Source organism: Phodopus roborovskii, unplaced genomic scaffold (assembly GCF_943737965.1).
Source record: "Phodopus roborovskii unplaced genomic scaffold, PHOROB, whole genome shotgun sequence".
NCBI classification, from domain to species: Eukaryota; Metazoa; Chordata; class Mammalia; order Rodentia; family Cricetidae; genus Phodopus; species Phodopus roborovskii.
The window spans coordinates 4,176,805-4,247,217 of record NW_026126516.1 but is presented as its reverse complement, the minus strand read 5'-3'; the positions used below and the strand labels follow the sequence as shown (position 1 = coordinate 4,247,217).

The following is a 70,413-nucleotide window of genomic DNA, read 5'->3' as shown; positions in this document are numbered from 1 at the left end:
ACATTAGGCCCTCAGGAATTAGACTTACAGGTGATTGTGAGCTGTTAAAAGGGATTTGATCTTGGGTCCCCTGCAAAAGCAGTTAAGTGCTCTTACTCACTGATCTATCTCTCCTGCCCAACCTCTCTCCCATTTTTAGACATGTTCCTTAAAGACATAATTGATGCCCATCAGGGAGACTGGTTCCCCATGAAGGTTACTCTGGGTTTGGAGTGTGGTATTCGAACCAGTGTGCAGGTATATCAGTTGGCTACTGCTGGGGCACAAGCAACCACATGCACACTCACTGGCTTACGCAGTTATTGATCATGTGTGGACATGGAAGTTGACTGAGGACCCAATGGTTTTGGTGTAGGCAAGTGCCGGGTCCTAATGAGTCTGCTCCATTCAGCTCTCACCCTCCTGGACCCAGGGGGTCTCTGTGAGGAAGTCACAATGTCAACCCAAATTCTGAGGTGGGAAAACAGTCTGCCTCCCAGGGAGCTCTGGCTAAAGAATGGATTTACATGGTCATGGAAGGATGGCAACCTGGGGCCAATAATTCAATCTATCCTGTGAGGCAGTTTTAATTTTAACCCAGCACAAGGGGCTTGCGTCTAGGTACAGGCAAAACAAAAAGCATGCCAAGAACTAACAGCATACAGAAAGATGCATTGCCTGCAGCAGGTTAATAGCACAGGGGTTATTTCTGAAGCAATGCTGGTAAGCCGGTCCATATCCATATAGAAAAGCACTTGGAGGATGGGCCACCAAGGAGCCGGAGGTAGCAGTGTGAGGAGGAATGATTGCAGACGCATTTCGGGAAACACTTAGCTCAAGGGTCCGGTGTAGAAGACAGATGTGTTTATTACAAACTGAAGCTGGCACTCTCAAGGGTGAGAGGCGGCAATGGCTAGCAACCGTTGTGCCAACCTGCATGTTTAAGCAGGTCCATAGTCATTTTCTAAACTATGGAACACACAGCTTCCAGAGATGGTGTTTCTTGTCCAGGTAATTGACAGGACCATTTGGATAAACTTTAAAGGAGAAACGGATAGCCGTCTTAGTTTTATCAGAAAGTCTATGGGTTTTTGTAATCTTACAGGTTTTTATGGGCTGTTTAGATTGTTATGTCTCCATTCAGAGTCAGAGATATGAATCAGGTTCTATTCTTTTTACTTTTTATTTAGGCCGGCGGTACGTGTGTGTACCATGGCATGCAGGTGGAGGTCAGAGGACAGCACCCAAGAGTCAGTTTTCTCCTTCCGCCATGTGGGTCCAGGAGAAAAAACTTAGGTCAGCAGGCTCGGTGGCAAGCACCTGTTCCAGTTTGCTTCTTGATGCCATGATAAACATCATGATCAAAAGCAAGCTGAGGAGGAAAGGGTTTATTTGGCTCACACTTCCATCACAGACACCACTGAGGGAAGTCAGGGCAGGAGCTGAAGCAGAGACTAACAGAGGAATGGAGGGAGGCTGCTCACCGGTTTCCCGGAACCACCTGCACAAGGATGGTATCTCTCCCGGTGGGCTGGGACCACCTGCATCAATTAAAATTCAAGAAAATGCCCAAAGACGCATCCACAGGCCAACCTGATAGACAGTTCTGCATCTGATGGCTTTTTCCCAGGGTGCCAGGTTGACAGGCCAGGATTAGCCATCACAGTGCCTTTACCTGCCCAGCCATCCTGCTGGTTCCTCAGACCCCAGTCACTGCCCCACAACATCAGTCCCTGTTTTATAAGCTGCTGTGGGGGGGGGGTTCCTGTTGTTAGTGTTATTTCTTTTTACTCCTTTGGCTTTTGGAGGGGGCCGCCACCCAGTTCCCAAATAAGTCACACAGGAGTCTTAGTCTTTATTTTTTTTTGGTTTAAATAAAGGCCCAGCCTTAGGTTGGCTTGTTTCTAGCCAGCTTTTCTTAACTGAAATTACCCCACCTACCTTTTGCCTCTAGGTTTTTTTCTTTTCTTTCTTGAGTAATCCTACTTTTACTTTTACTTCACCGCTGGCTGGCTGGCCTCTTCTTTTTCTCACTCCTAGATCTTTTTCTTTTTCTCCTATTTATTCTCTCTGCCTGCCAGCCAGCCTTGCCTGTTTTTCTCCTTCCTAGCTATTGGCTGTCCAGCGCTTTATTAGACCATCAGGTGTTTTAGACAGGCAAAGAATCACAGCTTCGCAGAGTTAAACAAATGCAGCATAAAAGAATGCAACCTATCTTTGCATCATTAAAACAAATGTTCCACAGTATAATGTATCATATCTTATGTAATATTCTACGGCAGGGTCCATATTCAATGACTTTCAATATCTGACTAGTTACCTATCACGAAGACCCAGGATCAAATTGCTTCCCTGAGAATTTATGCAAACAGAACCCCTGGGTCTGAGAGCACATCTCAGATGCATTCACCTGGTAGCTTGCTTTCTATTTTTGGTGGACAAAAATGGTATGGTTGAAACATTTTGAAAGTTTACAGACCATTCTTAATTAGTTTTGTGGTTTGTTTGCCTTTGAACCATCCGTGCCAATTTAATTTTATTTATTTTTGTGAGTTTGGGCCCCTGGACTGAATGGAAATGAAAAGAAGTGAGTGCTGGGCACCAGCGTTTGCCTCTCTACCCTTCCTGACTGCAGACCCCCGTGGTGATTTCTGCCCCATCTCTCTTCCTTTCCCTGATGGCCCGTAGCCTCTCGGTGCACCACATAGTCCCATCCTCTCATAAGTGCTTTTGTGAGTATTTTGTCAAGAAACGAGGGAAGTTACTAACACTGCTCCCCACAGGCCTGGGGCCCAAGTCTAAACCTCGCACTTAGCCTGGCACTGGGCACTTCCACAGCACTTTGCCTCCTTTTCAGGCAGCCGTGACGGCCCCGAAGTCTCTGCCCTTGTGTCTTGGCCACTCTTCTTACCCAAACTTCTTCCTTCTAAGATTCCCTCAAGAGGATGGCCCACCCCCTCCTTGCTTTGACATTCTTCCTCCTCTCTTCTTCCCCTTCCCAGGGGACACAGCAGCAACAAGTAGGGAGGATTTGCAAAGGCTATGCAATCAGCACCACCCGGCTCGAGGGATTAAACAGAGGCACCGAGAGGCCAAGTGTTGTGGGATACTTAAGATGTGTTACATTTGTGTATGCTGCAGAATGTTTGTTTAATGATGCAAAGATGTATTGCATTCTTTTAAGTTGCATTTGTTCAGATCTGTAAAGCTGTGTTACTTTGCCTGCCTAAAACACCTGATTGGTCTAATAAAGAGCTAACAGCCAATAGCTAAGTAGGAGAGAGAAATAGGCATGGGTGCCAGGCCGAGAGAATAAATAGGAGGAGGAATTTAGGCTCGAGAAAAAGAGCAAGGAGCGAGAAAAGGAGAGGAGGATGTCAGGGGCCAGCCACACAGCCACACAGCCACCCAGCCACACAGCCACACAGCCACACAGCCACCCAGCCACCCAGCCACACAGCCCCCAGCCTCCAGCAACCCATCCACCCAGCCACACAGCCACACAGCTAGCCACGGAGTAAGAAGAAAAGATATACAGAATAAAGAAAGGTAAAAAGCTCAGAGGCAAAATGTAGTTAAAGAGAAACATGATAATTTAAGTTAGAAAAGCTGGCTAGAAACAAGCCAAGCTAAGGCAGGGCATTCGTTAATAAGAATAAGCTTCTTTCCTGTATTTATTTGGGAGCTGAATGGCAGGTCCCCGAAGAGTAAAAAACAAACAAGCAAACAAACAAAAACTGCAGTCAAGTGTCTTATCAGAAGTTGCACAGCCTGCTACTGGGAGAAGTAGATAACCAGGAGTCTAGATTCTCAAACGAGTGGTCGCTTGACTGTGATTGACAGCCTCTTTCAGAGAGCCACACCCACTGTACTCAGCTTCCTTCTCTGAGGGGGCGTCCCTAGCTCTTGTCCCATCTCCAGCCATAGCTAGCACAATGCTGGGTGCATTCGGGTGACTGGGTGGATTGGTGTTGGTTGAGTGACTAGTAGAGACCTGCGGGCTTGCTAGGGCCTCATGGGAGATGCTCGAGATGCCCCGACACGATCATGCTACGTCTTCCCTTCCCCTGGGAAGATGATGAAAGGAGCCCACAGCAGCCACTTAGGCAGTGTGCCTTCCTCAGAAACAACAACTTTTGGATTATAACGTGAAGGGGTTGTGACATCCTAGGGGCTGCCGATTACGTGAACTCACCGGAAATGGCTGTTCCCCCTCCCTCCGTCCCCCCGTCCCCCCCCCCCGTCCCCCGTCCCCCATCACCCCGCTGAGCCTCACAGCAGCCGATGAGAAGGCCTTCTTCACCAGGCAAGGCTTGCTCACTGCTGCTGCTGTTACTAGGCACTCCAGTTGGGACTGTCCCCTCTAGGCAGAGGGGTTTCTCTTGAACCTGAATTAACTGACATGAGCCCGTGCTAAAGAAGGCAGTCCTTCAGAGCGCTGCCGAGTGCTGAGTGCTGATCACTCTATGCCTACAACCTAATTTTCCCTTTCTTTCTTTCTTTGTTTCTTTGTTTCTTTCTTTCTTTCTTTCTTTCTTTCTTTCTTTCTTTCTTTCTCGGTTTTTTGTTGTTTTTTGTTTTGTTTTGTTTTTCAAGACAAAGTTTATCTGTGTAACAGCCCTGGCTGTCCTGGAACTCACTCTGTAGACCAGGCTGGCCATGAACTCACAGAGATCCATACCTGCCTCTGCCTCTGCCTCCCAAGTGCTGGGATTAAAGGTGTGTGCCACCCCCACCCAGCCCCAAACCCACTCTTGACACCAGACATGTCCTGGTAGAGGATCCAAGCACTTCCCGACCTCAGATTCACTACAAAGTGACAGCAATCAAGACAGCTTGGTTTTGGTGCAAGAAGAGTCAGACTCAGTCTGGAGATTGGGAGGGGGAAGCTCTGTTAACAGGAGGTACTAACAGATCTTTCAGAGGTGACGAAATGTTCTTGAATTAAACAGTGTAATTTTGACTACACTGGCAGTGTTAAGGACATACTTCAGAGAGGTATATTTTTATGGTATGAGAATTATATCTCAGAAAGCTTAAAAAAGTAAATTCAAGCTCTGTTATGGGCTGAAGCCAATCCGATAACATTTCTCATTGCTGGAGTTGAGTATAGTAGCTCAGTGGGAGGCAGTCAGAAGAGGCAGTCAGGGGTGCTTGGCTGAGCCCCTGAGGAGGGTTCAAGCCTCCTCTAGTCACTAGAATGCCCAACTCCAGTAGTCTGTGTGTGCCTCTGTATGCAAGGAGATGCTGTGCACTCATCTGCAGGGGTGTGTGTGTGTGTGTGTGTGTGTGTGTGTTACATTATGGCTTCCAGCACATGGGTATGTATCAAATATCAAAGCTGGATTTGATATCAAGTAACCCTTCTGGAAAGGGACACTGGCCTCCAATAGCTGTCTTGCCACCTCTCAATATGACATCTTTTCTGCAACTGGCATAGTCGGATCTACAGGCTCTGTGATGAGAAAGGAGAGGTCATCTTGGCTCAGCGGGTACTCTATGGCATCCACACAGCCTGGTCCTTCCTGCCCAAAGGAGCTCCGCATCACTATTGTCTGAGTGAGTGGACACCAAGACTCCAGGAGATGCAGGGTAGGTAGGGTCAGAGCTACAGCTGAGGCCCAGGCACTCTGAATACAGGGCTATGCTAGGCACATCACCTGCCCAGCCAAGCCCAAGGGTGTGAATTAGGAAGACACATAAAGTACAAAGTGGCCTCACTTCCCTGATGTCAATTTGCAAATGAGAAAAACAGCATGCCTGAGATGCTCCCTAAAACTTGATTAACGAGTCATACTTTCATGCAAGGCTCTTAACTCACCAGTCAGGAGTGGGGGAGGAGCCATAGGAACAAAACAATCAGTCTTTAGGGAAAGACAACTATAACCATGAGCACTGTGGGAAGTGTCCAGCGTGGACACAGGATGCTCTTTAAAACAAAACAAAACAAAAACAAGTGGTGCAGTGGCAGATCACTACCATTAGGGGGCAGAGAATGTGCAAATAATCCCACTGTTGGTTGTCCTGTCTGGAACCAACCAACTTACTTACCAACCTTCCTTTTGGTTCCTGGTGGCAGTGTGACCAGGCAGGTTCTCCCACCTGTGACCTCCACACTCTGGCAATGACTCTTTACTACTATATAACCAGAAGGAAGAAACTGGGGAAGCAGTAGTTTTTAAGCCCTTCTTTTGAGGCGATTGCTATTTGGTATCTCCCAAGATCTCTTGTGTGTTGTCCCCATTTGACACACAAGGAAACTGAGGCTCAGGGAGGATACAGATGAGCCACATGACAGCCAGTGACTGGGCTGGATCTAGGGAGACAGTCCCACCCAGACTTTCCCCAGGTGCAGAGGAAAGGGGTCTCCAGTTCACTGGAGCAAGGGGCGTGGTCTAGGTTTTAGATAGCTCGTATGGGCTCAACAGTCCTGTGGCCCTCTAGAGGGATGCCTGTGCCATCCCAGAGAAGAGCTCCTGCTGCTGCTGGGCATCCAGGATGGCTGCACAGACCTTGCCACAGAATAGTGCTTACAATAGTGTTCACCAGGGCTGCCTGGGATTTCTTCCCATCTCTGCAGCCTGTGGAGATGGAGTTCAGTGAGATAGGCGGATGCCCTCACCACCAGCGGCTACGCTGACAAAGTGGGAATTCTGCACAGAGCCCCAGAACTGAGTGGAGTTAGCCAGTCAGTCCATGTCTACTGCAGGACAGTATGGCAGAATCATCCCCCGCCGAGATGCTTTTGGCTAACTGACTTAGACAATTCATCAGCTGAAGTTCTCCTTCCCAGGTGATTCCAGGTTATATCAAGTTGACAGTCACAGCTAACCGTCACAGTAACAATGCTTATTTTTCATGATGTTGGGATAATAATATAAATATGTACTTCATGTGTGTTTATTGGTATAGGGGTGTGTGTGCGTGCGTGTGTGTGTGTGTGTGTGTGTGTGTGTGTGGTTACTCTTCTCCTTTCCACACATCTATTACTTCCTTGCTGCATAAAAAAGAGAAATCAGGAGCCTGAGACCCTACCAGAGGTTATAAGATATTGTCACCAGGCAGTCAGTCTAACCCAGGCACCTGGGTCCTTTCCTTTTATACTTCTCATGGTAACATCAGCCTTTGTGTGTCCCCACCCAGAGCCAAGCAGCTGGGTGCTCAGAGAGACACATGCAGTGAGTCATGACTGGCCAGGACCATACCTGGACACCCATCACTGTATCAGGCTCAGTCTTGACTCCCCAGGGAGCACTGGAACCAGACATCCTTCCAATAGGTGGGTCAGTCCTCAAGGGCTAGGGACTGGGTAAAGGTCTGGCTTATACCCACAGTGACTGAGGAACGATCTCTGGGGGACCAATAAGTACCCCATATGAACCATTTTGGACTCTGGTTTCTTATCCACAAAAAAACATGGAGAATGGAGGGGAAAATCCCACAGTGAGGTCCCCAAGCCACCATGCATCCAGTCCCTCTGCGTATCCCAGACCCTTAGAGATGCATCTATGCTTTGGAAATCTGCTCACGGCTAGGATGTGGTGGCTTCCACATATATCCTAGCCCTTGAGTGGATGAGGCAGGTAGATGGTATGGGTTCAAGGATAGCCTGGGCTAACTACACAGTGAGATAAAATTATCTTGAGACTCTGTGTCAGGAAGAGAGAAAGGAGAAAAGCAGAGTGAGAGGGGGGAGAAGGAGGAAAGAAAAAGAAAGGAAGAAAGGGAAAGGAAAGGATGCTGTGTTCATAGGGAGGCCATCACTTGTGGCTTCAGGAGGGTGAGGCCCCAGGATTTCCACTTCACAGGGTCATTTGCAAGCCCTGCTTCGTGGTGGGACTACTCAGTCCCCAGAGCTTGCAGCTGAGCCAAGTTCTGAGGTCAAAGCCGAGCTGAGGATGAAGGATTGTGCCCTTGTCCCCACATCTAGGACTCACTCCCTTCCTTGACCTTGACTTCCTTGGGACAGTTTTGCCTTGCGACAGCACTAGGGCAGGGCTTGGGCAGGGCAGGACCAGGATCAGGGCAGGAGAGCCAGGGATGAGGTAGGGGCATGGCAGGGCAGGACAGGGTAGGGCAGGGTCAAAGCAGGAGCAGAGGCAGAGGCAGAGGCATGCGGGACCAGGGCAGGGCAGGGGCAAGGGCATTACATGGCAGGAGCACATCAGGTCAGGGCCAGGGCAGGGCCAGGGCAGGGGCAGGGGCAGGAAAGGGTCAAGGCAGCTCATACCTGGCTAGTAGTTGTCTACGCTCCTGCCACAACACCTGTGGGTTCACATCCCTATCTTCAGGATTGCTCGGGCCAGCTCCCTGAACTGCACATGTGGCTATCAGCAGTGTGCCTCACCACCCCGGCAATGCAGGAGCCAAGCAGGGGCCAGATAGACCTACTCAGAGCAATGATGGTGGCTGCTTCCTATCTGGGTCCTCCTGACGATCCTTGAGAGTCTGGGCCAGCATGTCCCCTTCACAGAAAGGGAAACAAGCTCAGAGATGGGCAGTGATCAGCCAAAGATCACACAGCAGGCCTTGGTCTGGATTCAGGGCTCACTACTTCTAAGTGCAGGATCCCATAACTGGTATGGCCCCATCAGTTCCCAACTATATGGCACCAAGATACGCAGGGGACTTCTAACAGGTGTCTGCTTCTAGAAACATCCAGATTCCTGGGGTGGGACCAAACTAGTTCCCACAGCAGCCTGGCTCCATTGTCTCTGTGCTTAGCCCTCCACACACACATTGCTCATCCATTGCTCTGAGCTCACATGGAGCCTAGGGAGCCTGGGAGAGATCAGAACAAGGCCGCCCAGAGTCAGCTCACGGTTAAACCTAGAAGACGATGCATTACAGTTTCCATACAGTCTTGCTAAAGGTGCTTTGGCCAGAGACTCTGTGCTGTGATCCATTACACGGTGACCTGTCTTGGCCATCTATCGGGCCAGCAACAGGGTCGGTCAGCAGAAAGCGAAAGTGAAGGTGGGCTGCTCAACTCCTTGAGTACCAAGCGCCTGATGGATTCAAGAGCACCACTCCATAGCTCTGGGTGGTGACATCATTATCCTAGATGCACCAGCCCTCCCATCTCCACTCTACACAGTGCCGGGCTTAGAAGCACAGATGCACACCCATTCCTGGTTTCCTACAACATCACAGAGGGTACCCTGAAGTGGAAGCTGGGTTATCGACGGTCTTTTAGCCTTCCTCACCCATCCCATGGTTCAGCTCTCTGGAGAGGGGGAGAAGGAGGCTAGGGCTCTGTGTAACATGCAGTCATGGGGAGGGAGATTCAGATGCTCACCTGAAGTGAGGTCCCAAATCCTCGGGCCTGTGTTCTCTCTTCTACTCTTCACACCAGGGTTTCAGTGGCTACAACTTGCTTGTTTCCCAGAGGCACCCTGATTCCAGACTCAGGGTGCAGTGTAGTCCAGTACAGGGAGGGGGCAGCCGGAGGGCTCAGGACATTCTGCGGAGCTGCAGAAGCTGTGCAACTGCAAGGATCCTGACCTGGTGCCACCCTAACTCATGCTACCCCAGGAAGGCCTCTGTCCACTCTGAGATATGAACATCACAGCCTCTGGGGGAAGCCGTGGCTCTGAGAAGGCAGGTAAAGAGCAGGCAAGAGCTTGGGTCTGGCCAGGAGAGAGAAGATGGAGGAGCAGGAGCAGGGACTGGGGTCTCTTTGGGGCAGCAGCCTGTGCTGGAGGAGGGAGACACCATTGACTGATGATGGAGGGTTTGGGTTCCCTGTGATTCTGAGGCCACACCCATCTCACATGCTTCACTACCTCAACGCCATTCATTAGCCCTGCCTGCCCAGGTGACCCCAAGTAGATGTAGAGAGTGGGAACTGCTTCCATGGTTTTAGAGCTCCCAGAGTGGATATGGCTGGCAGGGAAGAGTCTGTTCTGGCTTTGTGTTGAGAGAGGAAAGTGTGTCCATAAGCAGGGAAGGTCAGTGGAGACAGAGAACCCTTAAGGGGTAGGGCTGCCCCGAGGTGGGTTAGTGCTTGCCTATGGGGTGGGGGAGACCCTAGCATTGCAAGGCCCGAGGTTCTCTCTAGAGAATGGGAATAAGCCAGACATTAGAGAAGGGCATTCCAGAAACAGGAACAGCAAGACAAAGTCTCAGAGGCACGGGAGAGCCTGCATGGCTCATGAGAGTCTTGGGCAGAGCCTGAAAGGGAAGGTCAGTGGTGGGTGGGTGGCTTGAGCTGGAGAAGCTGGTGGCAGGAGCTGAGGGCATCGACAGCAACAGAAAGGGACCAGAGTACTGTAGGAACAGAGAAATGGGGTGGAAGATGCTAAGGAAGGCAGAGAGGCCATTAAGCTAACATAGCAGCTAAGAGACCACAGGGATCTAGGGCGGGCTCCAAGAAGCAGGCAGCAGGAACCAAGGGAGACAGCCCAAAATGTGCTCCTGATCTGGGCCCAGCATTTTCTTAACTGAAAGAAAGTATATAATTGGCTGATGGCCATGGGTCCACCCTGTGGCTTAACAAAGCTATCTGCATCACTACTGTTTGCTTTGGGTCTTGGGTAAGAGAAGGGTCACTGAACACAGCACTGTGCACAGCAGTACCACAGCAGTCAGTCTGATGAGAGAAGGCATCTAAGCGACTGCCAGGTGGGTAATGCACACCACACAGATACATAGAACAAAGGGAGGATTTGAATCTGGGGCTGAATAGAGGTTTCATCACGTGACCAAGAAAGATGTACATTTAAACTGTGTGAATTGTGTACTTTTAAGGATTTCCATTGAACATATTTGAGCATTGATGGATCATGAATAGCTGGATCACATGTTAGGAGTACTGGTCTACCTTCCTTATATTGCTATTAATTACGGAGATTAGGCTGGCCCATATACACAAAGCCCTGACATTAGTCACCATTATCCTGCCCAGTGACATTAAAACACATCTGAAGCTAGGAGGTTCATAATGAGGAGAAGCTGCTGCTTCAGACACGCACCCACATCCCTGTGGTGGTTCCGTGGTGACACCATGGAATGCTTAAATGACAGGCGGGGCCCTGTCTAGAATGCTTTTCAGACATGTTGGGGTGCTCTCCTAGTTTTACCCTTTCCATTTAAACAGACCCCAAGAGTCCACAAGAGGGCGTCTGCATGCTTCCCCAGAACCCGGGAAGATACGCAGCCCAGGGACACCATCCCTTCCTCTGAGCTGCAAAGAAGTTCCCTGGCCTTGGGAAATATGCTGCTTGGAGCTGGGATGAACATTCCGATCTGGGTGGCTTTTTACTAGCTCCCTGGGTGGCCCACACCTTTTTATCATCACTTTTAGAGCTCCCAGTGTCCTCTAAGATCCTAATTTTAGAGGTGGTCTCTCCCCATCCTGAGGCGCTGTGGTGAGGAAGGGGGAAAGCAGGGTACTCTTGAAGCCAAGGAGAGGGAGAGCCAAGAAAGGAGACCAGTTCCTGTCATTGTCCCCAAAGTCCTGAGGCTGTGGATTCCTCAAGTGTGACAAAGATAGCAGACCAGTCAATCTGAAGTCCCTCTGGCTTTACCTGAGCACACTGGGTCCTTCATCAACAGAGCCCCCTTTCCTGGCTGGCTTCCAAGATCCAGCCTGAGAAAGACTGAGAGGGGTCTGTGAGGATAAAGAATGGGGTTCTCAATGCTGAGACAGCAGGGGTGGTGGCAAAGACCGGGACAGCCACTGAGAAGAGCCCCTGCCTATGGTGGGCAGACAAAGGACCAGAGCTCTGTCGTCCTGCTAGAGAATTTTGGACAATGTCTTCCTAGAGCCTTTAGATAGGCCCTCCAGCTGTGACCTTGGACTTAAGAGGCCCTGAGAAGTGGTCAGCGTCAAGCCCTCCCAGACTTTGGACCTGCAGCACACTCAAGCTGGTTATGAAGAACCCAGTGAGACACACTAAGAATTCAAGGGCTGGTACTTCGGGTCTCTAGGGACTCAAGGCCAAGGTAAGTTTCAAGGCTATCATCTAACCTGTCTCAGTTCCAAATATCTCAGTGCCAGGAGAAATTCAGATCTGGCTAAAATCCTGAGGCTTTCCAGGAGAGGTGGGGGACAGGAGGGCCACCCACATGTCCAGCTGAGTATGCCAGGCCCTGGAAGCCGTATGCTTAGGATTTCCATTCCTGGAACAGAATTCATCCTAGGGAGAGACTGATCATTGGCTGGTGTACTTTGGCCCAGATGGTATTCCCAGTACTGGACCTGACCACACATCACAAATTAGCTCACACTTCCTGGCCAACCTGTGCTTCCTATTGTAGGTGTGAAGTTGCCTGTGTCCCTGACCTGGGAGCATGGTCTGGGGGTTAGCTCGACCTTTGGAGAACAGTCTATTTGACTTGTTGGAGTCTGCTGAAGCAGCTGATAGACCTCTGACTGGGTGAGGATGGAGCTGGTCTCTGCACACAGTAGGAAGTTTACAGGCACTGCTCCCAGCTTACCCCCACTTTCCATACGGTTTGGGACAAACTACAGACCTGCATCCAGATCCCATGGACACAAAGGAGACATAGGACCAAGACACAAGTGATGAACTTGGGCCATGTGTTGGGAGCTGATCCTTGCCCTGTACCTTCATGAGCCAATCCAGACAGAGGCTTGAGTGTCTCCTGTATGACTAGTTAGCATCGCAGATATTAGGTGTCCTGTCCTTGTCCCCTCATCTTGACCCTGATTAGTTTTTCTTTTTAAGTAAGCTATTGGAAAAGAATGAGCCTAACCCCCCTCTGGCTTCTCCATCTCACCAGGTAATCTTTCCCTTTGCCATGCACTCCCACCATGAAGAGGCCCAACTGAGTATTCTCACTAAAGCCTAGCCTATGGGGCTATCCAATCTAGGAGAGTCAGCTGATGACTGTGTGAGTTAAGTGAACTTCTTTACAAATGACTCAGCCCCAGATGTTTTGCTCTAGCGATGGAACGAGACTAATACAGATCTCTCCCTACACACAGGGTCCTCACCTCAGGGTCTGTTTCTGGGGAAGCTCGATAAGATACAGTCTGGCATCTCACCCTCATGGCATCATCTGGGGAACAGAGGACTATCCTTCTAGGATCTCCTGGGTATTGTTAGAGGTGGCACAGGAGTATGGGTGAGCCCTGTGACTGCCACCAAGTTGTCCTTTCTTCTTGAGAACAGAACTAGAAAGCCATTTCCATCCTATCTGAAGTGGCCCGTATAACTTGAGATGTTGTGGAATACTGTCTTAACTAGGCAAAGATGTGCTACATTTGTTTATGCTGTGGAATAATATTTTAACTGTGTAAAAAGGTGTGTTACATTTGTTTACTGTTTAATGATGTAAAGATGTGTGTTTAACTATGTAAAGATGTGTTGCATTTGTTTTACCTTGCCTGCGTAAGGCACCTGATTGGTTAGGCAGAGGGAGGCTAGGCGGGGCTGCTGGGTAGAGAGAATAAACAGGAGAAATCTAGGCTCGAGGAAAGAACAAAGAGAAGGGGAAAAGAAAGAAGAGAATGGGCAGAAAAAAGAGGGACATACCCGGGGGCCAGAAGCCAGGCAACCGCCAGACAGACAAGAGAAGCAGGTGAAAGTAGGCTGTACAGAAGGAAAGGAAAGGCAAAACCCCGAGGCGAAAGGTAGCTAAAGAGAAGCAGGCTAATTTAAGTTAAAAGAGCTATCCAGAAACTAGCCTAAGCTAGGCTGAGCATTCAGAACTAATAGGTCGCCATACACGATTTGGTTGGTGGCCCAAAAGAAAAAGCCTACTATGGTGAGGGGTGGTGAGAAAATGTCTTCCGCACGCCTGCCTTTTCCAGCTAACAGATGGCTATATCACAGCCCAGGGGTGCCCACATCTGTCAGACGGCAGAGGCACCCACAGAAGCAGCCTGGGATCTGAATGAAAAGACTTTCAAGAGTTAAGCAGTGCTTGCATCCTGATGCCTTGGGGTTGGTTCCTTTGTCCCAGCAGCCACTCTTGAGGAGTTCAGAAGGCCTGACCTTTGGCCGTTCTTCTATCGCTTACTCTCTGAGTGTCTCCTGCAGGTTGAGCATCAAACAGATAAGAAACAGGCCTAGAGTCATGTGACCGGGAGGTGACTCCAAAGTCAGCTTACTGTCCACAGAAGGGCTCCAGTCTTCCCAGTTCAGCCTTCCAGGTTCCTAGTGTGCCACACCACTGCCAATATTAGGACCTGCCTCGAGCCTGTCCCTATAATCCCAGGGCATTTTGGGAGATGAAACTGGGCTACTGGGGAGCTATTCTGCCCAGTGTCCTTACTCCTCAGTCTCCTTATTGCCCAGTCCCACCATTAGGCCATGGTTCCTGTCCCCAGGAAAGGACTTCCACTGGCCTAACCTTAGAAATAAGCCACTGTCAGGCTCACTCGGTACCTGTGGCCCCTTCTGGCACATTTCGCCCCCCCTGCACCCTAAACCCTTCTAGCCCAGGGGCTGGGCTTCCCTCCCCCAGCCGCTGATTCTTCTATCATCCAGCCATGGCAGCCATGCTCTCTCTTGGTGTCATTCGTGGTCCTGAGCTCCTCTCATGGTCTGCTTGCTCTCCCTTCCTCTTCCTCTTCTCTTCCTCTTCCTCTTCCTCTTCCTCTCTCACTCTCCCATCTCACTCCTCTCTCGGTCCCATTCAGTCTGGACCCTTCCAGATGCCTCTGGCTGTACTCTCTCTCATTCTCCAATGAAAACTTTCTCAACCATACCTAGGAGCAGCCATGTCCTCATTTTTATTCAACCACCCAAACTGTCTGTGTGTTGTAGAGGCCCGGGCTTCTGGAACACCTATCCTGTAATCAAGGTCACAGCAGTTTCCTGTGACCTAAGAGATTCTTACACATCAGTCAGGGGCCCTGAAAATAGGAATTCAAGTGGAAAATACTTGCTACCCAGGTAGGTGGGGTTTCAGATAAGTAGCAGGTAACTGTTTAGCATAAGTATATCCTATGTGACTTCAGGGATATATTCATGCTACAAATAGTGTCTATCTGGAATTAAAACTTAACTCGGCATTCCGTACCTTTTCTGATGGTCCTCCTTCAAGATTTAGTAGGCACAAGCAACAGAAGGGAAGTTACTGGAAAGACAGGTGATGAGCAGGGTCAAGGGTGCTGAGGGAGGGTGGCATCCCCTGAGGACGAGCATGGCAGAGGGAGAGCCTGCCCCAGAGGGAGAAGCTACTGTCCCAACCGGAGCTGCAGCCAGGATAGACCCACCCACTGTCACAGCCTGACCTGGCCTCATCACCCCCTAGTGCCCCCTCTTGGTTGAATCCAGAGAGCAGGAGGCCTGGAAATGTCTTGGGCAGCATGAGGAGAGGCGGAGCCTGGGTCTGGCAACTCCTGGGAATCAGCACAATCTAGAAGAGTCAACCGCTTTGCTTAATCCTCCTTGGGTTCTATCCCCAGACCAGGTGCTGACAGGTCTCAGATACTGCATACAGCCCGGAGATCCACCAGTGCACCTGCCCATAGAGGCCCAGAGTCAAGGCCCTTAGATATTGCTGGACGCCAGAGGCCTTCCAGTTCCTCCAAGGTCTTGCTTGAGTCACCGGAAGCTGATCTAGTTTTCTGGTTCTTCTGCCACTAAATTTTGTCCTGAGATTTCTAGCACCCCCTGCAAACCCACCCTCTAGCTGCTGTCTCCACACAGACGGTCTCCACCTCACAAGTCCCCAAACCTTCTCTAACAGGTCCCAGCAGGCAGGCCACTGCTTTGCCTCTGAGTCCAGGAGAACCTTCTAGGCAGTGGAAAGTAAAGAAGAGGCGTTTCCTCCTTGCCTCCCAAGCCCAGTGTGACTGCAGAGCCTGATCCAGCGTTCCCGACGCCCTCCCTGGAATGCAGCCCAAGTCTGGGCACGGCTGCAGTGCCCACATGGCCCAGACTTCCCAGTGCTACATTTACCTCCCTTCTCCCTGCCTTCTGGTTACACCCAACCCCGAGAGGAACCCAGGAACTCCCCGGTGCAGCAATGGGACCAGCCTGCGGCCCGCAAGCTGGAATAACCCACTTGTGCCAAGAGTTATCTGCCAGGATTAAGTCCATCCAGTCCCCTTCCCCAGGCCCTTCCATCCTTTCCCGGGTCCTGCCATACCTTCCTCTCCATCTTCACGTCTATCGTCCCCTTTTGCCCCCACCCCCTTCTTTCACCCTTCTTGTTGAGCCCTCTCCCCCCCTCCACTCCTTTGCCCCCATCCCTCCTTTATTTACCTCCTGCTCTCTGCAGGACTGGGTAGGAACACTGCTAGGACCGTGACATTTGACTCATGCTTTGAGGATAAAAATAATAATAGCTGCATTCATTGGGTGCTAGCCTCAAGTAGTCACTGCCCTGGATGCCCTCATTGGGCCCATGGGCAATAAGGGGCAGGCGGGTTGGGCAAGGGTAGAAGTTCAGAGGAAGTTATTGCATTAACCCAGAGGCCCCCGAGGCCTTTGCAGTCAGCTGGGATCTGCTTCTGGGAGCAGCCTTTGCTCCAGACATAGCCCGACAGATACCGAGGTCAGAAACCAGGCCACTGCCCCCTGGGGCCAAGAGATGATCTGGGGCATGTGACAACAGATAGTTGATCCTGCTGGGGCAGGAGTGACACTAAATATAGGGCCAGGAACCTGAGGGCAGGACATAAAGCAAGCAGCCAGCTGGCCAGCCAGGAAGGTCCCAGACCAGGCCCTGCACCAACTCAGAGTCAGCTCTGGTCCTTGGAGCCTGTCTGACATGCATATCAGGACAGCCACCCCCTCAAGTATGCCCAGCTGTCATTATGCCAGGACTTGTGTGCCTGGCCGCACGCTCTGCAGGGCTAGGCCAGGAACTATGACAGCGCAGTCTGGAGGGGAGCTTGGCCTGTGTGGTGTCAAGAAAAGCGCAAAGGGGAAGGGTGGGGAGGAGGAGAGAAAGAAAGACCCGGTGGCTCCCGCCTGTGCCAGTAGCTGGTTCAGCCAGAACCAGGCAGGGAGGGTTAGGGCGCCTCTGTGCTACCTGAGCCTGGGCAGGGAAGTGCACACATCACCTCTGCCCTGGGGACAGGGGGAGGCAACACCTCTTTCCAACCAGAGGTCCAACCTTAACTGGGTCATGCTGGAGACCATAGGTCCACAAATGGGAAAAGGGGCCAGGCTGCCGGGATACAGGGCACGTGCAATGCCAGCTGAGCCTCGCTCAGGGATAGTCGTGGAATGATGCTCTCATGCAACCTTCAGAGCTGGCTTACAAGCCTTTCCACAAGCCGCCCAGTTATGTAACTGTCACAGGGCTTGGAGAGTACAAGCACTCAGCACTTTATTCTAAAGGTAAACATTTACATACATATATTATACATGTATAATGTAATAATCACGTGTACAAAATATATGTATATACTATATACTTATATATATGTATATGTATACATATACAGAATACTTGAGGGCATTATATATGTAAAATGTAATGTAAATATAGGTAATATATGTAAAATCTGGCAATCTTCCTATAAGCTGTGGGTACTATCATTTCTCCCCATATTTGTAAACTAGGAAACCAAGGCTCAGAGAGTTGTTCAGGGTCACACAGCTAGAAAGGTCTGTATCTGGCAGATAGCTTCAGGGTTGTAGCTCTGAGGCACCGGGCTCTACCAGGGACATAAACAACCATCACCCTTACAAATGATTCTGTGCTGGGATGACCCCAAGATCCACCGACTGTGTGGTAAAGCAGGTACAGTAACATTGACATTCAGATTGTCAGGATTTAAAGGTAGCCCACTGTCATCCACAACATGGACATCCCCAAAGGCTTCTGGGTTGCCAGAGAGGGCAGCTTCCAAGTTCCCAGATGCAGAACTCTAAGCCTTCTCTTGGTCTCACTGTGGTCAGGGTCCTGCCCATTTGCTCAACTCTGGTCTCCGAGTCTGCAGCACAATGGGGTTACCTAGGAGTGTTAGGAACACCCACCAGAGGACTGGAGCTGAGGCTTCTACCAGGGCTGGGCACTCCTCCACCTCTAGAGTTTCCCTTCTGCACAACAAGGGTGTGGTTCCTTGTGGGATGGAGGCTACATGCCTGGGGCTCATCATGCTGGTTCTAGAAGGTCCTCACAGCATCTGGGTTCCTCTCCTGTGACTTTATGATGACAACACCTCCCTCATAGCACCAGAAGGGGTCCAAAATGGAAGCATCTTACTCCACCCTTGGGACATCAAAATGTCTGGCCCTTCCTTAGGCCCCCAAGTCCAAATTCATACATCGGCAGTCCAGCAAGCCCAGAGCCTTCCACAGAAGGTCATGTCTGTCTGATATTCCACGGTGGGCACTGCATCTCTGGCCTCTCAGGCTTCCTGGGGTACAAAGTTGAGGATGGAATCTGAAACCCACAGCAGCTGCCCTACGGCTGGCTGTCCCTGCAGAGGTGCCAAATGAGTGACAGTTGCATGTTCAGAACTTGATCCCTGCAAGCATGGCTGGCTAGATTTGTGCCTTCCTTCCCTCCCCCTTGGCGAGTACAGGAGTGCCAGAGGATGTTCCCATGTTGCTAAGCTGTGGTGGCAGGAGCTGCTGTGTCCAGCAGGCCCAGTAGGGTCCCACGCAGCGTACCTAGTCCCAGGGGAAGGAGCTTCACATTCTGCTCTTTGCTTGGGGCCTTCCCTCCAGCTGGTGAGCAACGGAGGGAGGGCTCCCAGATCTGTTTGGAACATATTTGTGTGTGTGGGAAACCTGTCCCCAGCAGCTAGCTCAGGCCTATGGGCTGCTTTGGGTTTAATTTTGTCCTTGAGTTCCCCAGGGTGGCTCAGGCATCATGAGATAAACCTCACAGGGGGCCAAGTGACTTGGCCAGTTGGAAGGAGCCCCTGGAATAACTCGGTCCCAGGCTCCCTGACTGCCTTAGCCCTCTGATCCCTGAGCAGTGGGAGATGACTTCTCTTCTGCAGGTGGCTATGGGAAAACGAAACATGCCCAGACCATGGCCTGCTCAGCCCTAGGGGCAACTTGAGCTCTGAGATCTTGCTGAATTCCTCAACATTCAATACTGTCAGACAAGAAGGCTGCAGCTGGGTCCCCAAGCTAAAAATGGCTGGGATTATCTGCTGCCAGGGCCCATGTTGGAAACTGCAGGTGTGGCGGGCTTCCCCCACCCCCCTACAGGGAGGGTGGTCATGTCTGTGTAAGGCTACACTCCTGAGCAGCAGGGGGCGCTGAACTTTGGGTACCTACTCAATATGGAAGACAGGCAGAGCAGCCCAACAGAAAGAAGCATCCTAGAGCAGGGCCTGGCTACAGCAACTCTGCTCTCCCACTCTCCCAACCCAGGTCTGCTCACTTGTACCCCCAAGGGTTCTCCTTTGGCAGCCCTTCAGTGGGGAAAGTGGGCTCGCTCTCTGGGGACCCCAGTGCTCCCTCTTTCTCTCACTGTGCTCCATCCTCCCTCCCAGGACTGAGCCAGTGTGCTTTCCTGATCTCCCTTCTAAACATAGTGCCAGGCCTGGGACCTTGTTTATTTCTCTTCATCTCGGTTATATGAGACCAAAATAAATTTCTATCGAGGTAGCGAGGGCTGAGGCCAGGACATCGGGCTACAGGGTGCTTAATTTAGCTACGATGTTCCACTCTGGGCCCACGTCATCCTTGAGCCTTGGCATTGCCACAACCCAGTTCTCTTGGCCCCTGCCTGGTTCTTCCTCTTGCCTCCTTCCATCCTTCCTGGAACAGGGGTCACCAGCAGAAAAGCCGGCGATGGGTTGTAATTTTGCCATTCCTTTGGGGCCTGCAGGAGAAATCCCGACTCTTCCACGGGGATCCTGCGGCCTTCTAGAGGCCTTCCTCCTGCCCTTCCACAGGCTGACCTGTTTATGGTTTCTGCACGTGTTTGATTACACTTCTTTGTGTCCTCTGAAAGATGGTTGTTAGAGTTGCTCCTGGATATTACTTGATGTTGGGGGATCATGGAATGCTCCAAAAATCACCAGTTGAGGCCATCAGATGCTCAGTGTGGTTACTCATCAGGGATACACAGTATAAAATGACTACATAGCACCACCAATGCCCACAGAAATGGCTAATACTCAGAAGAGATAGGAAAGCCCACAGACTGGACAGGGTATGGATTGACTGGAACCATTACCAACCCTCGGGGGTACAACCGTTGGGGGTAAAAGTGAGCAGACCTGGGTTGGGAGAGTGGGAGAGCAGAGTTGCTGTAGTCAGGCCCTGCTCTAGGATACTTCTTTCTGTTGGGCTGCTCTGCCTGTCTTCCATATTGAGTAGGTACCCAAAGTTCAGGCCCCTCCCTGTGTTGCAGGACTGTCTCTGCTGTAAGACACTAGCATCTGATCCCACGGGCCACAGTGTGTGTGTGTGTGTGTGTGTGTGTGTGTGTGTGTGTGTGTGTGTGTGTTATGCCCTTTGCTGAGTGAACTCAGAGGAGTCACAGCACCTCCCTGAGAAACAAGGGCTCTGGACACAACATCCGAGAGCCCTTCTGGTTGGAGAGGTTAAACACCCTGAGATTAGGGAGCTTCTGCTCTGTTGAGAACTGGCATGATTGAGAAAGACATCCTACCATGAACAGGCAAAGAGAATGAGGTCGAACCCTGATCTTTGCTAGCTTGTCTTCTTGAGACAGGCCTTCTGAGCCCAACACATTGCACATAAATATGAAACTGTCAAGCGCAGAGAAGAGAAACATCCCACACTGGAAGCTGACCTCTCAACTGATACTTGAAGTTGGTCCTGCATTCTAGAAGCCCCAGGCCTCAGAGACATGAAAATACCATCTCAGACCAGGCTGGCCTACCTCTACATCTGGGGTGCTGGGATTAAAGGTTTGTGCCACCACACCTGGCCACCACACCTGTGATTATGAGGGTCAGGAGTGTGTGAAAGGTCAGCTTAGGTGGTTTATCCATGGCGTTGTATGGGGCATCTGTTGGGGATGGAGTAGTACCCCTTTTTAAAACAGGTCCTCACTCACCATCTGTGGCAATCACCTTCCCTGTCCACTCTCTTATCCCTCAGTGGCCCTTCTGCCTGGGCTCCTGGTTGTGGCACACGGGGTCATCCTCACAACATGGCAACTGCAAACTGTCCTCTGTCTAGCTTTGGAGGTCTCCAGATATCACTTCCTCTGCCTCCTACTGCTGAGTACATGGCTAAGGACACCGGGCAGCCAAAGGACAAGAGGAGACAGCTCTTTTCATAGACTACCTGTTCCAGAAATGGAGATACTCTTTCCCAGATCTTGGGGTAGTAGGTCCTTTCTATGGCTCATCCTGTCCAGGACGTCCTGATGCTGGTGCTCATTGGTCCAATGGCTTGTGTCTTTCCCTGTGTCCTTTGGATCCGCCCCACAGCATCCAATTCTGGGTAGCTGGTGTTTCCAATGTTAGCCTTGGCCACCTGCTGCATGCCAAAACACTGAGCTTTGATTTTTCTCAAGGGTCTTATGTAGAACCCTTTACGTACCTTCCCTCACTTAGTCCTCCTTCCTGCCTCCCCCTTTGGGCTCTTCTTACACATCCCCGCTCTCTCCCTGGCTTTTTATTCTCTTTCCCAATTCTGTGTCTCCTTGTGATCCCTCTCTTGTCTTCTCTCTGCATCTCCCTCCTCTCTAGCTCCCGCCTGGGTAGTTCTAGAAACATACCCATATATGGCCTCCATGTCAAGGATCACAAATGATGACATCACGTGAGGGCCGAAGCCCGAGATGCTCTCTGAGGCGGGAGCCTGTCTACTGTGCCCCTCAGAGGAGTGGAAGGCGGGATCACAGCTCCCTCAGTGCAATCTTCAGAAGGGAAATCTGAGAGTCATAACATCTTATAGCTTGGCTTGACATCGCAGTCATGCGGTGGGCCCGAAATAAACTCCCTGCTTCAAAGGAGAGTGTTTCAGAACTGCCTGGCACAGCGACTGGAAGCTCAGGGCCGGCACAGGAGGAAAACTCAGGGAGCATGTTCTGAGTTCAGACAGTCAAGAAAATCTCTTTGTTGCCCAGCCCTGTGCCCCTGCTGCAGAACCTCACAGGTAATGCTTTTGACTTGGTCACAGTCGCTTTAAAAAGAATTGCTGGGCAGGCTGGGACCTGCAGCTTCAGGACTCACCGAGGCCGTAGGCAAACTATGCCCATGCCTCTCCCTCTGCTCCTTCTCTGCATCTCTGCACATATTGGAGACTTTGGGTCTGTGGGCAGGGAACCAGCACTCTGCATGCTCGATAGCTATTCTCCAGCTTAGAGTGTCACTCTTGTGCACCTCTAAACACGGACGTGTAAAAGGAGTGAGCAGCGATGCTATTTGTTATCCGGTCCATGGGATCTCTGGTAATGTCTGTGTTAGACAGGTGACTTCTGGAAAATGCTTCCAGGCTGAGAAAACGATAGCTGTTTTCCGGCAGGAGGACCCCGTGTTTGCTGCATAAAGAGGGCTGTGCACAAACAGTAATGTGAAGTTGATGACAACCCAGGTGCCATGGGCTTTGACTGCCCTTTCTGGAGGGTTAGGAGAGGGTGTGGAATGAGAAATGTTGCATAGATGAGACTTAAAAAAAATCTATGGGATGCAGAGATGCAAAAATATCATGCATACATATGTGTACATACACTCAGCATATCTGAGGAAGTGATTGATGGTCTTGGAAAGGACAGATGGAATGTCATCACAGAAGAGCAAGAGGTCTCTGGGTGGTGGAACAGTTGGGATAAAGGGAAATAAGCCATGAGAAGGATGGGGATGCTGAGGGCCAGACTCCCTGGGGTGGGAGGAAGGAGGGAAGCCCCCACGGAGGCTGGAGGGAAGACTGCTCACCCCAGGACTGGGGGAGATGGGCAGGCTTGAAAAGCATATGAGCAGAGGGGAGGCGGGTGGAGTTTTATCTCAGGCAACATCTTGTGAAGCCAGGGAGATGGGCTGATGTGAACAGACTGGTGCCATCAAGGGACTGCAGAAATTTGACAAAGCCCTGCTTGGGGCAGGAAAACTCTCCTGCAGGGTGTCCTTGTGAGGCAGGGGAATTCACAGGGGCACAGGCAGGTCACCAGTCATAGCCTGACCTTAGCCATAGTGGCCATTATCCCGCCTTTGTTCAAAACATGGATGCATGCCTGCCAGCAGGAACCATCCTGTGTTTCTGGTTCCTTCCCACACCTGGTATGTATTGGGCATCAGTGTGGGGCTCCTCAAGGAAGTAATTGGTAGTGTTGTCTTCTTCCTCTGAACTGGGGGCCTGGAATGATTTAACAGTGAAGAGTTCAGTCCACATCAGCCAGTATCCATAAAAACACTTACTATGAATGAATCATTCTCCTGACCCCTCTCAAGGCCACTGTGAGTGTGAAGTGACCATCAACTCTCCTCAGCAAGATTTGGAAACTGAGGCTACAAGGGGTTAAGGGTCTTGTCTGAGGCTGGGCAGGGACAAGGTGCTGGAATTAGAAATCAAACCTAAGCTTCAGGACCTCAGGAGCTCATGTCCACAGCCACAGCTCTGGCAGCTCTCAGGCTGGCACTGCGGTGGTCGGCATCTCTGTGAACCCAGCAGAGTTCCTCTGGCATCCTTAGGTGTTGCTCACAGACTAGATCTGAGTTTCCCTGAAGGAGACACAGGAATGTCTCCAGCCTGTCCCCCCAGCCTTCCTCTTCTGAGCTGTAGAGTCTCTGGCTGCCTGAAGAGGGAGGAGTGGCCAACCTTGCCACCCATCACCATCACTTCAGGCTGTTGGCAGATGGCAGAGCTTGGTATTTCTGGAGACAGAAACTGGGTCAGGGCCCTGGATCTGTGTTTAGCCCTGTGGACTGAGCCATTACTGATGTGTCTGGATGCAGTGGACAGTCCCTGCAGGGCCTGGAGACAGGGGAGGGGCCCTCCACCCTGTCTGAGACAGAGGTGACCTCCGGGCCCGGAGAGACAACAGCTTAGGGCCTGGGAGAATAAGAGGGAACCCAGGCTCCCTGGAGTCCTGTTAGCTGCTGCTCACAGGCAACGCCTCGGGCAGCCTTCAGCTCTGTGAATGACTGGTTCCTTAGAACACAGTATTTGCCACAAAGCCCAGGAAGTATTTTTTCTTTCTGCCATCCCCACCTTCTACACCCCTCTCTTATTCTCTTTTCTTACTGTCTATTTGACGTGGTTTTAACCAAAGGACCCCAGACCCCAAATAAAATACATTATCAAGATATCCTTTTGGGATTCCAGGTGGCTTAAGAGAGATTCACAAGCAAAAGGAAGGCAGAGTGTTCCGTACGGTTAGGGTCTCAGTTTCCCCTTTCTGTACAATAAGCCTCTGGTCTGGAAGTGGAGTGAGGGCAGGGTCAGCTTTGGACGAGATCAGCCCCCCATTGGTTGACCTCTCTGGGCCTCAGTTTCCCCTCTATACAAATGGAGAAAGAGTCCTGTGTGGTGGTGTTGACCGTAGTCTAAGCCTGGGTTGATCATAGCGCCCTCCTCCCCATACAACCGCTGACCAAGCCTCAGCAAGTCTGGATAGCCTGAAGTCACACGCTTGCCTGTGATCAAGGGTCTGGGACTAGCAGCTGAGTCAGATGTGAGGCCTGTCCATGTGCTTTTCCTGGAGAGGTACCAAGACTGTCTCCTCACTTCAGAGAGGCCTCCAACCACAGGACCCCACGCAAGTCGGACCCGGCCAACCAATGAGTCATTTACAGAGCTCGGGTGAGGGGTCTCTGAGGAGTGTGTGTGACCCCAAAGCAGTCACACCACTAGGAAGTCTCACCCTAGCAAGAACTTCCCCTTAGCTGTGTAGATGGGGTCCATTGCTGCTAATCTTCCACAGTCTGTTATGCTAGAGCTCGCTATATGCTAGGGCAGTGGTTCGCCGCCTTCCTCGCTGTGACCCTGCCCTGTGACCCAGTTCCTCATGCCCTGGCTCCTATGCTATTTCGTTGTTACCTCATAACTGTAATTTTGCTACTGTTATGAATTGTAATATAAATGTCTCTGTTTTTCCGATGGTCTCAGGCAAATCCTGGGAAAGGGTTGTTCCACCCCAAAGTGGTCACAACCCATAGGTTGAGAACCACTGCTCGGGCTGGAGAGATGGCTCAGCCGTTACAGGCTAGGCTCACAACCAAAAAGATAAGAGAACCACTGCTCTACCACCTCCCGAGACCATGAGACCATGTGTAGTTTTGGCCGAGTTGCATACAGCTTGGAGGAGGATGCAAAGGAGACTGATCTGATATCTCAGGTGAGGGTCACCCCTCTCCTATGAAGGCAGTGGATCTGGAGGGTCCCTTGTACGTAACCAAGCCCCTCTCCTCTGAGGAAGATGATCAAATGGCTGTTATTTTGTGGGGACAGGGGTCTATAAAAAGACCCTGACACTAGAGACCCTTCAGCCTTGTCCCGTGTTGTGGCAGGCTTGAATAAGAAATATCCCCGTGAGTTTATGAATCTGTAAACTTGCTCCCTGGTTGGTGACACTGTTCAGGATGGGGTAGACTATGGAGGAAGTACACCTCTGTACTGGAGGAAGTGCATCTCCGGGTGTGGGCTCAGAGCTCAGAGCACTAGTTTGCAGTTTATCATAGCATAGAAAAGCAGCTAATAGACTCATCAAAGGCCCACCCTGGGGTTTTGACCTGGGTCTAACCTTAGCTAGGTCAGCAACAAGGATGGAGAAGGGTGAGGTGGAAAGTCTCTTGTAGGAATCCTTGCCATTGCCCTCAGCATTTAGGGCCAGAGGAGGGGCTGATGAAGAAAGGGACAGGTAGACATGCCCTTGGCCATCCATACATTCTGGGCCTAGGTCCCCCTATCTGTACAATAGGAAGGGAATACTTGCCAGGGCTGTTCTGATTTACTTCCCTGTTGCTGTGATAAAGACATCGACTGAAAGCTTGTTGGGTGTCCTGCTGAGAGGATTTGTCTGTTAGGCTTCCATATCACAGTCCAGCATCTAGGGCAGCTAAGGCAGGAGCTCAGGGCAGGAACCCAAGGGCAGAAACGGAAGCAAGGATCATGGAGGAGGAACCCTGTTTATGGGCTTGCTCTGCCCTGGCTTGCTCAACCTGCTTGCTTGTACAGCCCAGACCCACTTGCCCAGGGGTGGCATGGCCCTTTCATCCATTACATGTCCACAGGCCAGTCTGATGGAGGAAATCGCTCAATTTCCCAGGTGTCTCTATTTTGTGTCAAGTTGACAAAAGCTAACCAGCACAGGTACTGAGGTCAAAGGATTCTGCTCAGGACAGTGATTGAACACTTGGGGGTCCATAGGCACAAGTGTGGATTTTACTGTTCAGATTTCAGAGCATGAGGACCAGGCAGGGAGAGCAGACTTCCGGGTCTCCCATGAGCCACTGCGGGAGAGTGAAGAACTGTGATGGTAGGAGGAACATTCATTGCAGAGAGGGGGTGGGGGCAGGACAAGAAACAATCAGTAACTCTCCACTTCCTCCTCAATCCGGGGCCCAAGCAGCCTATTTTCAAGATCACCTGAGCCTGAGGGTCTTGGAATATTTGGGAGACCCTGAAACTCTTAATGCATACATACATACACATACATATACATACACATACATATACATACACATACATATACACATACATATACATACACATACATATACACATACATACATATACATATACATATTCATATACATATACATATACATATACATATATATATATATATATATATGTTGGTGTTATATAGAGTTGTTCTTAGGCATCTGCTGGGATGGGTTCCTGAAACTTGTAGATAGCAAAATTCAAGATGCTTAAGACCCCTAGGGAAGACAAGCACTGACCACGCAGCCAGGAGACTGGAGTTGGGATGGAAGCTGCCTGTAATCTCAGCACATAGGAGGCAGATGGGATCGCTGGGGCAAGGTATCCAGCTCTGAATTCATTGAGAGACCCTGTTTCAATATGTTACAGACACCTAATATCACCTTCTGGCTTACACGCGCGCGCGCGCACACACACACACACACATCTCACCTGTACCCACACATGTGAACACACACACACATACACATCTCACCTGCACCCACACATGTGAACACACACATGCAGACATCACACACACGTGTGTGTGTGTGTGTGTGTGTGTGTGTGTGTATGAAACTGCAAAAAGGAACAGGAAAAGCAGACGGACTCTTCCCTTTGACGTGTGAGACAGACGTTTGGTGTGAAGACAGATGCAGCCTTCTAGCCTTGTCCTCGTCACAGCCTCTCTGGGTGTCTCTCTGTTTCCCCACTGTCAGCCAGAAGAAACCAGCACCCCACCTCTGCCTCCCAGCATGCCTCAATCAGCAACAAACGCGATGGTGCATACTGGAGGCAAGGAGCCTTCTCCCTGGTTGACGATACTGCTCTGAAGTGCCACCTGGCTCAGAGCCAGGGCCTTGCTCAGGAGCACAGTGCAGCAGCCCCCCCCCACTCATGTTCCAGTGGCTATGTGACCCCCCAGCTGAAAGCCACACACAGTGCTTGCCATGTGCCCTGCACTATTATGTAACTCAAGAACCCCTCAGAGTCCCTGCTGTCCTGTGCAGAGGGCCACCTTGTAGAATGCTAGGAGAGGGGAGGTCAGGCAGGTGGTCCCCCAAGGTCTCGAACAACTAAAGGGTGGAAGGGCTGGGGGGCTTGGGAGGATGGAACCAGCCCTGCATCAGGTTGGGTGAGGGTGAACATAGAGAGTCCACCCACTCCAGCTCTGACCAGATCCTGCCATGACACACTGCTCAGTTTAGGAGCTGACAGCTTGGTGACCCTTTCACTTTGGATCTCTCCAAATTATTATTTTTATTGTTTTTCCACCACAAGGTTTCTCTGTATCTTTGGAGCCTGTCCTGGAACTCACTCTGTAGACCAGGCTGGCTTTGAACTCATAGAGATACGCCTGCCTCTGCCTCCCCAGTGCTGGGATTAAGGGCATGCATCTCCATCGCCCGGCCCTCCGTCACTTTAAATGGAGGAGAGCCAGGAATTTGGTGAAACCTTCAGATGGCCCTTCTGAAAAATGCCAGTCAGGGCAGGTCCTGAATGGATAGGAGCATGTGAAAGCTGCCTCCAGGGAGCTGCAAATCATATTCATATTTTTCCAGGCCCTGGATGTGTGTCAGATGATGTCCTCCCCATTTGTAATAATAATATCATATATCCTGCAAACACAGCTACAGGCCTTAGCTTTGACTTCACAGGCAGGATGAGGCCTGCTAGTGAGTGGGGTGCAATCCCTGACACAGTCAGCAGAGGGCAGGGCAAGGCTAGAGCAGGTAACAAGGGATCCCCAGCCCAGCAACCAGCTGGCCTTCCAGGGAATTAAACCTTATTCAAATTTTTTGTTTGTTTGTTTATTCTCCTGCACTTATTAAACACCTACTGCGTGCCTGAACTTCAGGGGCCTCTTCAGCTCTTCCATGAACACAACACATCTCCCCTCACACCTGACCCCAGGTCCCTGGCCAGAGGGGCTGGGTATGACAGGATGGTTGCCTTCCAGCCAGGCCCACTCTGCTCTGTTTCTGCATAGGATGCCCAGGGCATGATCTCCTCCCACCGTGGCCCCCAACACCACACACAAGCACACAGGAGGCTCGAGGACAAGCAGGAGAGAAGGCTCATCTTTCAATGCTGTCTTATTCCTCGCCACAGTCCAGCTGGGATCCACACTTGGCCCATTTCACAGGCTGGAAACCGAGGCCCAACTGAAAAAACACCTCTATCTGTTGATTCAAGTTCTCTGACAGCTGCCTCCACCACTTTGCAGGGGCCCCCTCGGATGGGACCCTGGGGATCAACATGTAAGGCACACCAGAGGGCAGGAGGGGGCTCACGGGAGGCTTAGCTTCCCCGATGTGTGCTGGCCAGCTCTGGACCACCGCAACACGCCCTGGGCCTGGCCAGTGAGGGCTCATGGACCCACTCTCCCTGGAAAATGGCCATTCCTATCCTAGGTGGCCTCCCAGACAGAGAGACAGAGAGACAGACAGACACAGAGAGAGACAGAGACAGAGAGACAAAGAGAGAAAGACAGACACACAGAGAGAGACAGACACAGAGAGAGACACACACACACACACACACACACACACACACACACAGAGTGTGTGTTTGCTGGGACAGAGGGCCCCAGAGCTCTGGGCAAGCATTCTACTTTAGTGAGAGATCCACCTGCCATGTATCTTAATCTGTACATCATCACTCTACCTTACAGCCATTCTCTTTGGAGTTCTGGAATGATCAGAAGGAGCAAGAAGTCAAGTCAGAAGAAGTTTTGGAGATGGAGGGCTGCTGCAAGGCAACGCCTTGTGGATAGCATCTAGCTCAGGGAAGAGGCTTGGGGAATGGTTTGGGGTCTATCAGTTAGGGAATGGGAGACTAAGTGGCCAGTGAAGGCTGCTCAGCCTGGGGAGGCACACTGTGGCCTGCTCTGTCAGAGCCCTAGCCCTTGCCAAGTTCTCATTGACCATAGCCCATGACTCCTCCTGGAATCAGGATGGAGTTCTAGAAGGATGCTTGCTGTGGAGCCTTAAATATTGAGGATGTATCCCTGGTGCACGAAAGGACTTTGGGAGCACATTCCCCATGGAGGGATACTCCCTTAGGCTAGAGGCAGGGGGGAGGGCCTAGTCACTACTCCAAATGACAGATTTTGATGATCCCTTCTGGAAGGCATCACCCTCTCTGTGGAGTGGAGGGGGGGATGAGCTGGGAGGGGGTCAGGGGGCATGGGAGGGGGGGAACTGGGATACCAGTATCGATACGTAAAATAAGAAAAAATCATATATATATACATATACATATATATATATATATATACATATACATATATATATACATATATATTGAGGAGGAGTTCTAAGAGCAGAGAGAAGGAGAGGCATGCCACACACAGCCCAGGAGAAGATTCTGGGGTAGGAGGGACCCTCAGCGGTGTTGGGGAGTTTCACCCAGGTATCTGAGTTCGAAGCTCAGGGTGTAGAGAGGAAGAGGGCGAAGAGATAAGGATCAGACTTTGAAGGGCAGGATGCCAGGGCATGAGCTTCCTTCACAGGCAGAATGGGGGTTGGGGGCAGTGAGCACAGGGTATCAGAGCAGATGGAGGCTGAGTGGGGAGGCCAGGCCATGGAGACCAGCATGGAAGAGGCTTACGAGGCTGGAGGCACCAGGGAATGGTACCAGGAAGGTCTCTGCATGGGAGACAGGCAGGACCCCACTGTCCTTGTTACATCAATGCTTTAAATCAGAACACTCAACTGGCTGTGTTTGGAAGAGCCCAGCATTGTTGGGTAAAATCTCTTCTATTCTGGGGCTCAATAGAGCAAGACGGGGCTGATACAGGGATTAAACCAAAGAGCTGCTTCAAGGGCCTCATCATGTGAATATATACTACATGTGTATGTTGCATGTGTGCACGCATGTGTGAACATGTATAAGTGTGTGTCCCTCCCGTGTACTGGCCCATCCCCTGTCTGTGTTTTCTGGCCAGTGGCTCCCATCTGCCTGGGCTCATCTTCAAATGAAATCGACAGGTTGATACCTGGACCACACTCCCAGGACTCTGAGTGCCAGGGATTGAGGTTAGGCTAAGGCATGGTACTTTCTGTATTTATTGAGTCGTTAGGTCACAGCATTGTAGTAGGTGCATGTGGAAGTATGTGTGCGCAAGTCACATGTGAATGGTTCTGGGCATGACAATACTCAGCAGCAGACTGAGGAACCAGTCTCCACTGTGGTCCCTGAATGCTCCAGCAGGCTACAGCCTCCCAAAGAGAACTAAGCCTCTGGCTTCCATCACTGCAGCCTGTTCTAGAACTTGATGTAAGCATAATCATGCATATGTGACTCACATACATGTGAACCATGTATATATATGTTCTTGTCATCTTGCTCATTTCATGGGTACACGCTACCCATGACTCCACCACCCTATGTTAGTTAGCTCACTTTCTTTGGTAGAAATTGTGGCTCTGTTTCAGTTTAGATGAATGGTGTTGTCTTGAATATTCTAGACCTTACTTATCTACATACATGCCTCTAGATTTTTGGCATGTAGCGGGAAGAGAATTCGCTAAGACATTTGTATGGCCAGCAGGGGAGCTGTGTCGCTTTAGATTTGACTTTGAACCCCTCAGCATTAGTGAAGTGAATGCCTCTTGGTGTTTTGGCTGTGGGCCATTTGGATGTCCTCTCTGAGAAGGGTTGGACTGGTCTCCTGGGTATCACTTAGCTGGAGCCGCAAGAACGCCATATAGCAAAGCGCTGGTATCCAAGGTCCATATCTGCAGGTGGGAAAGACTCTGAGCCTCAGGCTGGGCTGGAGGCTGCAGTACAGAGGGTTCTACTCACTTGAAGATAGTGCAGCATGGGAGAGGGTGTCTGCCTCCCACTGGATGAGGCATGCTTTCATCAACCGGATAGAGACCCCTGCTGGGCAGAGCTGCCTACCCTCAGGGGCCCGATGTCTTCTTTCTGGGACTCAGGTTGCAAGGAGGCAGGGTCTTGTGGGAAATTCCTCTTTCCACCGGGCACAATAGAAGAGATCTCTCATGTGCCCAGTGTGTTGTGCCCACCAGCTCCCACTTGGCAGAGCAAGTCTCAAGGGCTTGGACCCAGTATCCAAGGGGAAGGAGAAGGGCATCTGTCTCTGGGGGAGGGGTGCGTATTTGCCAGAATAGAATACTGGCACTTGGGAGGGGGGAGTTTTTTTCAAGCCTCATGTGACTTGAATGCTCAGCCAGGGATAAGAACCACTGACCTGTGGTCACGCTGCTGCAAGCCCATGAATATCACAGGTTGGGCTGATTTGATTCCATTTGCTGAAAGGGCTTTGCTCAGCCCGCTCTGTTCTCTTCGAGGCATCGGTATCTTTTAGAAGAGAGCCCCTGTAATGAGACTGTTGTGATGGCTGGGTTTAACTAGACCATGCCATCCCAAGCAGGAGCTCATGTCTGACTCATCCACAGCATTCTCAGCCCGCCCACAGCGAAGAGCGGTCTTGATGTGCCAGTGTGGGACACAGCTGTGATTGGATGGGACGAATGCACATGACACTGTGTGGGCTCACGAGCCAGGATTCTGGGTGTTGAGATCTCTCTGTCCCCAGAAGAGTGCCTGACCCAGAGTGGTTGCACAAGAAATAATCTCAATTAATGTATGCAGTCATTCCTGTGTAGATAGGTTTCCAGGAATGGAAATGGTGAGTGGGTAGATATCCGCACAGCTAGGTTTAAAAAGGAATGGGTAGGAGGATGGAGGATACCTGGTTGAGGGAGTGAGTAGATAAAAGGATGGATGACGGACAGATGGGTGGAGGGTTGGACAGATGGGTAGATGGATTGTTGGAAGGTCAGATGGGCTGGCGAATAATGGTGGATGAGACAAATAATGGTGGATGAGAGAGTTGAGAGGGGAGTGGTGAGTGCATGCCCTTGCCAGTGGGTAGGATGGAGGGATGGGCAGGATAGGTGGATGTTTAGACACATGGGCAGATGAGGGGACAGATGGGAGGATGGATGGGAGACTGGGTGGGCATAGCTGTAGGTGGGTAGACAGATGCATGAGAGGATAAATAAATGGATGTTGATTTGAAGGCTAAGTGGGTTGGTGACTAGATGAGTGCATGGATGGCTGTGCAGACGGATTGGTGTTTAAACAGATCCCATGGCCAGATGAATGATTTTTTTTAAGTATGAGCTGGAAAGATGAGTCAGCAGTTAGTGCTCTTGCTATGCATGCAGAGGACCCAGTTTGGTCCCTAACGCCCATATCAAGTGGTGCACAGTCACGTGCAACTCAGGCTGCAGGAGACCTAACAGCTTCTTCTGGCCTCCATGTGCATCCACACTCAACTGTACATGCTGGCATGCAAGCCAGCACATTCAAGTTCAAAGATGTGCAATTGCATATAGCCTTCCCTGTGGGTACACATGGCTGTCTTGAGGGACACTCACTGACTGGGATGGGTTTGGATTCTGCACAGGGAATTGTCACCTGCTGTGTGCCTGCTACTGCTCTCTCTTCTGGAAGGTGAAGAAGTGGCCAAGATGGCGACTGAGATCACCACAAGGGGCAGACAGTGTGCCATTGGACACGAGGAATACAGCTTGTATAGCAGCCTGAGCGAGGAGGAGCTGGTCCAGATGGCCATTGAGCAGAGCCTGGCAGACAAGACTCGGGGCTCGACCCCTGCTGAGACCACTGTGTCCTCTCAAACCAACCACCAGCCAGGCCATTTCCACTCATGGACCAGGTAAGTGAGACAAGGTTGATGGAGAGAAAATGGCCCTGGGCACTCCTCAGGATTCAGATGCCCAAGGATGTTCATACTGAAACAAAATAATCCTGATCCCTTAACGCGCTTCATTTGTCATCGAAAGTCACTCTTTGGTGTCACAGTGGGATGGGATCCAGGATACTTGTGGCTCAAGTCTCTCACGTAAAATATTGTATTTGCATATAACTTACAGTATATTTGAAGTCATCACCGCTGCACTTTTAATAACAAATACAAATGCTATGTAACTAACTGTCATATTGTATCATCTGGGGAATAATGACAAGCAAATGGTCTGTATAGTTCAGAACAGACAGATTTTTCAAATGTTTTCTATCCTAAGTTCCACCCATAAGGGTGGAACCGATGCTCTCTTGGGGTTGATTCTATACACTTCCACTTTAAAATCCTCTTAAGGACTCTGGAAGCGGCCTCTGTGTTGGGTAAACTGAAGCCTAAGACTGACTATCTGGCTCAGGGTCACAAGGCTGAGAACTTGGAATTGGCTAGCTCCAAAGCCCAGACCTGACCTTGCCCTACTGATTTATGCCTGAATTTGGGGAACTGTTGTTCAGAGTGGGGCTGCTGCTTCCAGCCCTGCCTGGCCATCGTCTACTGAAGACACACCTGCAGAACAAAGGGCCTATCTGCCAGGCATCGCCATCCCGCCCCATTCTCCCTGCCTCTCTCTCTGGCACCTCATCTTCCCAGCTGCTGCGCTTTCTAACAGTATGACCCAAGGCCACGTGAAAAGCCACAGGCACAGTCCACAGTGCCACCTAAACAGCAGGAGAAACAAGTGAAAATTTACATCATTTTATAAAAGTTGATTTTTGTGACACTGTCAAGTTACAGACGCTCAAGCTGATCTGGAACTCACTTGTGGAGCCCAGGCTATCCTCAAACTCTGGTCTCCCTATCGCCGAGAATCTAGGCATGCACAACCATGAGCCACAATTTATATGTATTTTATTTCTAAGTATCATCATTTCTACTCATCACTGAGATGGCTCAGTGGGTACAGGTGCTTGCTTCCAGACCTGCTGACCTGAATTCAATCCCTGGCACCTACCTATGTGGTAAAAGGAAGGGGCCAACAAGATGTCCTCTGACTTCCACATCAGCACACATGTGAACTAAATCATGCTTAATTTTCTCCTGCCAAACTTTTAAAATCATGTGTATTTCACATTCATAGATCCATTATTCCAAGTGTTCATTAGCCACATGTGGCCAGGGGCAACCGGATTGGCCAGTACTGATCTAGGGGACACCTTCTTTGCAGGGGTAGCCAGAAAGGCACTCGGCATTTACTCTTCAAGTGCTTTTAGGAAAGAGATGTGTAAATTGTGGAGATGATTTTGCTGCCCCTCCAACCCCCAGCCAAGGTTGTGTGCATTAGAGGTAGGGTGCACTGGCACAGTAGTTGCTGTAACAGGTGGCATCTATGTGACTGTGAGCCATGGGCCTCAAATCTCAGTGTCTCCGGCAACCTGTGACCCCTACGAGACCTTGACCTTGGGACAGTCCCCCACCCCCTCAAAAGTCCTGCTTGCCTTTCTAACAACTTCAATGTACAGATCTTGCTATTGTGAGCCAGCCACAGCTGACACAACTCGAAAGTGGAAGATGACGTGTGCCAGCCCTATCTCTGGGTGACAGCTTTCAGTGTTTACAAGTCACATTGCTCTCAGCTGATGTTAGTTCACCTGTATCCAGCTGGCTGTGCCAAGGCTAGGGCACCCTACTCTGAGGAGTCCTTTCCACAAGGATGTCCGGCAGGCTCTTTGGGCAATGGGGAGGGGGACAAGGCCTTCAGGCTCCTAAGCTGACCCTGACCACATCCCACTGGGGCCTTGGAAACCCTGTGCAGAGACCTGGCTTATCCACTTCCTGTTTTGGCCAGTTCAGCCAAAGTCAAAGGCAGGTTCCTCTTTCTCAGGAGAGGACCAGATAGAGACAGAGACGGGACTGCTACCACAGCCATGCATCTCTGGGTGCCTGAAGCCTTCTCTCAAGCTCAGGAGCTCCTCCTGGGAGGTCCTTAGAAGTCAGGACCTTGAGGTCTAGAACTTCCCCCTTCTGTGAGATAAGGAGGTAGAAACACACTGGGACAGTCACATCTGTGGGTCCCACCTGAAGTGACACTGCTCATCCAAGGTCTGGCAGCCTTCATCTGGATCAGTCCCATGACAGTGCCTTGACTAGCCCCTTGGTGCAGGCTCCCACCAGCAACCCCCACACCCGGTGCACATTCATGCACGCGCCTAGGGTCCCCACAGATGCATGAACGGAACTAGAAGTTAGAGGGAATACAGGACCTATGAGCCCTGCTCACCTCTCTACGGATATTACAATATCATCAAATAGACCATCGCACAGGCTCCGGGGAGTCCTTTTCATCCATTGGGCCCCACATTAGCTCTCTTTCTCAGTGAGTCCTGCCCTAACCACTTTCAGGTTAATTGAAATGAGTGTATTTACTGTCCCCTGGTGGTTCCTGCACGGGTGGCCCTGGGTCTTACCTGGAAGTCTTATTTGCCTGCTTCTAGGGGTTCTCAAATCCCTCATCTGCTCTCTGACCATATGCATTTCAAATGGCCACTTAAAAACAAGGGGATGAGTGGATAGAAGAACAAAAGGGGCCCCAGGAAGAGGTAGGTCCGGAGGTTCAAGACTTTCCTGTGTCATTTACTGGAAGTGCAACCACTTGAGGTCAGACATCTCCATCTCAGTGTGTCCTGATGTGACCACTTGTCACTGTCCCTTCTCAAAATGGCAAGAGCTAAAGCTAGCTCATCTGGTAGTATACTTATTGTCCATTCCCTTGCTAGGCAAGCACTCTGCACATTCCAGTCCCCCACCCCCAGGCAAACCCAAAGTGACAGGTTAGGGCCCTTCTCACACCCTGTGGCTTGCATTCACTTCCTGTCTTCTCTAGGTGAGTTCCCAGGGGCCCAACTTCATGACTGCCTCAACTTCACAGACCAGCCTCTGTGTCAAGCTGGGAGGGTCTTCTTGGGCATGAGGGGACATTGTGTGCTTCTGTGTCTCAGGGCCTTTGTTACTGGAGGTATCTAAAGACTGTTTTAGGCAAACACTTCAAAACCAAGACCATACTTTAGGAATGTAATTTGTTATTGTCTTCAAAATGGAACATGGAGTCTTAGAAAAAAAATGACTACAGGGGGACACCAAATAAAACATAAGGTCTCCTTTTAGAGCCATCTCCTCACAACTAGGCAAAGGGATAAAGCTGAATAGTCATTAAGGTCATTTGCCAAGTCTGGCCTCCAAGAGCTCCCAAGAGGCATACTTAGCCCCCCATTCAATGGAGAAATGGGGTCCATATATCCCTGAAGTAGAGAACCTGAGTTTACTATGGATGGACCAGTAGTGTAGTGATCTTCAAAACCTTCAAACGCCTGCATTTTATTGAAGATTACTGTTCTTAGAAGAGACCAAAGAGGGAAACATAAACCTGGACTTTCTAGGGATGGGGTGGGTAGCTGGGCTTGCTTGGGATGGGTGGGTAGCTGGGCTTGCTTGGGATGGGTGGGTAGCTGGGCTTGCTTGGGATGGGGTGGGTAGCTGGGCTTGCTTGGGATGGGTGGGTAGCTGGGCTTGCTTGGGATGGGTGGGTAGCTGGGCTTGCTTGGGATGGGTGGGTAGCTGGGCTTGCTTGGGATGGGGTGGGTAGCTGGGCTTGCTTGGGATGGGGTGGGTAGCTGGGCTTGCTTGGGATGGGGTGCATAGCTGGGCTTGCTTGGGATGGGTTGGGTAGCTGGGCTTGCTTGGGATGGGTGGGTAGCTGGGCTTGCTTGGGATGGGGTGGGTAGCTGGGCTTGCTTGGGATGGGTGGGTAGCTGGGCTTGCTTGGGATGGGGTGCACAGCTGCAGACGATTCTAGTCAAGCTACAGCATCTACTGTACACAGTGTGTGCTGCTCCTTCCTGGCACCTGGTCAAGTCCTCCCTAAGCTTCCCACCTGAAGAAGGCAAAGGTTGAAGGTGCACTGGAATCCAGCAAGGCAGGCACTGTGCTTCAGTGGGATGGGGGTGGGGTTGCGGTGCATACAGGCCCTACCTGGACCTCTTCTAGGTCATAACCTGTAGCCACATCCCACGGAAGCATGTTCCTCTCAACTCAGATGACTCAGCCCAGTGGTTGGCTCTGGTGGTAATTCCCCTCACGGCGTAGTCAGCAGGGGGAAGTGGAACTTGCTACTTTGCTTTGAAAGCACACAAGTCCCTTGGCTTCCCATCCAGCCTGGGACTCAGAGCTTGGGCACTGTGAGCAGCCACACAGCTGACCCCCAGACCAGGGTCATGCGCCCTAATTTCAGTGCTCCTAGAACGAGTTCTCCTGCTCTGCTCTCAGCCCCTCCCTGCAGCTCTGCTGGTGTGTGGCCTTGTCACGCACATGTGGCCTTTGACCATTTAAGAAGCCACAATAACACATGACTTAGTGATCTGCAAGCCCAATCCCCGACACCAGGTTTGGGACAGAGCCAGGGCTGGCACACTGCCGAAGCCATCATCTGTCTGAATGGGAGTGATACACCCTTGCTGCCGTGGAAGATGGCAGGAGGGTGCGTGGAAGGGCTCTAAGAAATTGTGCAGGCCCTGACCCTGACCCTGTCATCACACTGCATCAGGCTTGGTCCCTCACCTCAGCCACCCTTCTTGCTGTTCACTTCACATGGACTGGTCCTCACTTTGGGTGAACGTGGCAGCGTTTGCCAGCGTGCAGCGTCTTGCTAAAACATTTGGACAATATCTAGAGACTAGAGGCCACATGGACAAGGAATCTCAGGGTCTCGTGGAGAGCTCAGACTTGCTGACTACAGAGATAGCCCGGGCAAAGCTACCTTCCTAGGGCCAGGAGGAGGGAGGGGAACATGGGGCCTGTGCAGACAGGCCAGGTGAGACAGGCTATGCAATCCTCATTCAGGCTGGTGGAGCTTGGATCTGTGTCAAACTGAGCTTCTTCAAGCACACAGGCAATGATGAGCCCCCTGTTTAGTCCTGACCTCACTTTTCAAGGACTTTCAAAGACACAAAACCAGTGTGGAGGCATGGAGCCCAACGGAGGGTTAGGAGGCAGGAAGCTGTCAGGCTCTGCAGGATGGAGGTCTCAGAAAATGCCTGACCCTTGGCTCTGCTCACTTGCTGTGTGGGATCCTGAGCGGTCCCCACTCTCTGCTCGCTCATCCTAAGTACAGAATGAAAATTGCCAAACGAATGCATCAGGTAGGTGTCTTACACAGCTTGGAGATGTGTGTAGAAGGATGTAATGAATTGGTAATGGAGAAAGAAAATGGAGACAAGGATGATGAAGGTGGTCAGGCCTCCAGCCTGATTTGAGCCAAGCCTCCTCTTCACATTTCTCCTATACCATAGCCTGGCTTTGCTGAGGGGTCCACAGACTCAGAGGCCCTGCCCTGAAAGGTCAGGATTCTTCCAAAGGTCCTCATTACAGCACCTGTACCCCATGGGGAACCAGCCACAGAATGATGTCCCAAATTCCACAGGCAGTCCCCTGCCTCAGGATCTAGGCAGCAAGGTGGGGAGTGCTTGGTACCAAGGTTGACCTTCTTTGAAAAGGGGCCAAGTCTGCAGCCCCAGATGGGACCAGAGTGGAAAGGCTTATAGTATGGAAAATAAAAACCCAGCGACAGATATTGGGGTTCAAGCTCATGATCAGAGAAGCAAAGCAGCCTGCCACCAGAGAGCCCTGCCTCTTCCAAGGCTGGGGCAATCCTGTCCTCAACATGGTTGATGACTAATTGCTCTGTCTGAGAGCTGTCTTATATACCTCTCTAGTGCTGGGATAAAAGGCATGCACCACCATTGCCTGGCTTCTATGGCTAACTTCTATCAGTGCTGGGATTAAAGGTGTGTACCGCCCTGCCTGGCCACTTTGGCTGTGGCTAGCTTTGCATTCTGATCACCAGGCAAACCTTATTAGATCATAAATAATGTAGCACCCCAATGGCTATCACATTTCTACCAGCCCTTCTGGGAGACTCAGTATAGGGAAAAGAAAATGAAACATTAACCTGAGTCGAGTTCCCGTGTCTATGTTCTTCTACCTCAGGGACTAAGGCTTGAGAAATGGCTCAAAGGAGAAAGGATTTATTCAGGCCCACAGTTTCGGAGGCGCCAGTCCATGGCCAGCAGCCCATTGTTATAGACCTGAGGCACAACAGAATATCATGGCAATGTGAACACATGACTTAGCAGGCTGCTTGCCTCATAGTAGCCAGGAAACAATGAAAGAGAGAGAAAAAGGGCTGTACTGGCTGGTTTTCTGTGTCAACTGACACACGCTAGTCGTCAGAGAGGGAGGAGCCTCAGTTGGGGAAATGCTTCAGCTGTAAGCTGTAAGATTCAGCTGTAAGGAATTTTTTTCAATTAGTGATTGATGGGGAGGGCCCAGCCCATGGTGCTTGCTGTCAACCCTGGTCTGGCAGTCATGGTTTTATACGAAAGCAGGCTGAGCAAGCCATGAGGAGCAAGCCAGTAAGCAGCTCCCCTCTGAGACCTCTGCATCAGCTCCTGCCTCCAGGTTCCTGCCCTGTTTGAGTTCCTGTCCTGACGTCCTCCAATGATGGACTATGGTCTGGAAGTGTAAGCCAGATAAACCCTTTCATCCCCTACTCGCTTTTTGGTCATGGGGTTTTGCCACAGCAATAGAAACCCTAACTAAGACAAGGACCAAGGATCCATCCCTGCCCACTGGATCTCCTCATTTCCACCACCTCCCTACGATGCCAGCAGGCCTCATCTCACTTCTGTCACTGTGATAAAGATATTGTAACAAAAGCAGCTTAGGAGAAAAGGGCTTCACTCCGGCTTACAAGCCCAGGTTCGAATCCAGCACCGTGGGGAAGCCACAGCAGCAGGAACCTGAGGCATCTGGTCACCTCGCAGTAGTCATGGTTAAGAGCAGAGAGAAAGGAATGCATGTGTGTGCTTGCTTGGGACCCTCTTGATTTCACTATGCCACAGTGCAGGAGCTCTTGCCTAGGTAATGGCGCCATCCACAGTGGGCTGCGTCTTCTCACATCAATTTGACTTAATTAAGACAGCACCCATAGGCGTACCCAGAGGTCAGCCCAATTTAGGCAATCTCATTGAGATTCTCTCCCCAGGTGACTTCCAGGCTGTGACAAGTTGACAATTAAAGCTGTCTGTCACATCATCCAATTTTGAATCAGTCAGTGGATCAAAATCCAAGGATGAGAACAGAGACCTTTTGATCCAACCACTTCCCCAAGCCACAGCTCTAAACACTACTGTACTGGGGACAAGCCTTTGACACATGAGCTTTTGAGGGACCCTGTGCTCTAGAGCGAAACAGCTAAGCACTTTTCCCTGGCTCTTGAGACAGAGACTACTTTCCTGCCACTACCCAGGTAGGACAAGTAAAACAGAAAAAGTGAGCTTGTGTCCATGTCACACAGCAAGTAGCATGTAGGTCTGGATCCCTGTCCGTTCTTCTGTACACACCCTTTTGTGTACCTTCTAGACTGCTGGGTTCCAAGAGGACTATGGGACCTCTTACGAGAAGCCAGCAAGGTGAGGTGGAGGGCCACATGCCTTGGCTTCTCAGACTGGCTTCCCCATTCCCTTGCTTGCCCAGGGCTCTCTTGTTTAACCCCTTGAGGCTCCCATGGCCTTTCAGCCTGACCCCTGCCACCGACCACTTCTCACACCCTCCCCAGTGGAGAATGTCACCTTGCTTCATATCTGCTCCCTTGTGGTTGGCTGGGGAGGGGGGCGGTGGGGGCGGGGTGAGGTTAACCTCATTGTTGTCTTATATGGTCATTTAAATCTCTAAGGGCTTCCTCCAAGGGCCAAAAATAATCCAGAGACACAGCAGCTGTGTCCAGCACACAGAGAGGACCCGGCCATCTGCTTTGGTTCAGAGCCCTGTGTCTGTCTGTCACTCAGACTCTCTCCCAGCTCGCTCTCCATCCTCCTTCCTGCCTCCAGCATGACCCGCTTTTCCTATGCAGAGTACTTTTCTCTCTTTCACTCCGGCTCTGTACCCTCCAGGTCCTCTTCGTCTCCTGAGAGCCCACCGTCCCGCGCACCCCTGGGCCTGTTCCAAGGGGTCATGCAGAAATACAGCAGCAGCCTGTTCAAGACCTCCCAGACGGCGTAAGTGACCCCCCCCACCTGGCTCCATCAAACTCACACCTCCAATGGGAGCAGCAGAGGGAGGGGCAGATTTGTAGCCCCAGACCCCCTTCTAGCTGTGTCCCCTAGATTCCAGTGCTCCCACCGAGCTGGACACAGGACTGATGCCTGCTAGGAGTGGCAATCTATGCTCAGGACCGACCCGTAAAAAATCCCCAGAGATTTTGGCTTGCTGCTGGTGAGCGTCCATGGGATTGAATCTGGGGCTCTAGCAAGCTCAAAGGACTAGAGAAGGGAGCTAGGGGTTGGCTTCTGCTTCTCTCCATCCCTGTCTTGCTTCTCCCCATGCCACCTCTAGGGTTCATCTCTGCACATCTAAATCCCCACCCACACTTCATTTAAGCGCCGGCTGCTGAAGCCCAGAACTAGTCAGAGCCAAAGGAGAGGGCTCAGCCTGGGGCTCTGAGCTAATGCGATGGTTGGGAGATGGTACTTTCCCCCTTGTTCGGAACTCCAGAGTGGCAGTTAAAAGCAAAGAAAGGTCCCCTCACTGGTGCCCAGTTTCTGTGTGGCAGAGAGGCGGTGGCAGCTGGCCGGTTCTCATTCCTACCCTCTCCAGACCCTGCGGGCACCACATTATCCTTGGGGCTTTCGGGTTGACACAAAAGAAAGTCCCAGTTCTAATTTCAGTACAACTTCCCACCCTGCTTGTGCACTCAGGGAGGGCCTGCCCCCAGTCTCTCTTTTCTGCAAGGCAGGGTTGGGAAGGATGAAGTGGCCTTCCAAGGACCTGTCCAGCTTGTTACTAGTCCTTGGTAACTTAACATGCCCGGCAACCTCTCCCTCTTTGGGGTGGGGACTTGGTCTGAGCTCATGGGGACACTAAGGGCACCGTGGTCTGTGAGCCCCAGCTGGAGAGACCCACTCCAGCTGATGGGCCAGAGAGCAAGCGTTACCCCGAGGCCATAGGACCAGCCAGCCCACTCCCTTCCACTTCAGCAGTGGCCACATACCCCGTGGGGCCCCCGTGAGACTGATGGGGGTTGATCCCGTTGCTCCTGAGTAGAACTCAAGCAGGTGGCTGTGATGGTGTTGATGCACTTCCAGGGTCGAGCTGGTCAGTCCCTCGTCCTTGAGTCTCTGGCTTCACCCGAATTTGCTATTAATAACCTAGAGGCTGAGTGGCAGGAGGAAGTGTCGCATGCTGGAGGAAGCAGCTGGGAGGGTTTGGGTGCTGGTCCTAAAGACTCCCCCATGAACCCATCTTTGCCCTTGATCCCAGCATCCTAAATAGTCACGGTCCCTACTGACTGGGTAAGGGAAGCGATTCCAGCAAACAGACGGATGAGTGAGTGGATAAATGAACAAATTACTTTCAATGAGCCAAAGATGCCCCTCACTCTGACCTTGAAATCTTTTGACATTTAGAAGTTTTAAGTTTTAACCTTTCAAGTATTGTCATTTTGTGGCAGCTGGGAGTAGAGATAATGGATTTGATGGGGAGATGGAAAGGCTGGGATGACGGTGAAGGGAGGGGCCTTGGCAGGGCCATGCCTTTGGGAGCTCTTGCAATCATTTAGCCCTGTAGGTAGCTGTGCTTGGTACACACCAAAGGGCCATGTTTGGGAAAGGCTTCTAGTTACTTCAGATGCCTCCGCAGTTGTTAGCCATTGTTAGCATTCTGTGCCCAAGTCCCCTTGGTAGAAACAGCCTGGGTGTGACATTAGCTTCAGCCACAGAAAGCTACAGGGTTGCAGAGGACCCACCCCAATTCTCTTGCATCTGCTGAGCCAGAGGGAGGAAGCATTGGTCCCAGAACAAACTGAATACCCAAAAGGGAGGGACCCCAGAGCAGGCCCTGGCTCCTGCCCTCCACTAGGTCCTGTTTGCCCTCAGGACGCAGGCCACCTGGCCCTGGCCCTGCCTACAGCTGCCACCTGCTCCCACAGGGCTATGGATCCTGTGCTGAAGGCCATCAAGGATGGGGATGAGGAGGCCTTGAAGGTCATGATCCAGGATGGGAAGGATCTTGCAGAGCCCAACAAGGAGGGCTGGCTGCCACTACATGAGGCTGCCTACTACGGCCAGCTGGGCTGTCTGAAGGTCCTGCAGCAAGGTGAGGGCCAACTCTGAAGGGCCAGCAGGGTCACCGGGTGGGGGTGGGGGTCAGACCCCACATAGACAGTTAAATCACTGTGTTGGGGTGGGGGTAAACAGGCCCCTGCCCCTGCCCCTGCTACTGCTGAGGTCTCTCCACAACTTTCAGACGGGAAAAACTTAATTCCTAGAAAAGGAACAGGGAAGAGCTAAGTTCTGGGACAGCCACTGCCAGCTTGTTCCAGAATGTTCCAGGGGATGATTTGGCGTGGAAAGAACCACAACTGTGCCTGTGTACTGCCAAGGCTGTCCCGACCAACTGTGGGACCCTGGGCCAGTTCCGCCTCATCTCCAAATCCCATCTTCTTGTTAGGACAGATTAGAACTAATACCAATAGGCAGGTATTGCCTTGACCATTGAATGGTCCTGACTCCCACCAGCTGGCAGTGACTATGAGGGCAAAGGAAAAAATAGAGACTCAGAGCTAGGAGCTCAACCTGGTGTGGCTTCCCAGAGGAGGTGGCATCTAGTTGTAGTTCTACAAGCGGGACCAGGAGGGGCAAGATGAAAGCCATCTGGGCTTGGTAGATTTTAGAAGAGGCAGTTCCACACCCTTGCTCAGAACTGTGAGGAAGCCAGAACATGTGTGGGTAGTGTGGCTACCTCCCTTCTTCATAGACTTCCCGCTCTTCCCCAGCCTACCCAGGGACCATTGACCAGCGTACACTACAGGAAGAGACAGCACTGTATCTGGCCACATGCAGGGAACACCTGGATTGCCTCCTGTCGCTGCTCCAGGCAGGGGCAGAGCCTGACATCTCTAACAAATCCAGGGAGACTCCACTTTACAAAGGTGAGCCCCTAGGATGTGCTTCTCACGGGCCAGGATGCCCAGAAGCCAGGTGGGCAGCTTGCAGACTGCTGCCAGGATTACACAGTTCTGAGGGGTCCACTGTGCAGAGAGTAATACCCCTCCAAGATGCATGGGGACATGTTAATCTGATCTTGCATTTATACATAGGATCACCAAGTATTTTCCATGTGTCCTTCCGCAGGTCAGCATGCTGAGGGTCACTGAAGCCTTGGGATGAAAAGATATGGCATGTGTCTGTGGGCTACATTGAACATGAGTGCATACTCAGACCACAAGCACGTAGAGCTTGGCCAGAGGCAGGGTGGGAATGTGTGGAGGGAGAGCCGCTTGGAGGGATGCCTGAGTTGAGCCCCATCAGGAAGGGGTTTACCAGCTGGCCAAACTTCTTGGACAGCGTGAGCAAAGGTCAGAAAGTAGGAGAGGGAGTGTACAAGGGCAAAAAAGGCCCTTGGCTGGCTCAGGACTAGCTCAAAGGTATGCCCTGACTGCAGTAGCCAGGCGCAGTGTCAATAGATAGATAATCCATCACAATGGCTGACACTTACTGAGGGCTTGTGTGCTGGATGAGGCACTTTCCATAAGTTCCCATATTCATCTCCATACCTGGTAAGTGTTGCTAGTGCCTCTATTTTATACCAAAGGCAGATCTCCCGTGGTTTTGGCAGCCAGCACACGTAATATTCTGTGGGGAGTGAGGACCAGAGAGCAGGAACCTGAACCTGACATGGAAGTGTCTTCTATGGGTCCCTTAGAGGTTACCTGGGACTTCAGCTGTCCCAAAGAGAACTGCAGGAAGCAGGCTAAATACTACCAGTAGCTTGGTCCTATCATGTGCCAAAGCCCTGTGTCCTGTGTGTGGCCTCCTGTGATCCCTACCCCAGCATCCTCCCAGAAGGCTCTGCCATATGGTTTCCAGGGAGAGCCCCAGGGCTTATGATATGGAGAGCTGAAACCCCTTGAAATTCCACAGGCAGCTACTCCCCCTGTGTGCTGTCCCCTCCCCAGGGAGGCTTTGTTGAGCTGTTAATTAGCTCATATGCCTTGGTGCCCCCTATAGCTCCCAGGTGAGAACTATGGGCCAGAGCCAAGGTCACATTCAATGTCTTTTGACAGAGGAGGCTGAAGGGAAGGTTTCAGAAGGACGAGAAAGATGGGTTATACTCAGAAGACAACGTTAACCCAAGTTGAATGAGCATTTTTATTGTCAAGATTCTGACATAGCACTGAAAAGGTTAGTTATTTACAGACACTCTAGAATGTTCTAGGGGACAGAGTCTCTGGACGTGGCTCTCTGGGTTTGAATCCTAGTTCTGACATTTACACCGTGTGACATGAGTAAGTCTCTCTGTTTCACCCTCCTCATTTAGGGATGTAGGTATTGACATTGCATTCTTCAAGGGTAGTTGGGAGGCGTTAAACCAGTCAACTGCCAAATCTTCAGGACCACACTGACTGTCTGTCCTCTGCCTGGTTCAGCCTGTGAGCGTAAGAATGCAGAGGCGGTGAGAATATTGGTGCGATACAACGCAGACACCAACCACCGCTGCAATCGGGGCTGGACAGCACTGCATGAGTCTGTCTCCCGCAATGACCTGGAGGTCATGGAGATCCTGGTGAGCGGTGGGGCCAAGGTGGAGGCCAAGAATGTCTACAGCATCACCCCCTTGTTTGTGGCTGCCCAGAGCGGGCAGCTGGAGGCCCTGAGGTTCCTGGCCAAGCATGGTGAGTGATCATGGCAAGAACCTCAGAGGTCAGCTGAGAAGGAAAGCTGTGTGGGAGTCATCCTGGAGGGGTTCTTCTCTGATCCAGGACCCTGCAGGACTGTGTGGAGGATACTGAGGCTGTGTTTAGGCTCAGTAGAGCTACTGTGAGGAGATGCTGCTATGCTCTCCATTAGATACAAGCCATGCACCATCTCTGGTCCAGGGCAACATCCTCCTTTTACAAAAGAGGAATCTGAGGCCTGGAAAGAGGAAGTGACTTATCTACAGAATCAGCTGTAGAACTATCTAGATTCTTGGACTCTTAATGCCCCAACCACTATTCTTCCTGCCACGACACACTGTTGGGCCAGAAGACCTCAGGTGGAGATCACATCCTTGTTTTGTAGTTGATTAAAACCGAGGACCAGGATGGGAAAGTGATTTGTCCAAGATCACACAGTTAGCGACAATCATAGGGTCTGAACCCAGGTCTCTGCCCTAATTTCCCATGAAAAATCTTAACTTGAGAAACTAAAGTAGTACTGCTTGCACCATAATGTTCCAGTAGCAAAGATCAAAAGACTGTGTCTAAAAAGCTTTGTATTTTGACAACTCCTCCAAGCTCCTCTTGGATTTCTTTTCACTCTCAATAGAAGGAAGGTCCCCTTTGAACACTGGAGAGGTTGAGGTTGTGCAGACCTTGGAGCTATGACACAAGAATTAGCGAGCACCTTCTGTGTGTCAGGCCTCCCGCTAAGCATGGGCCTGTGATGGATAGAGTGTCAGCTAGCCCCACTACACACGCAAGGAGACTGAGGCTAAGTGGAAGCTCATAATGAGAGCCTGGTTTCCAACTTCTGTTTGCACAAGGCCAGCGTCTCAGCCTAGAAGAACGACTCTGAGCCTTTGTTGGGACAAGAGGCCATATTCATAGTGTGTGTTGGGATGGACTGAGGCCTTTAGCCAGGGATAAATCTGCAATGAACACTCTGAGGACACAGAGGCCAAGGCAGAGTTCTGGATCCCAGGCCAGCAGGCCATGCTGAGGGCAAGGGCACAGTGGGTGAGGGGGACTCCCCTCTCCAGGCAGCTGCCCTGTCCCCTGCTGACACTGAGGCAGGGACTCATCCCTTCATGGGGGGCTAAAGCCAGTTCCTACACAAATATTTTCCTTGTTTGAGCAGGCTGCTTTGCTGGCAAGCCTAGGCCTGCTGGAGAGCCTGACCCCAAGGCCCCAGAGGCTTGTTGAAGGTACCCCTAATCTCCCTCTGAGGGAAGGGCAGGGCCAGTCTCCGTCCAGAGCTCTGCCCAGACAGCTGGCATAGGCTGCACAGCTTCTAAGCCTGGCACTGTGTTTATAGTGTCTTATTCACACCTTTTAGTAACCACGAGAGGGCAGGACCATGATTCCTGGTCCACATACAAGTAAACTGAGGTTTCTAAAAGCTACCTAGGGCACTGGAAAGTGGGAGTCATGAAACAAAACTTGGTCCCAATGGGGCCATCAAGGCTTGTGCCTTCTCTCAGGGTCAGAGTGAGTTTCACTGCTGCTGGAAATGAAGTTATCAGAAAGGCTGAGGCGAGCAGACGGCTCTGTGAGGGGAGTTGTGGTTGACACGAGTCTTTGATCTCAGCCTTCACAAACCACATCAGCTCATCTGCTTCTGTAGCACGAAGCCTACATCCCTTTGTAGAGAAATCATGTGCACTCTGGTTTTCTTTCTCACCCTGTGAGATGCAGAAGATGCAGAAGACTGAGATGGAGGGTTAGTCTCCTTCCTGCCAGCATGGCTCAGTGATTCCTTGCTTTTTAAATTTTATTTTTACTATCTTTTAATGTGTGTGTGTGTGTGTGTGTTTGTGTGTATGTGTGTAAATACCTTCAGAGACCAGAAGAGGGCACCTTTCCACTGGAGCTAGAGTTACAGGCAGTAGTGGCTACTATAGGAACTGAACCCAGTGCCCCCTCTAAGTGCTTGATCTTTACCGCCGAGCCGTTCCTCCAGTTCCTCAGTGATGCTTACAAGCAGAAAGGAAGCCATATCTCTATTGTTTATGATAGGGAACAAAACAAATCCAGGGCTGAAGATAAGGCTCCATTGGCAGAGTGCTTGTCCAGCATGCACCAGGTCTATGGCCAATCTCCAGCATTGCATACACTAGTGTGGTGGTATGTGCCAGTAATCCCAGCATTCTAGAGTTAAAGGCAGGAGGATCAGAAGTTCAAGGTCTTCCTTGGCTACATAGGGAATTCAAAACCAGCCCGGGCTATAGGAGATGATGCCTCAGGCCAATCAACCCTGCCAGCTATCCATCAAATGCAAATTCAGCTAACAAAGCCAGTGGGGTTTTCCTTTGGGAGCTCTATGCTGAAGCTGAAGCCACTATGAGGGTACAGCCTAGGGTCCCTCACGGTGAGGGCCAAAAGCCTGGTCTCCTCCACCCTCCGACCATATGGTTCATGTGGCTTCATATCTGTGAATGGATTATCTGGGTCCTCTCAGGTCCTGTGACCTGGTGTATGATGAAAAGCTTGCTCTAAGGCTAAGCTGTGACTTCCTAGAGTTCTATGTGGATTCAGAGGAACAGTGTAGGCTTGGCTCTGTGATAAGGACCTGGCTGTAGCTTTGGCCTCCCAGGGTTCCTTGTGGATTTAGATAGTGTGGGCATGGCACAGAACACGGCGGCGGTTGTTAGCTCGGAGCTGCTCACCACACACTGGCACTGGATTATGGTAAAATCACTGGTCACCCGTAGTCTGCTTCTCCCTGCCTAGGAGCGGACATCAACACACAGGCCAGTGACAGCGCGTCAGCCCTCTATGAGGCCTGCAAGAATGAGCATGAAGATGTGGTGGAGTTTCTTCTCTCACAGGGTGCTGACGCTAACAAAGCCAACAAGGATGGCCTGCTTCCTCTGCACGTTGCCTCCAAGAAGGGCAACTACAGGTCAGTCCAGGCAAGGCCATCGCCTTGCTCAGCACGGTTCTCCAGGGATGCCCAGTGAAGGCGGAGCGGGGCGGGGCAGGGCACCTGCTTCAGTCTGTCCAGAGACTGTCAGTATGATGGATACTGTCCTTGTGGAAGGATGCAGTGACCACATGTGACAACACTGTGTTAACACTTGTGTGTGTGGTCCTATCACTGCTTTACATGACCAACTCATTTCATCCTCTCAAGGGACTGCTGAGGTGGAGGTCATGGTGACCTCTCTTTTAGATGAGAAGGCTAAGATAGAGGTTGAGTGACTTGTCTAAGGCCACACAGCTTGTAGGTGGCAGGAATTCACCTGCTCCAAATGACCCAGCTAATCCTACTTAGGGAACGAGAGGAGTGTGAACGCATGGCTTTTGTTGTTGTTGTTGTTGCTGGGGAGGGAGGATGTAGAGATAATCTGCAGGGCATCCTAGTAAGCAGCCAAACATGCTTACAGCAATGAAGAGGGACCAGTCACTGGGTACTTCCCTGTACTTCATGTTTCTCTAGAAGCTCAGTTTCTCTAGAAGCAATCTGCAGGATGGAAGGTGTGCTCCTGCTCTCTCTCTCTCTCTCTCTCTCTCTCTCTCTCTCTCTCTCTCTCTCTCTCTCACACACACACACACACACACACACACACAGACCTAAACTCCACGTGGCCCCAGTAGAAAAGCACTGTTAAGTACCAGATTGGAATGTGCTGGAGCTAGCCTGTATCGGCCCATACAAGCCCACTGCAGGCATCTCCCAGTAATGTTCACTCCCCACTTTGACAGCATAACATTGACTGTGGTGGGAGTTTACACACCATGGAGTCAGCTTCTCTATGGAACCTCCAGCACCCCACTCATCTGAGAGACAATTGCTAAGAATCTCCTACCCACACATGGATGGGAAAGGATGCTTGTCAGGTGGGATGCTGACTGTCCCTGAGGACAGACACTTTGGTCATTTCTAAAGTGTGGCCTCATTGCCGAGCTATGGGTCTGCCATCATAGCTCCTTTTACAGTACAAGAAACTGGCACCCAGTAGCTAAGGGCCTTGCACCTCAGTGGGCCAGCCTCCAGATCTAGGACTTCAGCCCAAGAGGTCGGATACTTTTCTATTGGTTATGTGGTTCCCAACTGTGGACCCTGGCAAGTTTCTTTCCATTTTAGACAATTTTCATTACTTTTTAAAGACAGTTTTTTGTTTGTTTGTTTTTGAGATGGGGTTTCTCTATAGCAGCCTTGGAGCCTGTCCTGGAACACACTTTAGAAGACCAGGCTGGCCTCGAACTCACAGAGAGATCCACCTGTCTCCATTTCCCGAGTGCTGGGATTAGAGCTGTGTGCCACCACTGCCAGGCTTAAAGACAGTTTTTAAAGTACATCTTTTTTTTTTCTTAAAATTGTTTTCAAAGGAAGCATTCACCACAGTGGTATAGATGATGATTTACAGTTATTAGAAAACCCTTGCCATGTGCGGTGCTGAAATGGAAAATGCTCTAACTGCTCAGACTGGCAGAAAAAAGAGACCAGATTATGTTTAGCATTGTCAATAAGGTGGGGTTGTGTCTAGGGGAAGAGGGACATCCATAGAAAACAAAGCAAAGGCCTCAGGAGCCTACACTGTCCCTCAGAGCCCCAGGCTTCCATGTAAGCCATCTGCATACACAGCAGCTTCCCAGTGCCTGTCCAGTGAAGGGTTAAAGTTGGATCCCCAGCAGCCTCTGCCACCTGGCTGGACCAGTGCTCTTTGCTCACACCCTGGGCATGTGGCATTAGAGGCCCTCCCCATGCTGGCCTCCCACGGGCTGAGCAGGGATTTGATGTGACATTCCATAGGCATTTAGCCACCTGCCAAAACACTGCCTAACCAGGGCCTGGAGTGTAGGCCAGATGTGCCTGTTCTTCAGCATGGGGTGAGGGGTGCTGGTGCATGGCTTAGTTACCGAGGAGCACATTTTGTGTCTTCTATTCCCAGTGTGGTAAGGGACCTTATGAACGAAAGACCAGCAGAATGGGTAGACTTCCAAAGACCTGGGAAGCTGGACAAGAATGTGGCCAAGGGCCCTGAAAGCAGGGCTTCCTGACCTTGGCTATGCAACTCTGATCCAGGCCCCGCCTTAGCCCAGTTTATGGCACTGGCCTGGCCTGGGGTGGAGTGTGTGTGACTGTGTGAGGTCCAGGACTTAGCACCTCTCCTGTGGCCAATAGAAACTACAGGGTTGTGTTTTGGAGTTACCCCTCTCTTTACATGTGTGCGATATGTGTGTGATACACACGTCAGGGCTGACAGCATGGTTGAGTCTGTTGGTAGCAGTGGTGGTCAGTTCCCGTGTGACAGGGTGAATGCTGACAAGGGCCAGGACACCATGACCTTTTGACTTAGGTCTCCTCTGGCTTGGAGCATCAGGGTAGGGCTGCTGTCACTGTGCTCGGGACATTGACTTCCAACTGCATTCTAACTGCGTACTGGGTGCTGATCAGACTAAGTGTGAGGGGTTATCATAGCCTCCAAAGCAGGTTTGGCGAACAAGATGGTAGGTTGTGCTTTGCAGTGTGGGTGAGAATCCCACCTTTCTGGGGTGTATGAAGAATAAAGGAGACGGAAGTGCTCAGCTAGCGGGGTCATTTCTGATTTAAAGGAGTGACCGTGAAGAGTGCTGTGAAGAACGCTCGTGGTATATTCATTGAGACTTTGAGGGTGAAGTGCTCCTAGCATCAGGGCCTCAGTGCGGGCTAGCCGTAGCTGTCGTTCTCATTGCCACTGCTGTCATTCAGTGTAATAGTCCATCGTGGATGTTGTTTAGAGAGGTTAGTGGCGTGCCTGAGATGGCCCAGCATGGACCTGGCCACCACGTCCCCAACACCCCTCCCCACAAAGAGAGATAAGGCATTGGATGCCTACTCACTGTTCCTAGGTGGGGTTGAGGCAAGCCATCAGCACTCAGGTCAACACTCATGGTCACACACACACACACACACACACACACACACACACACACCATGCTTCAGTAGTTATCATCTTCACTGGGACCCCAGCTCTAGGACAAGGAGAGTGGGGTTTCAATACTGAGAGGGCTTGGACTGACGTCCCAAGTCAGATGCTGCTCAGCAGCCCATGACCTTTCCAGATGCTGCCTGGGGCCTCCCAGAAACAGCCCTGGGCTGGGTCTGTTTGGCTTTCTGGGAGAAGTCAGGGAATCCATCCATCCATCCATCCATCCATCCATCCATCCATCCATGCATACATACATACATACATTTTTTTTTTAACCCTGCTTACTTCCTGCCCTCCATCCCACAGAATGACCTGGGAGAAGAGTCTTCTGTGTAACGGGTTGTCCACATGGGCACTCTCCATGGTTGAAGTGGGAGACCACAGCAGGCGTGGTGGCACCTCCTGTGATGTCAGTCAGCACTTGGGAGGTAGGGGCAGGAGGATCAGAAGTTTGAGGTCTTTTTTGTGCGTATGTGTGAGTTTGAGTCCAGCCTGGGCCACAGAGACCAAACATCAACTTAATTAATGAATTAAAGAGAGACAGGGCGCCACAGGAAGCCCTGGCCCTGGGTACCCAGCACCCCACTCCCCCTGGCTTGCTGCCTGTCTTTATTCAGACCCACTTGCTTCCCAGATCCAGTCCTGGGTCCCTATTTCCACCCTCTGTAAAATGGCAGCACCCTCCTTTTCTCCTTCAGAGCTGGCCAGCACACACACCAACCCTCAACACCTCAGTCCTAGAGAAGTAACCAGTGACCCTCATGACTCACGGAGTTGCTGACTCGATGCTTCTGGGACTCGGGGCAGGGACTGTCAAGTTCCCACATTTCTGCCCTCTTTCCTGGCCTGGACAGGGAATCACTGGAGACCAGCTGGGCCTGCAGAGATCCCAGCCCATGGGCCAGCGGCCCAGCCCGCCCCTGTCCCTGTTCTGTCCTGTGCTTGGGCGCGTCACGGCTGTTACCCTGCATTTGTTGGTCATGGCAGTGGTCCAGGGGCCCCAGCCCTGCCTTGGACCAGCACCTCTGAAGAGGAGGTCAAGCCCCCGGAGCCTGCACAAATAGAAATTAGGAGGCAATTAGCTCCCCTGAGTGTATGAATCTCCTCCTGAAGTCTCAGAGGCAGATCTTAGCCAAAGGCCGCATCACCGATGACAAAGCTGCCCTTGGAGAACCCACAGCAGGAGGTCCCTGGCATCCCAGTTCCAGGAAGCCAGAGGCAAGGACAGTGCCAGGAGGCAAGAGGCATGGGAACTGGCCTGGTGGCACCTGCTTCTCCCTCCCTCTTCCTCCTCTTCCTCAACATGGCCACCTCCTCAGAGCTCCACAGGGAGGCTGTGAGGTCACCTGTCAGCAGGGCTTAGATGAATCAGGGATTGAAATAAGCAGTGTGAACACTTGTTCTAGAAGGTGGCAGGGATCCAGGGGATGAGAGCCAAGAAGGGTCCTGGGGTCAAGAGCTGAGATGATGGGTCTTGGGGTTGAACCCCTAGAGCTGTTTGTTCTATGACCTCTGGTTTGTCACTGGTTTTCTGAGCCACATCTGTTAAAAAGATAGCTTGCTCTGGAGACCCCATAGGGCTACAGTGAGGGTAAAATGGGCCAGGCAAGTTAACACACTGTGAAAATTGCAAAACCCCATGACCTATCAGCTGTCACCCTGATTGCTACACCAGAAGTAGTAGAGTAGTTAAGAGCTTGGTCTAAAGGATCAGACAATGTGAATTCAAATCTTGGCGGCCTCACTTCCTGGCTGTGTGTCCTTGGGAATGCCCTACCTTCCCTGGGCTTTCTCCTCTCTAAGTGCAAGACTTAGGTATACGGTCTCAAAGGGCCCTCTGGGAGAACTATGAAGCTTAATAGGTGAGTGTTGAGATCAGTGCCCGATCCAGCAGTCAGGAGCTCCAGCCTGGGCAGTGGCTGGCTGAGCTCTCCCTGTTCAATGTGGCCACAGGGACCCGAGGCGCTGCTGTTAACACACTCAGGAGAAAAACTGCATCTTGTAGCAGAGGAGACTGAATCACATGGGCACAGTATACCAATGGGTCTGGGGCAAAGTGGTTGAGACATTCTCCCTTTCTGGCTTCTTCTCTCCCCTCACCATGTCTGGAAGTTCCACCAGATGCCAGTGTAAGCAGGGAAGGGAGGAAAGACAATTCAGCCCCACTGAGTTCCTTAACCATCCGAAGCCTCAATTGTTCCCTTCTGCAGAGTGGGGACAAGGCATGCTTTATGGGCGATAAAACCAGGAAGGGCCTGGCACCAGATTTTAGCATCCAACTCCATCTACTACTCCTGCAGAGTACTGAGGGTTTTCAAAGGGTGTGCAGGGCTTCCTGCCACTTTCTCCAGATTATTGTCAGCCACAGTCTTTATTATTATGGATCAATGTTTTGTCTGCAGCATCTATGTCCATGCACCACATATACGATTGGCGCCCGTGGTCACCAGAAGAGGGTTTCATGTCCTCTGGAACGGGAGTTACAAACGGCTATGATCTGTCCTGTGGGTGCTGGGAATCGAACTGAGTCCTCTGGACAATCATCCAGAGCTCTCAACCTCTGAGCTGTCATCTCTCCATCCACAAGCACCCTTTTGTTTAACTTGGAGTTAGTCCACGGGAGATGCTTGAAACCACAGCCCATCTGGCTGTTTTTCTGGAACTCACTAGCCAGCTCCACCTTTTTCTGCCTATGTGACTCATGGGGGGGGGGGGGGTGCGGAAAGGTCAGCTGAGCATGGCTGACCCCTTGGCTCCCCCTGCTGGCCGAGATATGCACATGCGTGCCATCTCCTGACCCGCGTGTACCTGCCACCCACAGGATTGTGCAGATGCTGCTGCCTGTGACCAGCCGCACTCGCGTGCGCCGCAGTGGCATCAGCCCCCTGCACTTGGCGGCAGAGCGCAACCACGACGGGGTGCTGGAGGCACTGCTGGCCGCGCGATTCGACGTGAACGCGCCTCTAGCGCCCGAGCGCTCGCGCCTCTACGAGGACCGCCGGAGCTCTGCGCTCTACTTCGCCGTGGTCAACAACAACGTGTATGCCACCGAGCTGCTGCTGCTGGCTGGCGCCGACCCCAACAGCGACGTCATCAGCCCTCTGCTCGTGGCCATCCGCCACGGTTGTCTGCGCACTATGCAGCTGCTGTTGGACCACGGTGCCAACATCGACGCCTACATCGCCACGCACCCCACTGCCTTCCCCGCCACCATCATGTTTGCCATGAAGTGCCTGTCGTTGCTCAAGTTCCTCATGGACCTCGGCTGTGATGGCGAGCCCTGCTTCTCTTGCCTGTACGGCAATGGGCCGCACCCGCCTGCCCTGAGACCCGGCCGCTTCCACGATGCCCCTGTGGACGACAAGGCACCCAGTGTGGTGCAGGTGCTTGAAGGGAAGGGATAGGCGGGTGTCAGGGAAGGCAGGGCAGGGCGATAACCGTACTCTGGAAGCAGGTTGGACTAGTGGTTATGGCAGGTGGAGAATGAACCGTGCCTACAGTAGGGTAAGGGATTGGCTGGGGAGGAAGGAATTCTGCAAAACGCCAGGGTCAGTCACCCGTGGCAAACATTCAGAGGACAGGAAGGGACAGCGGAGCAGGCTGGTGTAAAATCGGGGGACGCTCTAGGACTCAGGACAGTCAGGCAGGTGACAGGCAGGCAGGCAGGCCTGTCTGTAATCCCGAAGCAAGAGCAAGGGCAAGTTTGGGGCTAAAAGAGTGGTGTGCTCCTTTTTTCAGTTCTGTGAGTTCCTGTCAGCCCCGGAAGTGAGCCGCTGGGCGGGACCCATTATCGATGTGCTTCTGGACTACGTGGGCAATGTGCAGCTGTGCTCCCGGCTAAAGGAGCACATTGACAGCTTTGAGGACTGGGCGGTCATCAAGGAGAAGGCAGGTAGGACTATGGCTGCCGGTACCATATTCCCCATCCCACAGAATCTCAGACCTCAGGCACTGTGACACATGCCTGCACAGGCTGCGTCCATCCCTTCTCTGCAGTGTTCACCCAATGTGCTGGTGGCTTCTGGCGTGATAAAGTCATCCAGCCTGAGAGGTATCGTGTCACCTGGGCCAAAGTCACATAGTGAGGTAGTAGCAGCCTACATGGCAGCCCAGGCATGGTTTGAAATGCCCAGCACACAGATCTCATCCAGAGGGCAGCTCCTAACCCCACAGCTTTGTGCGCAGTTGTGAAGTCTGCATTCCCACCAGGTTTCAGGCACACGAGAACCAGTGCTCTGAAGGTCACCCACAGCAGCCTTTGCAGGGACACAGGGTGACTGTGGGGATGTCTTCTCATCCCTGAACAGAGAAAGAAGGCAGGCTCATGGCCCTAACCCCTTCAGCACTCAGATGGCAAAGCCTGGCTAGCTTGGCTCCAGGAGGCTAGATGCTGGCCATTTGTCTGTCAAGCAGGTAACTCAGAGACTGGCTTACCATAGGTTATCACCACACCTGTCATTGTCCCCCATAGGACCCCAACTCTGATGTACCCAATTCCTCCTTGGTCTCACCCACTCCCTTGAGCCCTAATTGCTGTGGGATCTTCCCCGGGCACAGATCTGGGTGAACAACTCTCAGATGATGCCCTTGACAAGCCAGTGGGCAGCAGTAGGGGCCAGCAGTCTATACCACCCCCACAGCCACTATCATAACCCTTCACTGACCAATCTAGTCACTGGCTGCTGCCACCACGATCCCTGGCCACTAGAGGGTAGAGTGGTCCACACCCAGCCAGATGGAGGCCCCATGGGTCCAGCTCTTCCCGTAGAAAGGGGCCATCTCTCACAACTAGACTCTGCCCTGGGGCAGAGAGCTATAGTAAGCTCTGTGAACTGATGATACGTGGTTCTGAGGCCTGCCTCGGTTCCGTCAAAGCCACTTTTCTCTGGCTAGCTCTCCACCCACTTCTGCATTAGGTGCTCTGAGGTTGACATCATTGCTCTGTGGAGAAAGCAGTCTAGCCTGGCCCCCAGGCTCTCTGTGTCTTGGGCTGCTCTCTTCCCTCCCCCACAGAAAGGGCCCTGCCTTCCTGGAGGAAAGCCGGGGCCCTGATGTCAGAAGGGGTGGGAACACTGGGCTTTTGTCAGAGCCCCCAGGGCAGCTTGTGGGCATAAGCTTGGGGCTGCTGCTGTGTTTTGTTCTCCTCTTCCCCATCTTCTCGCCATCTTCCTCACTATGGCCTCTAAGGCTAGGCAGGCACTTGCCATCTTCCCTGCTGGGAATGCCTTGGCCTCTGTCCCTCATCAAGGACGGTCCTCGGGACCCCTCTCAGATGGTATGGAACCTTGTCCACATCCTCTGGAAGGCTCTGCTGCCCTCTGGTCCAGCATGCGCTTGCTGGGTGGCTGGCTGGCTGGCTGGGTGGACGACATGTTTTGGTTTGACAAACTACTTCTCTGTGCCCTGATAAATTACCTAATTACCAGATGCACCTTCTGCCTCTCTTCACCCACCTCCCAACTGAGCAAACACCAGAGTGTAAGGTACCCAGGGGTGCCTGGGAGCAACCAAGTGGGAGTCTCCAGTGCTGCTGCCACTCTCTGCCCACTTCATCTGACTTCTCAGTGACAGCAGGAGCCCCAAACCAGTCCTATGCGAGAGTATGCCCGAGAGATCAGATCCCTACCAATTTGTGGAGGCTGTTTGGGGGTCCAGGCTGCATGTGAGGAGAAGAATCAACGGTGACATTTACCCTGCTCACATTGGGCTGTGCAGACCCGTGCAGGTTTAAGGTATAAATGCGCTTTTCTAATCCTGGCTTTGCCAGGGATGTTCCCAGCAACAAGTATCCACCCATCTTGGACCCAGCCACATCACTGGCTGAACCCACAGGCCACACCCCTTGCTCAGTGCAAATGGCAAGCTTGCATCTCCCATTTTCTCCTCTTTCTAGAACCTCCAAGACCTCTGGCTCACCTCTGCCGGCTGCGGGTTCGGAAGGCCATAGGAAAATACCGCATAAAGCTGCTGGATACACTGCCGCTCCCGGGAAGGCTAATCAGATACCTGAAATATGAGAACACCCAGTAACCAGCCTGGGAGGCGATGTGGCCTTCAGACTGTTTCCATGACACCTCAGGTGGCCTGCATCCAGGATCACCGGGGGTCAGAACGAGGCTGCAGAGTGTGATCTTGCTGGGTCTCTGTACTGGAGTTTTGCCCCAAGTGAGCCCGATGTGTGGAGTAGGCAGGGAACCTCTAGTTTCAAACTGTTGAATGGATCACAGACCTGCCTGCTCTGTCATTGGGCATTGCCAGAGACCTTCAACCTGGGGCCAGGGCAGAGCTGGTCTGGGAAAGGTGGCTCGGACAGGAATCCTGGCCTTCAGCTGGAGAACTTCTAGGAATGAGTTCATCCACCTGAGATTACTTTGCCCAACTGTAAATCCCTCACTGGACTCGGAGCTTTCAGGCTGGGAGGGGGGACCCTCAGTCCAAGTGCTTCTTTGAGTACAATAAATGTTAGATACTAGTTTTCTGTTCTGTAAGTCTCCCTTCAGTCTCTCCAGGCCTGAGGAGCACAGAATCCCTGGGCACCATGTTCCCGTGAGAGAAGGCGTCCTGTTCACAGGTGAGTGCCGAGGCTTGGTGTTGTCATCATCCTTGATCAAAGGTCTCTGGGATGCAGGAACCCAGCATGTACTGTTTTCACAGGAGTGGCACCAAATTTTCCATGTCCTCTCTGTAGGGCAGTGACACTGCTTCCCAGGCCAGGTCAATCTTCAGCACCAATGGAACAGGTCCTCTTGCGGAAACCCTGCCCCAGCCTAGCCTCTGTCTCTGAGGGTCTTCGGCAAGGTCAAGGGTGGTTTCTGGATCAGTAGAGGAGTGATGACTCAGGCTGACTCTGGCTTTCTCTTCTGGGCCTTGGTTTCTTTGCACAGTGGGCCAGGTGGCTCCTGCTGGCCTTGCTGCCTCTGGCATCCCTGGTTTTCATGAGTAGATCCTCGGGTCAGTAAGAAGTGGGAAAACCTCTGAGGAGGGCTAAACAGCATCTTACCCACACCCTCAAGACCATGATGAGATAGAGGTTGGAGAGGGGAAGACATTTGCCTGAGCGTACATGGCAAATTCCTGTGGGCTTGGTTCCAGTTTTGTGTTCGGCTGCATTCCTTTGATGTTTCATTGGAGCAAGTCAAGAGGAAAGCTTACATCCTCTCTGCTGGGGATGCTTAGCCTCAAAGGTGCAGGGGATGTTGTTGAGTGTAGTTCAGGCCAAGGTTCCCTGATGATATTTAACCAGCAGGCAAAGCAATCAGAAGGGAGGCAAGGGCTGAGGTGTTTGGGATATGGACAGGCCGGTGCTAGGACCCTGCAAGGCCCTCATACAATCTGGGGTCCTACCAGATGGCAACTACGCACCCACCTGAGAAGCACAGGTGTTGGGCTGAATGGGTGCCCCTGGAGCAGAGGAGGCAGAGGGGTGGAAGGAACTCAGCTACCACATTTGGCATTGCCATCTATTTGTTGTCAGGCACCCTGGCTTGGACAGCACCAATGCTAACCTTGAGCTTTCACAGATCCCACTGTATTGGTTAGGGTTCCTATTGCTGGGAAGAGACACCATGGCCATGGCAACTCTTATAAAGGAGAAACATTTAGTTGGGGTGGCTTGCAGTTCAGAGGTGCAGTCCATTATCATCACAGTGGGGCACAGTGGCATGCCGGCAGACGTGGTGCTGGAGAAGGAGCTGAGAATTCTACGTCTTTGATCCACAGGCAACAGGAAATGAGCTGAGACTCTGGGTGTGGCTTGAGCATATATGAGACCTCAAAGCCCACCTCCCCAATGACACACTTCTTCCAACAAGGCAACACCCACTCCAGCAAAGCCACACCTCCCAATAGTGCCACGCCTTTGGGGGGCATCCTCTTTCAAATCACCACACCCGCCTCTGTCTCCTCACAACCCCGATGCTAAGTCTAGGCTGAGGCCTGGCCTAGTGGTGCAGTGATGGCTGATCAGTGCTTGGGGGGGTCACTCTGGACACCATTGTGACACCAAGCACAGCAAGGGTGATTGCCACAGAGATGTCACACAGTATCACAAACAGCATTTTGGAAGTCCCACCCCAGTTGCAATGCAAGAGCCTGAGAATGTGCACTAAGGAGGGCAGGAACAGAAGGCTGGGAAAAAATGGGAGCCCCTGTACTGGCTTTGGGTTTTACTTGGAGCCACACCAACACAACTTGATATTCCTCTTTCCTTGTTTTCTTCCCTCCCTGCTTTTTACTTACTTTTGCAATGATGGAAAGCAAGGCCAGGGCTTTGTGCATGGCAGCCAAGCGTTGCACCTACCGCCGAGCCACGTTCTCAGCTCCCACCTTGCTCTTTGATTGGGGGTGTATCTGCTGCTGCAACTAAGGCTGCTTTTCCCTCTCCAGTGTCAAGTCTCTCCAGATGTTCAGTGTGCTCCCTGCAGCTGCTTCCCATAGGAAGGGGACTGGCGCCCTGAGTTCCTGTAGGGTATTGTCTCATTAAAGGTTTCTGCTTTTATTTTTTAAAAAGATTTTTAAATATTTATTTTCATGCGTAAAGTTGTTTGGGTTTATGTACAGTGTGTGTGTGTGTGTGTGTGTGTGTGTGTGTAGATTTCCACAGAGCCCAAGGGTGTCAGATCCCCGGTGTCAGATTATAGCGGGCTCTAAGCCTTCTGATGTGGGTGCTGGAAATCAACACTGGGGGTTCTGCAAGAGCAGTAAGTGCTCTTAACTACTGAGCCATCTCTCCAGTTCCAGGTTCTGCTTTTAAACGAAGCCTTCTGGTTGAAGCAATGCATCTTGCGGGTTCCCCTGGGGAAGCCAAGCCCCAGCAGGGAGTGGCTGGTGTAGAACCAGGACTCAGGCAGAGTGGGGCTCAGTAGCACCTGGGAATATGGGACTTGAGGGTTGCTCCTGCTCTGAGAGTGGGGTGATGGAGTGGAGTCCGGCGCCTTCACTGCAGTAGGCAGCATGATCTATGACTGTTTCTAACCTGCCAGCCTGGAAGGACCTCCAGGTGCCTAAGTGTAGGAGATGACTTCTCATAAAAAACAGGAATTTCACACATACAACAGCCCATGTAAAAGGTCTGTGTCCAATCTCACTTTTTGGGTGAGGAAATCTCAGCATAGACAAGTAACTTATTAGTAGATGACAGAACTGGAGCTGCTGCTGCTCAGTCTGGAGGAGGCTGGTGACCACTGCATGGATTCGGAGGGTCTTAGCATTGATGCTCTGGGGTAAGAGAGGGTACACACCTGCTCCTGACCCCTCAGTGTTCTCTAAGACTGAGCATAGGCTAAGGACCAGCCCCTCCCACATGCGTGTCAGAAAATGACTTATGTCAGTGTCTGTGACTCTGAAATCTTCTGATGCCTGTGGCCAGAAAGCCCAGGAATCCTGGAATCCTGCCCACACTTCCCTAGCCAGCTGCACTTCCGGTGGACTCCCTGGTGGAACCTGGGGGAAAGTAGCCTAGGATCAAAGTGCAGCTTCTAACCCTGGATGTGGAGTTATGCTGTGTGATATTTTGTTTGTACTCTGACAAATAAAGCTTGCTTGGAGTCAGAGGGCTGAGCTAGCCACTGGTTAACCATAGAGGCCTGCAGGTTGGTATGGAGAGGAGACAGGAAGTGATAAGTTGGGGCAGAGAGGGGATTTAGACCCTTTTGGACCAAGGAACTGAAGAGGTAGGAAGCTATCCCTCTGCTTTTCTGATCCTTCAGGTTTTATTTGTTACTACACAATATATCTCACAACAGAGTTATCCGAGGACCAACTCAGAGGCAGGCCATGAAGGAGATAGTGTAGAAGGATCAGCACACCTGTTGGATCCCCTATGTGGGGAACCAAGGCTTGTCCAGCACCAGGCGAAGACCCTGGTTTGATAAACTGTGTAGCCCAGACACACTAGAGTATGCCTCGGCCAATGCTACTCAGGAAGTCACCTAGCCCAACAGCTAACCCTGGGACAGAGCATCATGGGCCATGGGGATCCAGGCTTTGCACACCTCTTTCTTCAGATGTCTGGACCAAGCATCCTTCCCCAAGGTCTTTCCCCATCCTTTCCCACCTGTTTCCTGTGAATTGAGCCATGGCTCCCAGGATACATCTCCAGCTATCTCCGAGGCTTCCAGCCACTCCCCCCTGTAGCCATGCTCTATACCGACCCTGCATCTGGAAACTATTCCACTTCATGACACCCAAGAGGTGGAAACTGGAAAAGAAATCTTTATTTTTTTTTAACTTTCTCAATATTTACAAAGAACAAAAAGAACAAGTAAGATGCCCCCCAGCCCCCAGAAGATGGCAGCTGAACAGGTGTGTAATGGGCTGCTGCCAGACTAGGGTCCCAGTGCCCATGGTCTCCACAGGGACAGGGAGAAGAGTCTTCTGGGGAAAAGGGCTCCTGTGCCTGGTCCCACAGCCTGCAAGAGTCAACCAGTGCCTGAGGGGCCCCCTCCCTGAGGCAGCCTGGCTAGACCCCTGCCTAGCTCCCTTCTCATGTGGAGAGCTTATCAGAGACCCCATCCTGAAGGCCAAAAAAGGGGGGCTGAGGCCGTCCCTCTAGAGGTAGCCGAAGACATTGAAGATGGGTGGAGGCATTGCTGGCTTAGTGGGAATAGGCTTCAGAACCACAGGTCTGTACACTTTTGGCCCTGAACTGTCCACATCCTTGCAGAAGTGGGCCAGCTCCGCAGGTGAGGCTGGGCTTTTCCTCCACAAGCCCAGACTGGGTACTGGGCCTTGAGGTAGGACCCCTGGAAGGCTGGGGAAGATGGGCTGTCCATGGTACTGGAATGGGCAGTAGCTCCAGGCATCAAGGCTGCCTACCAAGGATACCCCAGACATCTTGAGTGGCTCTGTGCCAGCCAGCACTCTTGGGGACATGGGCAATGGAGCAGTCTCAGGCCCCAGGGACTCCAGACCCTTGCAATTTTTCTTATTCTCATACAGAGATGCCTCCCTGGGGGCTAGGCCCACCTCCAGCCCCATTGGGTAGCTGAGGGTGGGCCTTGGCTCCTCCCAGAATGAAGCAGGCAGCTGTCTCTTCCTCATGGGCACCTGGCCAGATCTAGCAGCTTCTGGGTTCAGCCCCTGGAAGCTCTGCTCCTTAGAAAGGCACTCCTCCCTGAAGGGGGTCCCCAGGGCCTTCTCCTTGTAGCTCCCACCCCCGCCAGGGCTGGATTCTGGACAGGGATGGAGGGGCAGCTGCCCGGGCCTGTCTTCAGGCCCCCTTTGCAGGTGAGGCTCTGTGGCCCTGCCAGGCAGGCCCCTAGGGAGCCTGGAATACTTCTGAGAGAAACGCTTGAGTTGCTTCTGCAGGTACTTGCGGTGGTCCACAGAGCGGCGGCAGGGTGCAGACTTGTCCAGGGCCGCCTTGATATCACTGGACGCCAGGTTCACAAAATTCAGTAGCATCTTCACATCGCTGTCAGCTGCCATCACCACGGGAACTGTGCGGGGCTTTCCATGAAGAGTGCGGGCTCTGCTGGGGGCTGGCAGCTCCAGAGAGAGCACAGGGCAGACCTAGGGAACACAAAAGGCAGCTGGAGTCTCTCGGGGCAGTTACACCTTCCCCAGGGCCACCAGGACTGAATGCAGAAAGCTCGCCACCCAGGCACCCTTCTGTCCCCAACAGAATTCACAGTGGGACACCTGGTGAGTCATGCAGCATTTCTTGACTGAGATGAGACTGGTGCCAGCTATTTCATGTCTCTTAGGGTCTGTTGCCCTCCCCTGGAAATCGAGGCTCAGAAAAAAAGCAAGCACCTTGCTCAAAGCTATCCAGCTAACAAGTGGCATTGCTGGGGCCGCATTCCCTGCTGGCCGCGTCTCCCACATACCTGGGAGGCTAGCATGCACAACTCACCATCAAGTTTTTATTTTCCGAGCCAAAGAAATTCTCTACAGAAGGCCAAGCCTCTTTCCCCCTCCTTGATGGTGGCCTCCCCCTCCCACCACCCCGCCCCCTCTGCCGTCCCCACGCTCCACCCCCAACTCTCACACAGGGCCAGGCAGGATCCCTGTCTAGCACTTAATCTAGACCTGCCTTCAAGGCTCATCTCAGGCTGCCGGCAGCAGGGACTCTCCTATAGAACCATCTGCAGCGATTTCATGCCTCCTCGGCCGCCACCCACAGCACTGTGCCCCTCCCCCAAGGCCCTAGCCCGCTCACACCCTCCACCCAGCCTCGCCAAACCACCTGGGATTCCACACTGACCGAAGGTGCAGGCTGGGACCCCCGCCAACGTGGCCGGCAGGTTCCCCACCGTAGACCCAGGCCAGCCCGGCGAGCTGGCGTGCAGCGAGCTCCGTGCAGGGTGAGAAGCAGTTGTGCAGCCCTTGAGTGGGCTGAATGGAGGACAAGTCCGGAGCTGGGGGGCCCTCAGGCCAATCAGGAGCGCCTCTCCAGATACAAAGCATCCCAATCAGGCGGCGGAGCCCCGGTCCCACATTCTTTGCCTTCACAAATTGTCACCATGGGGACCATCACACAAAAAAGACAGCTCCCAAATGCAATCATTTCCCGGTAAATTTCTACCCTTCAGCCCCACTTTCCCTGGCCTCTACGCCACCCCCTCCCCTTGACCTCGGTACCCTGGTTTCTTGGAGTAGGGTGCATGTGTGTGTATGTGTGTGTGTGCAAAATGTTCAGGATCAAGGAGGGCTGGATGCAGTGGAGACAGGCACCCAACCTCCCCAAGACACTCCAGGCCTCCAGCTGCCATGCTCCAGTGCAGACAGACAATCGGATGGGGTAAGCCGGGGTGGGCTGCTTTCCCTCTGCCCTTGAGTGTTGAGCGTGTGCTCTCTGACTCTGTCCGTCCTCCTGTCTCTTGCCTCTTTCGCCACCCTTCCTCAAGGGTCCCCTGGGACGGGTCGAGAGGTGCACTGATGTGGGGAAAGGTAGCCGGGACGGCTAGCTGAGCGGTGCTGGCATATCCATGGGAAGGGAGCCGGGGCTCTCAGGAATCTTGTCTTTATGTCTGCTTCCTCAATTGAGCTGCACAAAGCCTGAATTGCCCATTCAGTGCGGCCGGACAAAAGGGTGGCGTTGCACGGTCCCCTTGCATTTGTAGTCAAACAGTTAGGGACTTAAATCGAGTCGTCATGATGGAGAAAGAGGTGGACAAAGCCCATAGAATTGCCATCAGCAAACATTTTCCTGTGTCATATTAGCTAGTCTCCATGGCTCCCCCTGGCCCAGGGACAATGGCACAAGTTTGCACACTTGGCTACTGTCACCGTGCCAACGCCGGCAGGGCTGCAAGCAGGGCCACTCAGTTGGAGCAAGCAAGGGAGCCCAGGCCGCCTTGGCCCTGCCCACTAACTGCCCAGAGAGAAGGTGAGGCCGATAGCCACATGGTGAATGAGGCTGCCCGGGAAGTGCTCTTGGGCAGGGTCTCCCTGCCGCCAGCTAGTTCCTTGTACAACATACACCTCTTCTCCTCCCCTCCTCCCCTTTCCCTGTCTTTCTGCCACCTTCCTCCTCCCGTCCCTGTCTGTATACCGGCCCACACCTTCATACCGTAGCCTAAATGGCAGATGGAAAATGGCTACACACCCTCAATCAGGAATGGTGTCAAGAGACCGCTACTGTGGGAATGGAGCACCTGTCTATAGTGGCCTGAGGAGTCCTCCTCCGGAGATGGCCCAGGGCTAATGAGCTGCAGTTCAGACACCCAGACCAGCACATGTTCTCTGAGCACAACAGACAGGGGTATGTAAGGCTGTGATACCTGTAGTGGCACCCACCTCGTGCTCTGTTTCTCTGCATGACTGAGGGCCATGCCATTGCTGTTTTTATCCCCAGGGACTTGGAAGGGGAAATTTTGCCGCATCGTCCCAGCCTGCCCTGACAGGTATGAGCGGGCACCATCCTTTCTACTCCAAACTCTTATACACTCTGCTGGAGATAATCTCTGAGGTCCTGTGGCCACTGGCTTAGGCTCCTGATAGCTCCCCTCAGATCCCAAGTACCTGGAACTATCCCTTTATCTCCCACCATGCTGGAGCATTGGCTCACATATCCAGCCCTTTTATGCCCTGTCAGTTAGCACCTGGCCTGGGACCTGTGGGCCTTATTCCTGGAACAAGGCTGCTCCAGAGAATGTTGCTGTCAGTGGATCGGCTTCCTGTCAGATGGCAAGATGGTGGACTGCATGTGTCCTTTACTGTAGTGTTGTCTCCTTGCTTCCCAGGTTAGTGGGCTCTGTGGGAATCCAATTTTAAAATGTCTTTCTAGGCTTGGGGTGGGAAGGGATAGCTCAGTGGTGGAACCCAAGCATGGCCCAAACAAGCTCTTAATGTGTGCTGTCACCAAGGCTTGTCAGAGGGTGGTTTCTTGTTTCCAGAAGAAACTATCCATTCCACTGAACAGCTTGCATCCTGCTGACTGGAAACAACTTCTTGTTTCCTTTGTTTGCTGCCCATCTCTAGCCAGGTAAGGGCAGTGAGGATTTGGCTGCAGGTTTGTTCTAGAATCGTGGAAGCAGAGATGTCCTTTGCAAAAGACACTTAACAGCTGCTGTGACTGGACCACAGATGATTGTCTTGCTTCTCCAGCGTGGTGGCACTTAAAGCAGGGGGCAATCTCCTAATTGCAACCAGGTAGGAGTCTCTGCCAAGCTCCACCAAGGGCAAGTGAGCTGAGCTGAGGGACCAAGCCAATCAGAGAGCAGGGCCCCATCCTGTGTGCTGAGGAGCCCCCATTGCCAGTTCTGAGACCTGTAACCCCTGATCTCAGCAATGCAAAATCCTACTTGACCTAAGACTGGAAGGGAATGGGTGTTAAATGTTGTCTCCCAGATGTCATAATTACCGTCTGTCTGTCAAAGAGCCACTGTCCATGGGCAAGGAATGACAGATCGCTGCTGGCAGTGCACACCAGTCTTTGGTTGTGACATCCCAGTATGCTGTGGCCTGACAGCTGTCGACTAGGGCCAGACCTAATTTCCCCCAGGGACTCTATCTGCCCAGTGGACTGGCTTACTCTGACCACCCCAGCTCTGCACCCAACCACTCCGACTTGAGGGACATGTAAAAGCCACTTAGGGTACAGCAGCTTGCTGGAAGCTGTTAACACGAGACATGTCTTGGATGCTGACTTATGTAACCTCTTACGTAACAGCAGCATTTCTGTCAAAGTCCAGCCTGCAGGAAGTGTCGACTGCAATTAGGTCTGGATGGGAGGCATCGGGTGGAAATGAGTGCCTTTGGCTTATGGGATGAGTGCTTCCTTCCCTGGCTGTCCAATTTTACGGTTAAGGATGACCCTCAGTATGACCGTGCCCATAGAATGGCTGGGACCTCAGGTGAGCATGGACAGTTATGGCCCAGTATGGTCAGTTCCAACAGCGACAGAGGCAGGGTGTAACTTAAGTGTAACTTGTTAAATGCTTTGATTTCTCCTGATACAAATCAGGGTAGAGTTAACCTCACTTACTAGACCCTTAGTATATTGAGAGGTCAGAGATGGGATCTAAGGACAGGAGGCTCCAGGCAGAGATGGCACAGCCATTCTCCCTCCATGACCCAGGGCCTCAGGAGAGCAGACTTAAGGAATTTGATGGGAGTGTGTACACAGAGTTCCTTGTCTGCTTTCTGATGTTGGGGAAAGTAGTGGAGGTTTCACAAGCAGGATGACATACAGGGTGGGCATGGCCACTACCCCTGCTCTACAGAGGGCACTGAGGCATGAACCAGCGGTGACACAGGAGTGACCGCGAGGAGTTGTGAATCCTTATGGCAATGAGCTGTGTCTCAAATTCCTCTCCCTTAAGGTGGAGGAGTCGCAGCCCCGGGCAAAATTGATACCGTCATCAAAACTCTTCAAAAAGTAAGGAAGAGGCTGCCTGGCATGCAGCCAGCCCCCTTCCCCATCCTCAGTTCTCCTCAGAGCTGGACCAAGCTTCCCCTGCAAAGGGGGGTCGGTGTGGGACAGGGTGACAGTTGTGACTTTGTGGCCCAGTGTTCTTTCCCCACTGGGTCCTGGCCCCACATTCCTTGTGTCCCCACCCTCAGACCCATCACAGATAGACACTTCACCTTGACTGTGTCCTCTCCTGTCCTCCTTACGCTGTGTCCTGTCCAGTCAGGGAACTGGCCAGGAATGAAAAGTCAGTTTAATCTCAACTGTCAATTCGGATTTGATTGGTGATGCCTCCAAGGAGCCTTGTGAGATGATTCCAAGGCCAGCATGGAATTTGGAATTCTCTGATCAGCTAGTGATGTCTGCCTTGAGGGTGGCTGGAGATGGTCTCTGGGTGCCCAGGTCCCTGATTCCATGTGAAGATGACAGGATCTAACGCTTGGCGTTACAGTAATCTGACCCCTGTAATTTCAGTCAAGCAAACAGAACATTGGAGAAGGGCAGTGACTTATCCATACACACATTTCTTTAACCAGGACCCAGATCTCTTGCTTCCCAGGGGAGAGCACATCAGTTCAACTCAACAGAGTTTTGTTTTCCTTGAGATAAGGTTTCACTTTCTAGCCCAGGCTGGCCTGGGACATCTGACCCTCCTGCCTCAGCCTCTCAAAGCCTAGAACTACAGGTGCAGTGACCATATCTGGCTACACATTTACTAACAGGCTTCAATACCCAGCTGGGTATTAACCATAGTAAACATCTCATGCGTCTAATGGTATAAAATTATTCTGGAGATTTCATGTACTGTTTATGTATATGAGCACTTTGCCTGCATATGTCTGTGCACCACACGTATGTAGTGTGCACAGAAGCCAGAAGGTGGCACCGGATCTCCTGGAACTGGAGTTACAGGTGGCTGTGAGCTGCCATGTAGGTGCTAAGAATCAAACCTGGGTCCTCTGGAAGAGCAGCCAGTGCTCTTAACTGCCGAGCCTCCTCTCCAGTCCCACATGTCTAATGGTATTTTATTCTCGCAGCCACCCTATGTGATGGATCCCACTATTTCCCCACACTTGGCAGATGAAACTATGGCTCGTGGGAGGTTAAGTGACTTAACAGCTGGAAAGAGAATGAAGCAGGAAGAGTTCAAACCACGTCTCCCTGACTCAAGACCCTGGGGTCTTTCTGATAGCATGATGTGTGATAGCATCCCAACCTAGGAGAAGTCCCTGGGACAGTGTGGGCACTCTGGCGTGTGGAACAGTGACACGCTTAGTCTCATGCGTAGGGGAGGAGGTCAGTGCAGGAGTGGGGTGGTACAAGGTATGAAAGAAATGCTCAATTCTCCCTCCATTTTTGCATTACATAATAAAAGCTTGATGCCTGAGTGAATGCTTGCATGAACAGGTTGGAGCATGGAGTAAAATGGCTTGCTGACTCTCCAGTGTACCTTCGGTGACTGACTTGAGCCCTGGGCACACTTCCGTCTTAGCTGCATGTCACAAACACATGTCACCATCACTGTAGGTGCCCTTGCCTCCAGGCAGGAGGATTTCAAAAGGAACAGTAGTAGAAAGGGCCACACAGCTGCCTCTGGTGTGGTGACCTTGCTGTCTTCAGAGGGAGGCAAATACGTGGCTGCTGGACTGGCCGCCTAGCAGGGAAATGGCAATCTGCAACCAGGCTCCGAAGGCATACTGGAGGAATCAGGGGGCCATGACTTCACCGAGGGTGAGGGGAGGGGCCTCTAGAGTCACACACCTGGCTTCTGGTCTTAGCCCTGCCCCTCAGCAGCTGGGCGGCTCCTCTGAGCCTCCGTCAGGCTGTGGCCCCCTGCCCTGTCCTCCGAGGACACTAAGAAAAGGCACACCCCATGCTTGTCTCCAGCTGCATTGGCTCTGCCACCCACCAAAGCCATGTATCTCATCCTACCATTGACTTGATGAGGGAACAGGCCAAGAGGTAATGATTAGCTCTAAGCAAATTGGGAGATTGATAGCTGGGATCTTAGCTCTGGGACTCACCTCTGCCTCTCCTCGACCCCCCTGAAAATAGATCTTTTTTCACACAATACATTGTGATTACAGTTACCAGCCCCACAAATCCTCCAGGATCCTCTCCACTTCTCTCCCCAAATCCATACCTCTCTGTCTCCCCTAGAAAACAAGCAAACACAGAAATAACAGCAAAATACAATAACCCCTATTTTCTGAACCCACCTGCAGGACTCTCATTTGTGTATTCAGCCTTCACTAGCCACAAGGGGGTGCCCGTGGACCCGCTCAAGTTTTCTATGCACCTGCAAGCTCAGGGCTTGCCAGGCCAGCAGCTGGTCAGCCCCTTCCCAGAATCAGGGCGAGTCCTCTCCCCCTCAGTGCTTCCATGATATCTAAAGCGCCCCTCCCCATTCTCCTTGCTCCTCTAACCCCCAAATTATTATTCTTTTCCCGAGCACAGTTGGGATCATTGGAAAGTCCTTATGGTTTTGGCCAAGCACGTGGCTCACACTTGCAAGCATGGCTCCCTACTCCAGGGCAACAGAATGTCCCTGAACACCTACCTTTATTCCATCCTCTATTCCAAAAATATCGGCTCCACATCTG

The 70,413-nt window shown here is 51.8% G+C and overlaps 2 protein-coding genes across 3 annotated transcripts; one reads left to right on the top strand and one right to left on the bottom strand.

Moving 5' to 3' along the window:
- The first annotated feature begins 21,649 nt into the window (after positions 1 to 21,649).
- Positions 21,650 to 58,394, top strand: Asb2 (ankyrin repeat and SOCS box containing 2). The gene is made up of 10 exons (XM_051196525.1): positions 21,650 to 21,950; positions 32,878 to 33,147; positions 41,235 to 41,339; positions 43,268 to 43,434; positions 44,114 to 44,269; positions 45,767 to 46,012; positions 48,770 to 48,941; positions 54,776 to 55,337; positions 55,693 to 55,846; positions 57,848 to 58,394. Exons 2-10 carry the CDS (start codon positions 32,942 to 32,944, stop codon positions 57,982 to 57,984), a joined length of 1,905 nt encoding a protein of 634 aa, XP_051052482.1. The 5' UTR covers positions 21,650 to 21,950; positions 32,878 to 32,941; the 3' UTR covers positions 57,985 to 58,394.
- Positions 58,395 to 62,442: 4,048 nt separating this feature from the next.
- On the bottom strand, positions 62,443 to 68,118 carry Fam181a (family with sequence similarity 181 member A). 2 transcript variants are annotated; one of them, XM_051196523.1, is made up of 2 exons: positions 67,987 to 68,118; positions 62,443 to 63,465 (listed from the first exon to the last, which is right to left on the bottom strand). In XM_051196523.1, exon 2 carries the CDS (start codon positions 63,379 to 63,381, stop codon positions 62,503 to 62,505), a length of 879 nt encoding a protein of 292 aa, XP_051052480.1. In that variant the 5' UTR covers positions 63,382 to 63,465; positions 67,987 to 68,118; the 3' UTR covers positions 62,443 to 62,502. The 2 variants fall into 2 exon arrangements, with proteins under 2 accessions (XP_051052480.1, XP_051052481.1); XM_051196524.1 differs by lacking the exon at positions 67,987 to 68,118 and adding an exon at positions 64,160 to 64,461.
- Between the last annotated feature and the right edge of the window lie 2,295 nt (positions 68,119 to 70,413).

Bases quoted from the DNA above. Each gene is read 5' to 3' on its own strand.
- Asb2 (XM_051196525.1), top strand. From the start codon at position 32,942: ATGGCGACTGAGATCACCACAAGGGGCAGACAGTGTGCCATTGGACAC. The intron at 43,435-44,113 runs GTGAGGGCCAAC...GCTCTTCCCCAG, and splicing joins TCTGAAGGTCCTGCAGCAAG to CCTACCCAGGGACCATTGAC. The intron at 55,847-57,847 runs GTAGGACTATGG...TCCTCTTTCTAG, and splicing joins GGTCATCAAGGAGAAGGCAG to AACCTCCAAGACCTCTGGCT.
- Fam181a (XM_051196523.1), bottom strand. From the start codon at position 63,381: ATGGCAGCTGACAGCGATGTGAAGATGCTACTGAATTTTGTGAACCTG.